The sequence below is a fragment of the Cyprinus carpio genome, chromosome A21, assembly GCF_018340385.1.
Source record: "Cyprinus carpio isolate SPL01 chromosome A21, ASM1834038v1, whole genome shotgun sequence".
Taxonomy (NCBI): Eukaryota; Metazoa; Chordata; class Actinopteri; order Cypriniformes; family Cyprinidae; genus Cyprinus; species Cyprinus carpio.
Genome location: NC_056592.1, coordinates 18834542 through 18906630, shown reverse-complemented (window position 1 = coordinate 18906630; position 72089 = coordinate 18834542). Strand labels below are relative to the sequence as shown.

The 72089-nt window shown below is 37.7% G+C and overlaps 2 protein-coding genes across 4 annotated transcripts; one reads left to right on the top strand and one right to left on the bottom strand.

Moving 5' to 3' along the window:
* Positions 1-8790: 8790 nt before the first annotated feature.
* Positions 8791-16338, top strand: LOC109093513 (stanniocalcin-2-like). The gene is made up of 4 exons (XM_019107256.2): positions 8791-9194; positions 12025-12167; positions 12424-12635; positions 15579-16338. The coding sequence occupies exons 1-4, from the start codon at positions 8888-8890 to the stop codon at positions 15952-15954; spliced, it is 1038 nt and encodes a 345-aa protein (XP_018962801.1). The 5' UTR covers positions 8791-8887; the 3' UTR covers positions 15955-16338.
* Positions 16339-19502: 3164 nt separating this feature from the next.
* LOC109092886 (vesicle transport protein SEC20-like) lies at positions 19503-61195 on the bottom strand. Of its 3 annotated transcripts, XR_006153047.1 has the most exons (15): positions 61061-61195; positions 50044-50223; positions 49830-49955; positions 47753-48950; positions 45510-45704; positions 45166-45355; positions 44873-44946; positions 44544-44666; positions 43823-43935; positions 23110-23202; positions 21576-21667; positions 21392-21493; positions 21087-21205; positions 20001-20268; positions 19503-19960 (listed from the first exon to the last, which is right to left on the bottom strand). XR_006153047.1 is itself a non-coding variant. In XM_042711188.1 (14 exons), the coding sequence occupies exons 2-14, from the start codon at positions 50050-50052 to the stop codon at positions 20072-20074; spliced, it is 2631 nt and encodes an 876-aa protein (XP_042567122.1). In that variant the 5' UTR covers positions 50053-50223; positions 61061-61195; the 3' UTR covers positions 19503-20071. The 3 variants fall into 3 exon arrangements, 2 of the variants coding, with proteins under 2 accessions (XP_042567122.1, XP_018962799.2); XM_042711188.1 differs by having other exon boundaries at positions 19503-20268; XM_019107254.2 differs by lacking the exons at positions 43823-43935; positions 44544-44666; positions 44873-44946; ... (4 more) ...; positions 50044-50223; positions 61061-61195 and adding an exon at positions 23365-23522 and having other exon boundaries at positions 19503-20268.
* Between the last annotated feature and the right edge of the window lie 10894 nt (positions 61196-72089).

The following is a 72089-nucleotide window of genomic DNA, read 5'->3' as shown; positions in this document are numbered from 1 at the left end:
TGTGTTTAATTACGGTTGGGGCTAAACTCTGCAGGACAGTGGCCCTCCAGGAACAGGTTTGGACACCACCGGAATAGACAGATGTGTAACTAAAACAATAGGGTGAGTAATGTTTACCCAGATTCCTTAAAATATCTTCTTTTATGTTCAGCAGAATTTCTGATAGGTTTTTATAACAACATGAGGGTGAGTAATTGTTTTAAGAATTTTCATTTTTGGGTGAACTTTCCCTTTAAATTTTGAACATACTTCACACACTTTAGCTACTCCTGACAACTGGAAAAGAAAAGGAACTTTCGCTTTGCTGCATCAAAGTTTAAAGTTTTAAAGTCACTATAGAATAATATAATGATTATTAAATCTTTAAACGATACTTTATCATTATAGTCATCATCATGCTTAAATCTTTACATCCAGCTTAGCTCTCCTCTACATGTTTGTGGTGCATATTACAATGTCCAATTCATAATGAAGCATTCTTTTCAATGAATCATTTAATCTAGTTCACAAAACTGATCCGAATAGTTCATTTACAATCAGACTGATTCAGTTCTCAAGTTCAGTTCTGATTCAGTGATCCAGTTGCAGAAGGTAACAGCTCACTGGAGTGAAATATTATCAGTGAATAACAATTTAACTTGTGTTCAGCAGAAGAGAATGTCTATAGGTTTTTATAACAACATGAGGGTGAGTAATTGATGACTTTTAAGTGAAGAATCTCTTTAACACAAACACAAACATCATGCTCATTATCCCTGAAAGGTAAGGAGGTCTGCTGTGATGACGTAACTGTAAGGTGCCAGAACCAACTCTGGCGTGGAATGACTGTAATGAAATGACATGCATTCTCTGTGATGCTGGAAATAGGTCAGTATTCAGTTCCCCCTGTTCTGATAATGAGTGGAAGTGCTTTAAGGATATGCAATTAATGCGTGTCTTCCAGTTCAAATATATCTGCGGTTATCCAGAGGAAAAGAATTCAAGGAAACCTCTTCATTTAAAGCATTGCAGCTCTTTTTTAAGCTGTCATTGAGTGTTCGGAACACAAGTACCCTTGTCCTGATTGTGTACTTGTTCAGATACATGATGCTTTCTCTGTGCCAGAAGGATAGCATGTACCCAAATGATAAACACAAGAGGAACACCACACAGCGAATGTAGTAAACTTTCTAATAACTTAAACATGCATCACCAACCTCAAAGAAGGGATCAGATGGCGAAAAACACTGTATTTATCATCTGTTCTAAATTACCTCATAAAAATGTACCACATTATGTTACGATAATGGTACAACCAAGTGTGCTTTGTTTTTGTTTTAACAACATGGAGAGAAAGTCCATCACACAAATTGATTGGAGGAACAGCTACAAAGATGTTTTCCATCACCCTTTGGCGTAACTAACCTGTCACATATTAAGGGAAATTTGTAAACGCAGTATCTTAACTAAACACACTGGGACTGAGCAGAGCCTCTCTGCTATTGGCAAAGGCTGTTTTTCATTGCCCTGCCACTTGTACAGAGAGTAATGAATGACTGGTGTTTTATACTGGTTTTAAAAGAAAGAAAGCATGATAAACATACTAAAAATGGCATAGTTGCATACCACTACACATTTGGGTAAACAATACAGATGTTAATGGTCCCTTTTTGTGGATTCCATTTCCACCCTCAGAGTGTACACAAATAATTCAGGTTGCACCATTAGCATCATACTCTCTTTGTCCCACAACTCCCACACCAAACTTACACTACTGTTTGAGCAAATTTCATTGTGTCAGGCTGATCAGAATGCAGTTTTAATAGTAACAGTGTAGACAATTTTGGGGGAAATCAGCCTACAAATGACGTATTGTTCTCTGTACATTAGATTTGATGGGTCATATTTGTGTTGCAGTTTTTGAAAGTTAATATCAACTGGAATATGTATCACACAGATCTACTGATTACAGCAAGTTTTGAAGTATTATAACTAACCCTTATTCTGCAATATATGTGAAATATATTTGTGAGTATGCATCACAAAAAAAGTAACTGCAGTGAACAAAAAGCCAATATTTCCGTTTAAACCTGGGTCCTCTGTTACACTCACCTACTTCACCACAATTAAAACACCTTCAAGTCACTGTACAAGGTACACCTGTCTAGAACAAAGCATGGAAAAACATGGAATCAACAATGTGATGCGCTGTTTCACAGAACTTTAGCTTCATGCTAACTGTACCTAAATTGTACAACTCATTTTGAAAAACTTGTCACAGAGGTGGTCATCAAGGGATATACTTGGTTATACAAGCCTATTAAACAGATCCAACATACTGAATGTCAAGACAATGTTCACCACCAATTGTCAAACATGGCTATCACCTTTAGGTCAACAGGTGTTACTGTGCACGATTCACCAGTCTTTTATCATGATCTGGCATCATGTTTCTCATCGACTGATGCCACAAAACACTCTTATTTCTCAACCACCTGTCTGCCTTATAGTATTTAATGCCCACTTTTTAGAGACAGGGGTAGCTGCAGCCTGGAGCAATGGGCGTGCCGAAAGGTAGGGGCGTGCCAAAAGGTAGGGGCGTGCCAAAAGGTAGGGGCATGCCAAAAGGTTTCTCATTGGTGAAAGGAGTTTTACTGTGTTGGCCAATCAGCGGTAAATATACATTTACGTAATTTCCTTTAGACAAGAGAAGGTGGCGGCGATAAGTCGTGGTGTAATAATTATTCATCATACGTTTATCTATACTTTATATACCACAAATATGTATATTAAGATAGCATGTTACAATACGATCATAATTTTTCCTTTGCGTTATATCTTGCAGCAGTAATTAGTTTATTGTTGTTGACAGACATACTGTATGTACAGTGAGACAAAACGATGAGCGCATCTGCATCGAAGGTGAAGCTCTCAGAGTTGATAGTTTGTATCTGCGTCCTTTTTGTGCAATACAGTACAGAATACATCCTGTAAGAATAATAATTATTACCACCTCTGCTATTACAACTGAACTAAAGATCAATTCACAATCTATGAAGACGATTTTACAAAAGAATTAATTTAGAGTTTGTTTCTACCTTTCTGCTAGGTGTCCAACTAATGCAGAGTATATTCAAGTTGCTAACACACTGGTTGTGAAGTACCCTTTCCAGAAAAATATAAAAGAAAATGACTGTATAAGTTGCATTGTTTTTAATTCATGGATTTATCTCTATCAACACAATCACACACGATATTGTAGTATCAATATATTGTAATCTTTATTTGCTGGAAAATGACAATCAGTAAAATTTATGTTTTAAGCACACCTGACACATCCCTAAACCGGAAATTTAAAGCAGAACGTGCACCACTTGCAGGTTATTGTAACATATGTATGCACACTCCCATATGCATAATTTATTTTTGCACTGTTAATCAATTTTACATTTTCACTTAGTGCAGGTCCATGTAAGGAAGATACTGTACTACAGATATTTAAATCTTTTTTTGTATCTACTCCACTTTTTCACTGCCTGACCATCATCTTAATGTTTATGCAGTTCAATGTTTTTATTATTTTTTATATCTAAAGCACCTTGTTCAATAAGTATTTAGATGTTTCTCATATCTGTCACGGTCTAAGCATGATCTGTTTCTGTTGTTCTGATGAAGGAAACTTGTATTGGAGAGGATTCAATGTCTCTTGAGAACCATGTGAATGTGCTACAAAGTGAGTAACGGAAAACACATCCAGACACCTGGACTGTCAAAGACCACACGGCACGAACATTCTCCTGGAGATGCTGAGAAAGCATGAAAGGAATGTCTGTGGAGGATGTACTCAAAAAACACCCATACTTAAGGACACCTGCTGGAGTGAGTATAGTAAAATAAATCATTAACTGTAAAATATCTTGTTTCAAATCTTTTCATGTAATATTTTATTATTATTTACCCTTTTAGCTCATCTGTTAAAAATTTAAAACAATAGTTTTAGAAAACAATGTAAGATTTATCAGTGTAAACAAGAAAATGAAATGCATTGTATATTGTGACCTTTATACATTAGCTTCTAATAGTTTTTGCCGTTCTGCACTGTATGTAGCTACACTGTCTGAGTCAAAGAGGATGTAACAGAATTTGATGAATTTGAAAAGCGTTTCTTATTTTTTTAAATTATTATTATTTTTTATTAAATTTTTTTATGTAAGGGGACCCTGCTACACCCTTTCCTACCATACAACTGATGGACACTGACTGTAAAAATGGCGATCATAGGAGGAGGGTTCAGTGTGGTGACAGAAGATGGAATAGACGTGTGCCAGTGCACCAGCCTGGATGAAGCCTTCATAACAGCCTTCTGGATGTATTTTGCTTTCAACATTGCATATCCACCACACCTGAGAAAGACACTGACTTTCCTTCAGAGGCACAGTCAACATTAGAAGAGGGAGACAAGCACTGCCAGTAACTTTACTCTGAATGATTAGCCTTTTGTATTAGATCCTCATGCCTCAACTGTACCATTGCCCAAAGTGCACTCGAAGGACATTCACTCTTTTGAAGTTAATCCAACATGTTGAACCAAAAATTAGTATAACCTATGGTGTAGATGAGTGCCAGTCACCTTTTTTGTGATTCCATTCTTTTAGAAAACATGCACAGGCAGGAAGTCTGTCAGTCCAGATGTGAGGAAGACAGAGTGAGTTTGAGCTCAGCAGGTGTGATGGCTGTGGATGCATCTACAAAAACACCACTGGATACTGTAGCCATGGAAAGAAGGGGGTCTTCACAGCTTTCTATTCAGACAAAGAGTTTGCTGGATTCTGTTCTATGGACTGCTACTACAGAATGAATGAATAAGTGGTTTATCTATCTATCTATCTATCTATCTATCTATCTATCTATCTATCTATCTATATATTTTTACTTAAATTGGCGACTGAAACTGAAAGCTAAATAAATGTTTTAGTGGATAAAGCTGTGTCTGTTTGCTTAACTGGTTAATGTCACTTAACATAAGGTTACTAAACTTTTCTGACTAATTTTTAAATTTTATAATTTAGTGGTTTTGTCAACTATATATTTTTCTTTATCAGGCAAAACATAGTTTTCGAGGGTAACACTTTACAATAAGGTTTCATTTGTTGACACTGATGTATTAACTAACATTAACTTTGAGCAATACATTTGGTACAGTATTTATTAAACTTTGTTAGTTAATAAAAATACAGCTGTTCATTGTTTGTTCATGTTAGTTCACTTCACAGTGCATCAACTAATGTTAACAAATACAACTTTTGACTTTAACTTAAGAACAGCTAGTGCGACTAACCGTGTTAAGAGATGTTTGTATCCTCGAAAAATAATTGTCATTTGTTTTTGATTATTGATAAATCAAGACCTAAACTTGCGTTGGTGATGACGTCAGTAACCCACACCATACAGAAGATTTGAAGGTACTTTCAAAAGGTAATTTAAAATAATATTCTTAATATCATTAACGCCGTTTTTTACCTTAGAAGAATTAAATTTGGTTTTATAGGATTATGTTGAATTTATGGATCCTTTTAATCTGCGATTAAGAGTATATGGCTCGCCATCTTTTATTTATTTATTTTTTTAACAGCCATCTTTCGCATTACCTTTTGGCACGCCCCCTACCTTTCGTTTCACCAATGAGAAACCTTTTGGCACGCCCCCCACCTTTCGGCACGCCCCCACCTTTTGGCACGCCCATTGCTCCAGGCTGCAGTTACCCCTACTTGACTTTTTACAATCCAATCTCAATGGAGAATCCTTGGAGAATCTACTATCCTTGTGCATGATTGTAGAAGTGAAATGGGTTTCATAGTTTTCCCTATGCCATTCCCATGTATTTTTTTCTGGAAACATGCAGTCTTGTTTTACAGTTCTTGTAAATTTATATTTATTATCTGATAATTATATGCTATTCGATGTGTTCATGACCCCCGGCGATGATGCAATAGTCAACCACAGTGCTAAATAATGTCTCTAAAATAACTGACATTTAGTAAATCATATGTGGTTACAATTAGAATAATTTCTGCTTGCAAAAAGTACATTTACGTTGCAAATTTAGCCCATAATAAGCTTGCCATTCCTCCTCAGCTGGGGTCTCATTTCCAAAGCTGCTGCTTTAACATATAATGGATGTAGGCCATTGACACTAATGTAAGGATGCCAAGGGGATATGTTAGGTTTGGCAAGAGGCCCCAGCGAAAGCATTCAACTGCCTTTCACCTCATGTTCCTCCACTGCTCCAGCAGAATGAATAAATAGATCATGGTAAACAGATCATCCGTTATATACCTCAAGCAAAACAGTGTGGTGACTCCCTTTTTGTTGCCTTTGATGGGGTAAATAACTTTGATTCACTGTATATAACTGCATCCAGTTAGCAAGTTTTATAACTATTTTAATGTGATAATTTATTGTCAAAGTGTTTCAAAGAGACTATATTTTGGTAAATTTGTAAGTTATTTCAATAAGCAATAATTTGAAATTACAATTAAATATTTTTGACACCAAATTTGGATTGACATATAAAACTGTCACATATTATCCTTATATTGTAATAATTATGATCAAGCTGTAATCATGGCCTAACTGCAACCACATAATTTATATTGGCTTACAGATGTATATTTTATCCATATGGACATTACTTTTCATACACTCTTCTCTAACCAATAACAGAATCCATCCCAACTCTAACAATGAAAAAATATTGTATGGTGAAGTTGCTTTGAAATATTGTATGGTGAAGTTGCTTTTATATTGTGAAAAGTGAAGTACAAACAAACTTGAAACTTGAAAATTGCACAAATCAATTTCTTGTTGGTTGATATGGTTTCTGCAGAAAGTTACTTAACAGAAATTTCTGTGTTGCCTGTGATAATATTAAGAATGTCTATTTGATTTAATGTGATAAGCAGTGTTGGGTAAGTTACTCAAAAAAAGTAACCCACTACAAATTACTAATTACTATTTTAAAATTGCAATTTGATTACATTACTAATTCCTGCATTTAAAAAGTAATCAGATTGCTAATTACTTTACTTTCAAGTTAGCCTACTTACAAGTTTATTTTACTTTTCAAGTTATCAGCCCTAAAAAATACACTACAAAGTGAAACTCAGTTCTTTCAGTAATTTAATATTGACTGAAAAATTACATATGAAACAACACCTTCAACGATCGCTTGAATTTTTTCCTGATAACAGCAAGAACTTAAAATGTGTTGATTGTACAAAAAAGAATAATATAACATTTGAAACTGTAAAAGATCTACTTTTATTTGTATTCACTCACAATATCATAAAAATATTGTGCTTTTGTAAAATAAAGAAGTTATAAGGTGCGTCCCAAATTGCGTACTTATGCACTATTCTATGACATTTTGTTGTATAAATAGTGTGAGTACTGCGTTCACACTGAAAATTACAAAAAGAAAAAGTGCACTTTAAACACCAGGATGATGCACTCAACTAACCGAAAAAATGAAGTGTGGAATGTTGGACACTTCATGCACTCAACTGTCATAGATTTAATTATGTAAAAAAGGGGGAGGTGCTATCAGACTCCGATTATAAATGACAAAATAACCTTATATAATTCATACACTACATGATAGAGTACATAGTGTATAGTGAGTCATTTGGGACACAGCTAGTGTTATATACACCTATTAAGAAAAATAAGTAAACATTTTAAAACTAGTAATATGTTTCTTTTAAACCTTATAAAAAATAAGTAAATGGAGATTCATGAGGTTATCTTGGAGCACTGTTTGGTTATATATCCAACTAATAGAGCCTGAATGTGAAAATCCCATAAGGTCCATCTAATAGATTTAACATGTGTACTCCCCACCTGATAGCTGGAGGCTGCATTACTGTACGATCATATGACTATGGTGCGAATTACAGGATGGGAGGGTGGGGGGTTATGACGCCCTCCAGAGTAAGTCAAGACAAAAGGTTGGGGAGTACATAAACATTTTGAATTTTACATTGGTTAGCTGTGTCTGAATGAAACATATCAGTAATATATCATTTCATGCATCATTAAAAGTGGGTTCGAATTGCCTTTCGAAGTACATTCATTCATAAGGTGCATGGACATAACATACAGCACAGAATGAAATGTATTCATATAACAGAACTTTTGTTGAAATTTATCATAACCTAAATGTAACATCAGTTGAATGAAGTTTACTTTGCTGTTGTTAAATCTCATGAGAGGACGAGTTGGGCAGTAAGATCAGATGAACAGGTGTTTCATGTCATAGCTGTTACTATCATGGATTTTTACATCTCATCAGAAGACAAAACTGGAACTATTCATCTTTTAATTTAATATCTAAATTCATCACTTTAACAATTGTGGAGGGCGGGGCTAGTTGTCACACTTTTTATTCCATGCATTACAAAATGTGTTAGACCAGTGTGTAGCTTTCAGGAAAATGTAAACAGTAAAACAAAAAAAAAAAAAAACATTACAGCAGCAAGATTCATCAAACAGGGAACTGAAAGGATACATTAACTGAAAGGATTATTTTGCATAATGGAAATTTCAATGAGTGAATTGTATAAAATGAACATCCCAACTTGAAAAACTAGGCTATAGCAAAATATAATGTTTAAATTTTAATTTTGGAGGTTTTTATAATAATAATAATAATAATAATAATAATAATAAAATGCATTAGGACTTTTGACTCAAACCTTATAGTTGGCGAGATACAACCACAGCCCTTGTGACAACTAGCCCCGGGCTTCACTATACGTGCTGTGTGAACTTCGAATAGACGCACGGTGCTGTCGTCTCGCCGGTGACTGTGATTGGTCAGCACCTGCTCACCTCCTTCATCCAAACTGACATGAGTTGGAGGAAATATAGTCAGCATCCATCCCCCCGATCCTCACTACGCGTCTGCGCTACTTCCTCCGCTGCGTGTGCTTCATTCTTTCTCTATGGTAATGCTACAGTGATCCGAAGACATTTGCAGTTTTACACAGCGTTATTATCATCATCACGAGACATGCGTGTGCAACGGACCATAGGAGTGTTTATATTGTTTTTGGCGGTGCGGCAAACACACGCGACTGATTCCAGCAGCGCTCATGACACCTCACACGAGAGATCACTGAACATCCAGAAGAGAAGACTCTCTCTGCAGAACACAGGTAGGTTGGTTCTAATAGGGCTTTTGCGCAGTGCATGCACAGAATTCAAGGACAGCTCGTAAATGCCTGGAGCTGTTTAAACTGCCTGCATTAAAGATGCATCAAACTTTTAGATGTTCTATCAAACAACTTATCGCCAGATTATGTCATCCCGGTTAGCACAACATTAAAATGCATCTTCTAAAATGTTTTTTTTTTTTTTTTTTAAATCCTGCATACATCAGTTGCCAGGGTTTTTTCATTGCAATAAATATAATAAATATGCATTTTCACACCGTTTTGAAAACGTTATGACGTTGTCACGTTGCGACGTTTTGGTCCTCATTACCACGTCCAGACTGGTAGCTACCGTCATTAAAATATTTTGCCACGTTTCTTTTTATTTAAAGCAAAGAAATAAATGAAGACATATTAAATGGTGAGACTTAAGCGTTGACATTCTATTATAACAACTAGCTGTTCTGACTTTAAGGCTATGTGTAATGAGAATAACCCTTACCTGTATTTAAAGTGCCCATGAAATCAAAATGAAAGTTTTTTGGGTGTTAGTATCAATATGTTAGTCTTAAGGTTATCTATAAGGCAGTGTGCTACAAAACAGTGACACAATTCGCATTTAGAAGATATAAGCATTCAAAGCTTGCAGTTCGTCACTTCCGCCAAAACGGCTCAACGATTTTTATTTTGACGTCACATCGTACTTCATCTTCTCATCAAATCTTCTGACCAATCAAATGCTCTCTAGAATCTGAAGCCACCGCCCCCTGCACTATAAATAGACGTTTTGTTTTATAAATAGTTTTGGCTTCTTGCGGTAGTAAAAACAGGTAAAGGTAGGTATTTTCAGAACATTTCTTAAATATTTCATTTTGGTTACATAATTTAACCCTCTGGTGTTGTTCCGTCATTTTAGACCACACACTCACTGTCTCTCTCTCGCACACACACACACACACACACACACACACACACACACACACACACACACACACACACACACACACACACACACACACACACTATTATACACACACAAATGAACTGGTATGGCTGTAAGGATATGGCAAAATTGAGCCAGAAGACTCAAATAAGAGGTTGAAATCAGATTGATTAACCTCTGATAAAGCATTCCTGATCATTTTTGTCAAATTGTAAAGTTGTGTGTAACAAAATGTTTTTCTACATTTCAGGTTTGACTGTAGTAAAATTAATGCAAAAACTGTCATATCAACGCAACATTTAAAAAAAAAAAATCTAAATCTTTACAAAAAGTTGTCACTGAGAATGTCTAAACATATATCCAAATCCACAAATTAATAAAAATAAGTAATTATGTTTAAAACAACTAGAGAATTTATAAGCCTTTTACATAGAAATACAGTGCCATAATTGAAAAGTAATATAAAAATATTTAAAAAATTGTCATAATAATTACATGAATATTAATTAGTATCATGAAATTCTCTCAAAATACAAAATAACAAAAATATAAAAAATAGCAAAGATATATTACATTGATTTTACTGAAAATAAAAAATTACATTTCAGGTGTTCAAAGTGTGACCCCCAAATGAACAATACCAGAGGGTTAACTGTAATTGTGGCATGGTTTATAGAACATTTTTAAATGTTTTACTAAGTGACCTAGCTGCAGTTGTCAAAAGCTTATTAATATTTACTGCCATAAAGCTGCAAATTACACATGGCGCACATACATTTAGAAGACTGCATTTCCCCCGACGGGGGAGTCGTGGCCTAATGGTTAGAGAGTCGGACTCCCAATCAAAGGGTTGTGAGTTCGAGTCTCGGGCCGGCAGGAATTGTAGGTGGGGGGAGTGCATGTACAGTTCTCTCTCCACCTTCAATACCATGACTGAAGTGCCCTTGAGCAAGGCATCGAACCCCCAACTGCTCCCCCGGGCGCCCGCAGCATAAAATGGCTGCCCACTGCTCCGGGTGTGTGTTTCACAGTGTGTGTGTGTGTGTTCACTGCTCTGTGTGTGTGCACTTCGGATGGGTTAAATGCAGAGCACTAATTCTGAGTATGGGTCACCATACTTGGCTGAATGTCACGTCACTTCAAAGTCCACGCAGAGATACAGTTTTCAAATAGCTCTATGCTGAAAACATAACAGACATGGAACATTTTGATTATTTTGAATGTTCTCAATTGCAGTCTTTCAAACAATGTCCATGCTATCCATTGTGACTTAGTTGCTGAATTATTTTATAATCATATTTTATAAAACTGTATAAACTTTGTTTAAATTTGATGTTTGTTTAGAATTTAAATAAACATCATTTTAAACAATATTTATATGAATATAATTCATACAAATTATATACCAATTAGGTGCATTGGAAAAATACTGGAAAAATGTTACTGGAAAAACCTGGTAATCAGTTATCTTACCATATATGGTGGAAAAACTGTAAATGGATAAACATCACATAATATGTAATTTTACTGTAAAATACTGTCAAGTATGTTTTCGCAAGTAAAAACTATACAGTGTATAAATAATTTTGTTTCTTTTTATTTTTGTAATAAGTAAATGTACATTAGGGTGTTTCGTGATTTAAGGATTGTTTATGGCATTATTTTAGTGTCGTGTGTATTACCCTGATTGTGTTTTGTCTTTGTGTGCATGATCCCTGAGCACTAGTATTAGCCATGTTTTATGGACAGGCCAGTATTTTTACAGTAAATTGCTAGCAGTTTTTTACTGTACATTTAACAGGATATATTTCACAGTGTTACTATAGCAAGGGCAATGTGTAATTACTGTAAAAACTGTAATGTGTTCTCTCTCCCTTGACCATTCTCCAGCGGAGATTCAGCAGTGTCTGGTGAACGCAGGTGATGTGGGCTGCGGGATGTTTGAGTGCTTCAACAACAATTCCTGTGAGATCCGCGGACTACATGACATCTGCATGACGTTCCTCCACAACGCTGGCAAATTTGATTCCCAGGTAGGATCCTGACTGCTTCACCTATGTACTTAAATCACAGTGTGCATAACATGTACACCATAATGCTATTTAACATTTAGTCTGAGGTTGAATTGGCATCTTGCATGCTTTGCACTGCGATCTACAGCACCTCGTCATTGAGAGCTGGCAGTTTGCTCGCTATGTCCATATTATTAGACATGTTTGAGCTGAAATTAACTTAGTCAGCATTTTGCCATTAACTCTGGCTTGATGAATGACTTATGCATCACCGCAGGGAAAATCGTTCATCAAAGATGCGCTGAAATGCATGGCCCATGGACTTCGCCACAAGTTCAGCTGCATCAGCCGCAAGTGTCTGGCCATGAAAGAGATGGTGTTCCAGCTGCAGCGTGAGTGTTACGTCAAACACAACCTCTGCTCTGCCGTGAGGGAGAACGTAAACGTCATGGTGGAGATGATCCACTTCAAGGACCTATTTCCCAAAGGGTGAGTCCTTCAATATAGGGGTGTGTCCGATATTGACACAATTATATCCTGACATTTTCTGGGATTTTGTCAAAAGCAATAATTCGATTTTGCTGAGTGTGTTTTTATGCTGGTACCTGGACTGGTTTAGGCCTTTCACATTCTTGTATTCTATGCAATGGTTAATTCACAGCAGAAACTGACAGAAATTGTTTTTATCCATAAAGGGGTGATATGTATTTGCCACTTTAAATTGATTTCCAGGGGTATTTTCACCTATATAAGATCATTTTTTGAGATGTGTGAATCATCTTTTATGTCAAATTCTTACATTTAATCAATAAATTCAATTAGAATAAAATACCATAGTCTGTTACCATTCAACAAAATCATTTTTGCACTGCAGAAGTGCACAGAAGCTGCATCTAAAGCAGCATTTAGATGAATTTACACTGCAATTACCATTGCATAAAAATGCTATGAGATTAATTTTCAAAAATAATTTTGTAAGAATATTAAAAAAATTACTTTAAATATGAAACTAAACCTGCCTTAATGAGTGAGGTATTGAGTCATTCACTCAACTGATTTGTTCAACCAGAGGATTCATTCAGGAACAAAGTATGTGAATTATTGATTTGTTCAAAATTGCTGATTCATTCAGGAATGAAACACCACAGAGACACACAACAGTACTGCTGTGGCTTTGTTTGGAACCATTTCTATTGGCGATATAGAGCAAAAATGTCACGTTTCGTTTATTGTGCTTTATATAATACAGATAGTGTCAAAGCAGCTTCACAATTTTAAACAGGAAAACATCAGAATCAATTATGGAAACTCAACCATGAAGACAGCTCAGATTCTACTGTAAAGCAGCTCTGTCACAACAGTTTCATTATTCAACCCCAAGTCAGTTCAGTGTTGGTTCTGTTCAGATAGGGCTGCAATAAAATTCATTATAAAATCAATATCACATTTACAATTGCAATATTATCAGAGCAAAAACAACATGCTTACAGTTAATTTACCAAAACACTTTTGCATAAAAATTTCAGCTTCCACATCATTCAAACAACAATTGAGATTTTATTGTTGACGATACACCCACTTTTACTATAGATTACTATAACTATACTATATACTATACTCTATGCGATAACTATATCAGTGTCCACACCGCATGATAACATTCTGTTTATTATGAGCATGGATTGCAGTTTTGTTGTCTACAGCTTTAAAGGTGCTGTATGTATTTTTTTTTTTTTTTTTTTTTTTTTTACTTTACTAAAGCATAAAAAGACCAAAATATGCTTGCGTTCACATACTCGTTTCTCTGAAAACAGTGCTACAGCCAGTTATTCTATTTTGAAACACCTGAACTACTTCGCCAATTTACCCAATAGTATTTCATCACTGACTCCGCCCACGGCCCAAAAGTTTACCCAATCGTTTTTCAACACCCCGGGTTACCAATCGGCAGAAAACACAGCGTATTGCAACCATGGAAGTAAACAAACAAACTGGATAAGAGATTCTACCCAACCTAAAGAGCCTCGGCATCCATCAAAAAAGCCCTTTGACCAGAGGAATAGTAAAGCAACACTATGTAGTTTTTCGACCTTAAAATAATGTCTCTAAAATTATTTCAGTGGTAGAACACCTCTTAACCAGACGAATTCTACAGTACCTGAGCAGCCTCCTAGCTGCTAGAACCACACTCTGTAAGTTTCGTGTTCGGGTCGGTTCAGCGACAGTATTTACGACACTGGTAACAGACAATTGCGCTTATCAAACACATAGGGGAACCATGAGCAAAAGTTACATGGTGTTGCTTTAAAACGCAGAAAAATTAGCTCATCAACTTACAGTGAAAAGGCTGATTTATACTCTATGCATCCGCAAGTTCGCTTGGTTGCGTGCAGAAAATATGACGTTATTGTGGTTTTGCCGGAAGTTCGCTTTGAGTGCACACAAACTCATTTCGCGTGGCGGTGTGCACAGCATTTTTTGTAACTTTTTGTGCAGCTCCGCATCCGAAGATGCTAGAGTTCAGGGCAATACTAGCCGAACATGCACGTCTGTGCCGGCGTTTGTGTGCAACAGAAGCAGTTTAATGTGAAGTTCAAACTCCATCAGGTGCTTTTTGACGAAAAACAATGCATAGTTTTTTTTTTTTTTTGGGGGGGGGGGGGGGGGGTATTGTATAAAAATAGAATTCGAATTCATTTAGATACTAATTGTACACTATTTGCTTAAAGTTGTCTTGTGTTTGATGCGAAATAAAGCCAATAGTTTAAGATTGTTTTAAGTTTGTACATAAAGAAATTATTAATTCATCAACTCATTCATCACAAGACTTGTACAGGCAAATGACTTCTTCTCACCGGTGATTCCCGAAGGTTTTAGAGGATAATTACTCCTCGTCATCCCTCGTCTGTTTGGGAAGGTGTGCGTGCAATCAGTGGAGGCTCGCGAAGTGGAGCCAGTCGAAAGTATAAATCCCCATAAGGCTCATCACCTTCCATTATCAATTGCTCTGGTTCCTGTTGCAAGTTCTCAATCTGGCAACCCGCGTGAGCATCTAGTCTGAGGAGGAGGAGGAGGAGGAGGAAAGAGAAAAAAACGCTCTGTAATATTTTGAATTTGGACTGCAGTACCCATTTCAACCACTAGCTGTCAATATCACATACTGCACCTTTAAATGTTCAAGTTCTTTAAAGCAGGATGGATTCTAATTGGAGTTTATTGTTCATTAGCAGGAAAAATCTTTTTAAAAGGGATTCCAATGATATTGTTTTTCTGTGCCATTATCATTATTTTTGTGGTGTGACTTTGCTCTTCTTTTAAATTTAGAACAATTTTTAGAACTCTATCTTTATTATTATAGTTAGTTTTCTTGGTGTGAACAGGATTTAACTGTGGTTTTACTTTCCTAACCGTCTCCTCTCCTTCACTGAAAAGGCCCCACGTGGAGTTAGTAAACATCCTGTTGGGATGCGGCGAGGAGGTGCGCGTCGCCATCGCACGCCGAATACGAACTCAGTGTGAGCAGAACTGGGGAGCTCTGTGTGGGAGTCTGAGTCTCTGTGCCCTCAGAAAGTTGGAGAACCAGGCCAGTTCCACCCTCGCCCCTGTCCCAGACATCACCACTCCATCGGGAGCCAGCAGCAACTCCCTTCCTCCCGCGAGCCCGCTTCTCCCTGAGGCTGACAGGGAAACCATTTGGACACTCACAGAAAGAGATGAAGATGAAAATCAGTCCTCAGGTCCTCAACACAATGCCTCTGATGCCGAAAAAAAGCTAAAGAGGTCTCTGAATGCAACCAAAAGGAGGTGAAGGGGATTCTCAGTGCCTTTAGCCCACACGTCCAAAAAGGCTCGTTCAGTGCTCTCCTTCCCTGCCTCGCTCAAGGACAAATCAGCTGCAGTCTCCAGTGCTTCTAAAAGAGCACCAGCGATGACAGGGTATTTCAATGTGATGTTACATTTAGAGCTGCCATCGTCATTGTGTTTGATTTGTAGGACATTCTGTGAGACCTTGTGTTTTGTGATGACATCATTCCATCTGCTCAGTATTTGTCTGCTTTGAAGCAAGGCCATTTGGGTGAACATCACAAAAACATGTCTGGGTCACATTTCACCCCAAAAGAAAAAAAAAGGAAATATATATTAATAAATGAAATGTTCTTAAAAAACATTATTTAAACATTGGATTACACTTCCCGTTATAAAGTTTGGGGTCAGTATGCTTTTTTTAAAAATGTATAATTAATATAATGAATATTTTTATTTGACAAGCTAGTGACAGCCAAGATATTTATAATGTTACAAAAAGTTTATTTCAAAGGAATCCTGCTCTTTTGAACTTTCTATTCATCAAAGAATCCTGAAAAAAAAAAAAAGTATCATGGTTTCAACAAAAATAATAAGCACATAATTATAATTATTGATCATCAGTATTATGTTGCTTTTTAGGATTCTTTAATGAATGGAAAGTTTAAAATAACAGAATTTTGTTTCAAATGTAAAATTTTTGTAACATTATAAATGTCTTTACTGTCACTGTTGATGTCTTTAGTTTGTCCTTGCTGAATAAAAGTATTAATTTCTTTTGAATTGTATATGTTTTAATGGTAGTGTATTATGGTTTCCACAAAAATATTTAGCAGCAAAAGCTGTTTTCAACATTGATAATAATAAGAAATATTTCTTGAGCAGTAAATCAGCATACAGTATTAGAATGATTTCTGAAGGATCATGTGAAAATTAAGCTACATCACAGGAAAAGAAAAATTAAAGTATAGTAAATAGTTATTTTAAATTGGAACGATATTTCACCATATAATTATTTTTACTGTATTTTTGAATGTTTTAAAGTGCGGCATTATTTCAAGAGATTTTTTTTACTTTGATTTTAATTACTGAATTTAATTACATTAAAATTAATATTAATATTAAAGCAGTACATCAAATACCATGCTTTAAAACCCTTTAATAATACAGTGTTTTCTACTCTCTTCTAATCTGTATTGTGCGGTGAGATATGGATCTGGACATGCTACTGACCGGTTTGGTGAGACTGTTTTTGAGCACAGGTAAAGCCTCAGCAGCAGAAATAAGCTCTTATATGCCACGTGCTTCATGCAGTACACTCGGATGTGTCCCCTGCAGTGTTGCTGTTGCCAAGGCAATGTGACATATCTAATATGTAATATCAGATTTCATATTTTTCTTGCGTAGAATTTAGAATAGACATTTTTCATATGTGCTAAAAACCTATGCCTTCCTTGATAGATTGCAGTTACATAAACAAACCTTTTTAAACATGATAGAATATGCAGATCGTTGATTTTGGACCTACCTCATCTCTGTAACATGCACCTGATTATACTGTGTAATATATTGCATACAACATGTTAGAATGTGTCCCATGTTTTCACAAGGCAAACTGGTCGATGTCTAGACTCACTCCCCTCTGTTTCAGTGTGTCTTGTAGATATTTTACATTATTATTATTATTTTGAATTTAAATTAATTTCTTAAAATGTATGCATGAAGTGTATCTTGTGGATTTTTATTTTAAAGTCAGGTTCATTTCAGCCACTATAGAGTGCTGATAAGTCATATTATATACATGCTTGTACTATTTATTTTTTTATTTTCTTTGAGTTATTTTATCAACTACTTACATTTTTTGGGGGCAGTGGGTGGGGGTGGGGGCTGTCTGTATCAAAGTAATCAAATGTATTCATTAAAAAAAAAAAAAAATCCACAATAAATTAACCTTGTATTCAATTGTTGGTCTTTTGTGGATTCAAAGTGTGTGAATCATCACAGCTTCTGAAAGGTTATAAAGAAACTATAAAGCAATAAAACAAAATGCCAACACCTGCCACTTGAATAACATTTTACCATCAGAAACCAAGTGCGGCAAGACTACAGTGTTTGTTTTGTGCAACACACACACACACAGAGAGAGAGAGAGAGAGAGAGAGGAGATCATTTCGACACAGAGCAAAACTTAAAAGCAGAGCTCTACTGCAACAGAAGAAAATCTTGGTGGAATTAATATACTGCAAGATTATAAGTGACTGCATTTCTAAATCTCATTTGCATTTACATTATTTTTTTGCAGCTGTGCTTATTTTAAATAAATGGAGCCTGTCCGAAATGAGTAAATTAGGTAATACACTACACTCAAAATTTATAATAATTAAAAAATTTTAATGTCTCTGAAGAAAGTCTCTTATGCACACCAGTGCTGCTTTTATTTATTATTAAAAAAAGTAACACTGAAAATATTATTGCAATATAAAATTAGTTTTCTATCAGTTCTGAATATATTTAAAAAATGTAATTTATTCTGAATTTTCAGCATATTTTTTTCCAGTTTTCAGTGTCACGTTATCTTTCATAAATCATTCTAATATGTTGTTCATAATTTTACTGTTTTTACAGTATTTTTGATACTCAAATAAATGCAGCCTTTGTGAAACTTCTTTCAAAAACATAAAAAAAAAACAAATTCTTAGCTTTTGAACAGTACTGTAAATGAATAAGGGACAAAACTGAATAGTCACCTACTTCGTAAAACACATCCAGACACATTTTCCATTGAAACAGAGACACAACAAAACCAAGCTCTGAGATCTTAAATGCAGAGTAACCATTCGTGTAGTCAAGTTAAATCAAGTTTTTAACTCATAAAGTCAAGTTAAATCAAGACTTCAAACTCATAACTCATAATGAATAACAAACAACAATAAAGTAAAAACTTACTCCTTAAACAATAAAAAATATTAAATATACCAAAAACTCAAACAAAAGTTTACTGCTGATGCTGTAAACAATATGAAATATTCCAGATACTTAAACTGCAGTCAAAAGTTTGGAATAATTCATATTTTTTAAATATACAAAATACTTAAACTGCAGTCAAAAGTTTGGAATAATTCATATTTTTTAAATATTCCAAGTCTCTTATTAAGGATGCATTTATTTGATCACAAGCACAGTAAATTGTAATATGTGAAGTCATAGAAGAGTTTTTATATAATACATTTTAAAATGTAATGTATTCCTGTGATCAAAGCTGATTTTTCAGCATAATTACTCCAGTCTTCAGTGTCACATGATCCTTCAGAAATCATTCTAATATGCTGATTTGCTGCTCAAGAAACATTTATTATCATCATCAATGTTGAAAATACACTACCATTCAAAGGTGTATTTATTTATTTAAAATTCTCTGTCACTTTTGATCAATTGAATGCATCCTTGCTGAATAAAAGTAAGATTTTTTTGAAAAAAATAAATCTATCAAACTTTTTAACAGGAGTGCATTATGGTTTCCACACACACAAAAAAAATATTAAGCCGCAAAAACTTTATTTATTTTTTATTATTTTTTTTTGAGTAAAATAAATGCAGCCTTGGAGAGCATAAGAGACTTCTAATAATCATTCTAACCTTTTGCTCTGTAGTGCATATAAAGCATGACCTTCAGTTATGCAGGTTATTAATCATTGCAGTAGTTCATAAGGCATAAACATCTTTAAGGTTGTTTAGAACTTTATGCAATTTCCATCAGGTAACTGGAATATTACAGAACTAACCTGAGATCAAAACATTTTATTATAGTATTCTACTGAATATGCCAATGCAATCAGTAAGACTAATGTAAGAAAATGTACAAGACAGCAAAGTGCATTTCATTCCTTCCTGATTTTCTGTTTAGTGATCCTGATAACTGAGATTTCATAACAGCACTTCAATATCCTCCCTCATTGTGTCCCCAGTGCATTTTGAAGCTTGTCATCATTTGCTCAAACTTTATGGTGGGTAAATGGTGACAAAATTCTCATTTTGAAAGAACTACAGGTTTAAGGACTGTGGGTCTCATCACGGAATGATTTATGGAGAGCAGTGTTAAGTTGACACAGTTCCCTTTTCCTCTAAATGAAGGGGAAGAGTCTCTTTTTCAGGATGTACAGCACTGTAGCCAGAAACAGAGCAAGAGCTAAAAAGATCAGCAGTTTGTCGGTCAGTTCACGCCGATTATACTTCAGGATAAGTTTTCGCCCCAAGTGAATGGTTCCCGTCATGGCCTTAAACTCTTCATTTGTCTCTTGCACAGTCCTTGAAGATGAAGCTGGAAACAGAGCAAGTGGAGAAAATATCTAAAACATAAGAACTCGCAATATTCATAACAAGATGAGGTCAGACGGCTGTTCTGAAGCAGCGTTCCATGTTCACATTTACAAGATTGCTACAAAGTTTTTATAATCAAATGTTATGATCTTCAACCTGAATATGTAAAATTAATAATTTATATCCATAGCAGACCAGATTTGCATCTCAAATCACAACATGTATCTCAGATCCTTTTACCTTCTGCAGGTTTAAAACAAACATTTAAATCCTTTCACTAGCAATTTCCCCCAAATTAGTTAGTGAAAAAATTATATATACTCATATATTTTATAGATGGATGGGAGGATAGCTAAATCATATAATGTATAATATGATGTGATGATAATGATGATAAATCAGTATATTAGAATTATTTCTGACACTGACGACTGAAAATTCATCTTTGCATCACCATTTTACAAAATAGTCAAATATATTTCATTTTACCTTGATTTTAAATTAAACTCATATTTCACAATATAACTGTTCGTACTGATGCGTGGAAGTGATTCTTCTTACGGAGTGAATATAGCATCGTGTATTTGTTTTTTTTAAGGATATATTTATTCATTTATGCCTTCTTAATAATTATTTATATTGCTAATAGTAAATGGTCATGTGATGTCAACATGCAGAATAAAGCAACTTTTTTCTTAGACTAATTAAATTTCTTTAGGTGTAAAGCCTTGTTAATCAGCTATAGCAATAAATTCAGCAAACTATTATTTTAATCGATTTACATCCCTGATGACCCAGAGCACATAGGCTTTTTTTTACCCAGAGTTCCGATGGTCTCCTCGCTCTGCTGCACCTGCTGTGCCATCATGCGGCTGACGCTCATCAGACTCTCTGTGATGTCACTGGATGTCTGCACCAAACTCTCTTTAGTGGCCTTCCTAAAACCACAACAACAAGATGAATTTAGAAAATATGGCTTAGGACAGTGTTCAGAAGCAAAACACTATCCATTTATATACTACACAAATGTGCAATTGTTTTATTTTTTCAAACATCGTAGAAACGATTAAATGTCAATGGCATTGATTTAACTCTGACTGGCTGAAAACAGCAGCATGATTTACCTTTGTCTAACTGAATCGCCACCTTGAAGCAGTTCGTCCTTCTCCAGGTTGTCAATGGCCAGCTTGCAGGCCAGATTTGCCTTCCTCCACGCCATCTGGTTGCTGAAACCCAGGAGTAGTGATAATATTGTAATTCAACACATAATCAGAAAGACGATTAGACAATAAAAAATGTGTTTCTAACCTTAACAACTGCTTCCGATGGCCTTCCGTTTCACTCAAGATAGCTTGCTTATCAGTCTCCCGGTCTTGTTCTTTTGCCATCTGTTCCATGTCCTATCAAAATCATCTGCCATGTTAACCTTCTAAAGCCTTTTTTTATTATTATTATTATTATTATTCACAAGTTCTTGAACCTTTAGACAAAATATAAAAGAAAACTTAAAAAATGATACATGTGTTTTATATCGTAATCAACACTTCAGGCTTTTATGTATCATATAGTGTGATATCAGAGAATATGGAGGAAGAAGAAAAAAAAAACACCTCAATTGCTGAAGTCCAAGAGGAGCAAAACTACGCCATTTGGTGCTGATGTTGTTATTAATATGACCAAAGAGTAAAAACAGCTTCTATTATAAATCAATGAGATTTGGCAAAACATATAATGCAATGAAATACAATAATAACTGATGTATAAATAAAAGTTCCTCAGATGATTATTGTGTCATATCTGATACTTACACACACACAAAAAAAGGATGGATAATCAAGTAAACCTAAGCTGCTTCAGTCCAGCATACCAAATATTGATAACAATATCACAGTTATTCTTACATTAAATGAATCGTTAAAGATTTAAATAGTTATAGATTTATATAAATACCTACAAAACGTCAATAATCTAATTCAAAAATCCATACATTTAAAATATAAATAAATCACAGCTATATTAACAATTATTAAAAAAGATAAATATAACAATTAGTTAAACAGTTAAGTTTGACAGTTTAACAATTGTTTTAGTCATAATAGTACTACAATAAAATCGAAACTGCATTATAAAAGCACTTAAAAAAATAAATAGCATTTTTTAATAAAACTGACAGACAGAGCGAATGCAATGGATTCTAGAAGCTTCTTAGATGTAGAATCTGATCCCATTTTTTTTTTTTTTGTCATATTTTGATTTACTTACACACACACACAAAATAAGGATGGAAATAATAAGTAAAACTAAAATAATGCTGCTTCAGTCCAATATTATCAATTTAATATGTGCAGGAACAGGCAAAAAACCCACAGTTATTCTTTAACATTAAATGAATCGTTAAATAAAATCAAATAGTTAACATAGATTTATATAAAAACATTATACTACAAAACGTCAATAATCTAATTCTAATCCATTTATACACACAAAAAACGATTGCAATACATCCTATACTATGTTCAACGAATATTGTGACGATGGACAGTAATGATAAAAATTAGTTAAAAGTTAAGTTTGATCGTTTAAAAATTGTTTTAGTATATATAAAAGTACTACAATAAAAATCAAATAGCATTTTTTAATAAAACTGACAGACAGAAATAGCATTTTTTAATAAAACTGACAGACAGAGCGAATGCAATGGATTCTAGAAGCTTCTTAGATGTAGAATCTGATCCCATATTATTATTATTATTATATTTTAACTGTAGTGGCAGTAGTTTAATGGAAACCCTGACTTTTGTCTTTTTTTAATCAATGTGGTGATATGAAATGACGAACGTACCTGAATCCTCTGTCTTAACTGACTGAACTTCTCCTTCACTGTTGAGTTCAGATCCATAAGCACTGCCTGTGGCCCACAGCACTCTCTTATGTCCTGACACGAAAAGAAAAGATTTCTTGAAAGAAGAATTTATTGTTTCCATTTCATGCTGACTTCACAATTATGGCCACATCTTTGCATTACTACAGTAAGCTTGTCGGACAAACTTGACAGTAGGAACATAGCAGATACGTTAATATAAAGAATGACGTCTACCTGAATAAGAGCTTTGATTTCTAGATCATATTTGATAATCTCTTGGCCACATATTCGGACATGTACATCAGAGGAAGACGCCATGTTTGTTATTATACGATACGTCAGAAGGTCCAAACTTAAGCGCATTTTCAGAACGCCTTTTTGAACTGAACAAAATATAGAGTGCATAATAGTACTTTAGAACTTTTCCTAAGCATTCATATGTGATATACGGTTGATTGATTTGATCAAAAGTGATAGAATACTAAACAAAATATATAATGCTTTCCACCAAACAGTAAATGTTCACCATGAGATATTGATAAATTATAGGGTATACTGTTAAAAATCATTATTATAGGGTTTTAATAAACAATATATATTATTCAAAAAAAAAAAAAAAAAAAAAAAACAAGTATAAAAAAAAAAAAAAATGTATCATGGTTTAGAAAAAAAAAAAAAAAACTTAAGCAGCATAACTGGCTTAAGGTGTCCATAGTTTTCAACACTGATAATAACTGATGATGTAATAGAATTAATTGAATGCAGCATAATTGCTGCATTCAGGTTAGAGAGTTTGACTCCTAACCCTAAGGTTGTGGGTTCGAGTCTCGGGCCGGTAATACTACGACTGAGGTGCCCTTGAGCAAGGCACCGAACCCCCAACTGCTCCCCGGGCGCCGCAGCATAAATGGCTGCCCACTGCTCCAGGTGTGTGCGTTCACAGTGTGTGTGTGTGTGTGAGCACTTTGGATGGGTTAAATGCAGAGCATGAATTCTGAGTGTAGGTCACCATACTTGGCTGTATGTCATGTCACTTTCACTTTCAATACATACTGTGTGTGTATGTGTGTGTGTGTGTGTGTGTGTGTGTGTATATACATATACATATATATATGTATATATATATATATATATATATGCAGTACTGTGAGGGAGAAGATTCCCACACATATATATATATATATATATAGGATGGATTTAGACTTTCAAAATAAGTCAAATACCTTCTCAACATTCAAAGAGTACTGTGAAGGAGAACATAACCACACAACTACTGACAGAATAAAAATTTAAAGTTTTCATTTTAACTTCAAAAAGAAAACAACTACAATAACCACAAGTCATACAAAACAAAAAGAGAAAAAAATTGCAGGAAGAGAAGAAAGGAAGAACAGAATGAATTAGCTGGGTCATTGGCCAATCATGTCATTTATGAAGCATGTGAGCAAATCTACTGCCTGCACAATTCAAATGTGTGTGACTCTGAGTTAAGAAGAATATTGGGGTTCAATAGTCTAGTGAAAATGCTTCTTGCATTTATTAAGGAACAGGAAAACGCATGACAGATGAAGTGCTGCAGTTTCTAATGTTTATTTTGATAGTAAAATCAATAATAGAATTAGACTATCATGGTTACAAGCAGAATTGTGGTACCAACTCCGGGCTGATACAATGCAGTGACATAATTAAGGATAATACAAAAAAAACTGAAATCAAATAATAAGAGGCACAATAACACAAACAGACACATTTTAAAGATCAATCACAACTGCTTTTAAGCCTACTTCACATCTGTACATTAACAAGGCTCAATAAACCAAGCTGTTCTCCAACTAGTTGTGCCGAAAAAATAAAAAATACAGAAAGAAATAAAAGTGAAAGAAAATGTCCAATGCATGTCAAAACCCAGCACAACACTGAAACATAAATAGAACAACTGTCAAGATATTGTATTTGAACAGGCATATATGTGAACTACAAATATAGACATTGCTAATAGGATCAAGTAACTGTTAGTTTCAGTAGGATACACTTCTGCAGAGTTTTGCTTAAGAATATCACCAAGAGATCTACGACAGAGCACTTAGCAATGAAACACAGCCTTCTTACTGTGACTAGAACAAACAAAATAAAAATACAAAATAAAGAAATAAAAAAGGTGAAAGATTTTACACGTTGGGAGTTCACACACAGTACTAGCTACTTAAGGATCCCATGCTAAATTATCAAGTAGAATACCATACAACATTAGAAGCACAAGGTCACGTATTGTGTATATATATATATATATATATATATATTATTATATTTATTTTTTATTTACATTTTTTTTAGATTGACATTTTGCGTCAATCCTTGTAAACTGAAAGTTGTATGGATTTTCGAAACTAAAGAAACGAAATGAAATCGAAACGAAAGGGTTTTGGTGGCCCTGGTTATGTTTTCGCAAACCCGCTTCCAATGTTGAAGGTCAATTTAGTTGCTCGATGCAAATTTGGCAAAGGTCGGAAGGGAATGTGAATCACTGCAGTGTAGAAAAGTATGCAAGCGTTCCTTGATTTTTTTTTGGTACGTTGGTTTCAGAGTAGTGATTCGAGTGTGTCCGGTGCACTTCAGTGCGAGGGATCTGGGCCCAACAGTCCAAGAGACCCTACTAGCTCTCCATGTCTTCCTCAACAGAAAAAGAAATACAGAAACAAATGCTACATTAACAAGGCCCTTTTCCCGCCCAACCACTGGTTTGGTCCAAGTCCAATATGAGTGCCCGGATTTGGGGTCAGGTCTTGGCACGGGTGTTGCAGTGGCTTGAGCAAATGTCGTAAGAGCAACTTTATTTCGGAACGAGAAGAGTTCACGGACCTGACAGCATGGGCCAAGTCTCAGCTCTCATGTCACTGAGGGTGTTCAAGTACATATTTCAAAATTCAGCACCATGGGTGGCGAGACAGGACTCCTACCCAATGTCCAAGTTTTTTTTGAACCCAATAAAACAAAGAGCTTCTTTCCCCCTCCCCCCATCGCCGTGAAGGGTGCCATGCAGCAGCAACCACCAAAAGAAGACACAACGTTTCTCCTAGGGAGTGACTGAGTGCAAGGAAAGTGTCCTGACCGTGTGAACAGGGACATCTGCCAGCAGTTCGCCAGTCCACCGAGACTTCCCGCCCTCTACGACTGAATTCCATCACAGGACGATCTAGGCCAAACAATGCGCACCTCTGTGTCGTTTTTGTGTTCGTGGAAAACCTTGATTGGAGAACAACTGCTGAAGGCCATTTCAGTTCGTTGGTGAGTGACTCTGCTCCAGGTCATAGCCGGCGATCTGAGGAACAGTAGAACCAGAAGAATCGGGAGGCACAATAATCTTGAGCATTGGTGAGGGGACACAATGTTGACAAGGTTTGACATCGTCTTTGCAAACTTCTTCCACTCGGAGGGCTTCGGAGGAATCCATCGCTGAGTACGTCGATCGTATAAAAGGTACAATGCATCATGTACAAATGGATTAACCTGCTTTTGTCAAGGTCAAAACAAAGGCAGAGACAATTCTAACCAAGAACCTAAACAGATGAAATCTCACATGGTTTACATATATACACTGCCCATCCAAAAAAAAGTCACACACTCTAATATTTTGTTGGACTGCCTTTAGCTTTGATTATGGAATGCATTCGCCGTGGCATCATTTCGATAAGCTTCTGCGATGTCTCAATATTTTTTCCTGTCCAGAGTTGCATTAATTTTTCACCAGGATCTTGTATTGATGATGGGAGAGTCACAAGTCTTCTCCAGCACATCCCAAAGATTCTCATTGGGTTAAAGGTCTGACTCTGGACTCTGTGGTGGCCAATCCATGTGTGAAAATGATGTTTCATGCTCACGGAACCACTCTTTCACAAATTGAGCCTGATCAATCCTGGCATTGTCATCTTGGAATATTCCCATGCCATCAGGGAAGAAAAAATGAATTGATGGAATATCCTGGTCATTCAGTATATTCAGGTAGTCAGCTGACCTCATTCTTTGAGCACATAACATAATCATCCATGCAGTAATTATCCAAAGGGAGAATCCTAACTATTTGCTTAGTTAAATCCAGGGGTTGATTTTTTTTTTTTTTTTGGATGGGCAGTGTATTTATAATGATGATATAAACATTTTCAAAAATGAGTTTATGATTGCAGCACTCTTTGGATAGTCTCTCAACCAAAATGTATGAGACACAGTCTTTATGTTTTATATTGAACTCCACTGAAGGAAGACTACATTCATCTTTCAATGAAAACTGTATGAGGGCAAAGCAGCAACAGTTCTCATCTGAAGCAAGCTTACTGCTCGACACAGCAGAAAAACAAACAAAATCAAAAATATATATATATTTATATATAGAATTTCAGAGGAAAGTTGTGATTTAATTCTTGGCATAATCGGCAAAATCTCGTTTCTGTAGAAAATGTCAATAGATCAAGTTTGGGGTTTTCATGTCTGAATAAGGCACCTGATTTTGCAGGCATCATTTCAAAAAGAACATCAGAAATTCTGTAAAACCAAGTGCAATAATGTGAGTCTTTTCAGATGAAAGCCGGAGTGCAAGAGAGATCATTTACATCAAAGTATCAACATTTCTTTTCCCACTTGTGCTCATTGGTTAAAATAAAGACAGCGAGACTGTTCTTCTGTTGCAAAAGCTCCATGAATATCAATTTAGCAAGGTTAGCATGCACAATAGTCATGCCGTGTATATGCAAACATATCCATGGTTTCAAATATCATATCTAAAGGGATCGAGTGTAGCATACAGATTTGTTAATGGAACATTTACAAGCAGCTGATATGTAGGAATGCACGTTTGAGTTCTACTGCTAAACCTAAAGCGCTATCATCTAAAAGTGTGAAGGTCATTCTACTTTTGAAGAACTCGATTACACAAGATACAGAGTAACAAAATGCACAGAATGGTAAAATGATTCATCAAGGTCCATTACACAAACAGCAAAAAAGGAAAGCAAAAAAAACAAAAAAAAACAAAAAACAAAACTACAACATTCATTAGGTTAAATACACTGGAAAGAGCATGTTTATTTAGCAACAATAAAACAGGCCGCCTTCTGTGAAATGCTTAGCAAAATATTTCTCAACTTTTAGTCACCGTGTTGTTTACCATCGATAACCACCTTTACAATACCTATTAATCAGATACAATTGTAAAAAAAAGCAAGTGCTGTAAACTTAAGCAACATCCTGTCTTTCTACAGAGTAAAACCTGCATAGTGCACCAATAGGAATAATCTTTCTTGTATATAGCAAACACATATCTACAGAAACCATTGAAAAGGAAAGGTGTAAATGCTTGTTTGAATGCTCTTGAGAATATACTGCAGCCATTTTAGAAGAATTCAAAGTGAGTTATCCATTGAGATCGAACTGTGTTTGATGAATCTGTGGTATAAAGATAATGGCACAAGATCCATCTCCTGATAAATAATCGTTTACAATATAAAAGTCATTGCTCATAGCTTGAATGTAACAGGGAATGATATTTGATTCTCTATACAATTTCACAACATGATTTAGCAGCTTTGCGTCCAAAATTACTGAATCATCAACAATATGCAGACAATGAAAACAATCGATCAATCAAAGAATGGATGTAAAAAAGACAAAAAACAAGCAAACTAAAAGAACACACAAATTGTTCAGAAACACAAAGCTACATTATTTCCCTTTGAAAAAGTAATATGTTGCTAAATGTCAGACTATGTGAGAAACATAACTATGCTATATAAATAATGAATTATATTTACTTTTTGTGATTTTTTTTGTCTTGTTTTTGATGCATATATCTGTTTTTGAAGGCAGAAATAATTTCCCTAAGATTAGTGAGTATAGTAAGGCAGCAGGTGCAATGCATACCAGGTTTTCGCTGAGGAGCCAAGTCGGAGAGTAGGCAATTGATGTGCCACTTCAGCTGCGGGCCTGTCCAAACCCCTGAGACTGCACGCTTCCATGCTTCCACGCCCACCTCGGGACTCGGCCCTAAAGCCAGTGCTGCAGCAGTCTCATATGTAACAGGCAGAGCGGTGTAAGTGCTGCTGAAGCCGCCATATGCCCCAGGAGCCTCTGAAAAAGTTTCAGTGGGACCGCTGTCCTGCCCTTGAACGTATTCAAGCAGGCTAGCACCGACCGCGCACATTCCTCTGTGAGGCATGCTGTCTGTGTGACTGAATCCAACTCCATACCTAGAAAAGAGATCCCCTGCATCGGCGAGAGTTTGCTCTTTCCCCAGTTGACCCGAAGGACCAACAGGCTGAGGTCCCTGTGCTCGCACAACTGATCCCGAGATGCTAGTATCGGCCAATCATCTAGATAGTTGAGAATGCGAACACCCTGCTCTCTGAGGGGAACAAGAGCCACCTCCGCGACTTTCGTGAAGACACAGGGAGGCAGGGACAGCCCGAAGGGCAGGACCTTGTACTGATATGCCCTTCCTTCAAATGCAAACGGCAGAAAAGGTCTGTGGCACGAAAGGATCAATACATAAAGTACACGTCCTTCAGGTCAATCGCTGCAAACCAAAAAACCAACCAATGCGTTTCTGCATCAACATCTTGAACGGTAGCTGATGATGGGCCCGGTTCAAATCTTGCAGATCCAAGATCGGTCGTAACCCACCACCTTTCTTGGGTACAATGAAGTAAGGGCTGTAAAACCCCATCCTCATATTGGCTGGAGGGACCGGCTCTATCGCGTCCTTCGCCAGTAGGACAGCAATCTCTACCCGCAGAACAGGGGCATCAGACGCTTTCACTGTAGTGAAGCAGATACCGCTGAACTTGGGGGGATGCCGGGGGAACTGAATCGCATAGCCAAGGCTGATGGTCTGCAGAAGCCAGAGAGATGGGCTGGGTAGCGCTGACCAGGTGCTTCGAAACCGTACAAGCGTTACCAGAGGAACCACAGCCGTACCCGCAGTGGGGCAGCGAGGTGGCGCTGAGCCACCTTGAAAAACCAATCATCCTGCCTCGAGGGCTCAGGACGCAGTGGAGATTTCCACTCGAGCCCAACCCTGCCAAAAGAAACAAGTACGACAAATAAAATGTGAACATCGTCATCAGCTATATGAACAAGAGCTCTAGATGTAGTGGCATTATTTTTATGCTGTAGTTGTTCACAAATTCCTATGAACATGCACTGCATGTTTGAGCACAATCAGAAAGAACTCATCACCTGAAAACTATGCAAAAACAAAATGTAAACAGACTCATCGATTATCTCTGGTGGAAAAATAGTAGTTACAATTCACAGATTCACAATAGGTCAGAAGAAAGGATTTCTGTCTTATGTGCTCATTATAGCTAAAATTCTCTTTTGCCAAATCCCGTACACACTTCTGCATTTTGTAATTCAATGATTTTTAGTCCGTTTGTTTTGTGCAAAGATAATTCCTATGTAAAGATTGTTTGATTTTTGTTTTCTATAACCTTTACAAAAGTGTGGAACATCATAGTCCTCAAATGTGCTTGCATTACATCTAAAAAAAAAAAAAAAAACAGAAGTGGAGAAACAAAGATGTTTAGCACATGCACACATTGTAGATGCTTACGTACACCAGAGATGTTGCTTTATTTGAGTCAAAGAAGATGGCAATAGTAACTGATAACATTCTTTAATGTGTAATGTCATTGTGTTGGAAAAGATTCTGTGGATAAACACATCAGGGGAAATAATTTGTAATGGAGGTTTGTCAAAATAATAAAAAGTTCAGTCAATTGTTTAATAATTATTCTTAAATGAATAGGTGTGTGCTCATCATGCTCTCTACCACACAAAAATAATAACAAAAACTCACACAAGACTCAAAAAAACAAAGCCAAACAAAGAAACGATATGTGAATTCTGTCATCTGCTATCTGAACAAGATGACTAAATCTAGTGGAGTAATAAAAATATCATTAACAAATCCACATTTAAAAACTTTCACAATTGTTTATGGAACAGATTTTCTGAATTCTAAATGCATTATAAACATTTATTTTCTGGCTTGACTCTCTTTCTTAGTGATCTGGTTTCTTGAATGCACGAAAGGTTATGGATGAAATGTATCTACACTCTTTACAAGAGCGTAGAAACTTTAACATGCTCAAACTTTAAAGAATGTGCGGCTTTCGGTGCAATAGTTTGATTTGTTTCAGTTGTAATAGTTTTGAGGGTAAAACAGCTAGACTTCATTTTTGTATTGATGCTTCATGTGATCGCACTTTGTGGACAGACACAAATTTGCACTAAAAGAAATATCTCAAAGAGAAAAACTGTAACTTCATTTCTTAATTTTCACAATAAAAAGTAAACACAACATATATAATTCTGCCTATACTTAAAATTTAGTATACTAATTTTTGTGTGTGATCCCAAAGAATCAGACAAAGCATTGATTCATTGTCTAAAGCATGATACTGTGCACATCTATATGAGATGAATGTTGTAAAGCCATTAACACAAGCACACAGAGGATACTCTTACCCGCTGTCAGTTAGACCCCACAACCACCTTCACAGTCAGAAGTAAAGGGATAGGTGAGGTGGACTTGGTGGATAGTTGGTGGTTTAAGTAATTTTTAACTTAAGACTCCTTCTCCTACAGATTAGGTTGTACTGATCCTACAGATGAGGTAGAAAGAACATGACCAAACATAACACCTTTTCAGAAGCATATAGAAAGTGTGATGGGTAATGTTCTTGGTGAATTCTTTAATTCTATGTTTCAGTTTTCAATTTTTAGGTGCTTTATTGGCATGGAAAATATTTTGTACATTTGTATTGCCAGAGCATTCCAGTATTGTTGCAAACAATCAAAACAGTGATGGCTTAGCTATCAATATTGAGCCTATAGATCAAGCAGAACTGAACCGTTTAGAAGTTTGAGATGGACATGTGTCTGGACATTTTCCAACCCCCAAACAAACTGCATTCCCCTTAATAAACATATTAAAACATTATACCGGACACCGACTACATCACAGGAGGAAAACAGACAGGGGAGAAGCTTTGGGCTCTGGGGTCTAGACACCAATCCACCAAAGGTGTTGACCTAAAACACAAACACGGAAGCCAGATGCACAGACAACCTCCTTGCTTAGGGCTAGATGTAGACCGGTCGGTAGCCACACTGTTGGTGTCTAGGTATGAAAGTGAAAGTGAAAGTGACGTGACATACAGCCAAGTATGGTGACCCATACTCAGAATTCGTGCTCTGCTTTTAACCCATCCAAAGTACACACACACAGCAGTGAACAAACACCGTGAACACACACCCGGAGCAGTGGGCAGCCATTTATGCTGCGGCACCCAGGGAGCAGTTGGGGGTTCGGTGCCTTGCTCAAGGGCACCTCAGTCGTGGTATTGAGGGTGGAGAGAGCGCTGTACATTCACTCCCCCCACCTACAATTCCTGCCAGCCCGAGACTCGAACTTGCAACCCTTGGATTGCAAGTCCAACACTCTAACCGTTAGGCCACGAATTCCCCCAAGTATTAACATATACCATATAGATCAAACAAATATTGATCCTGTTAAGGTGACAATACACACCCTTTGCTCAGCCATTTTTTCCAGGAAGAACCCAATCACTTCCTGACTGGAAGTGAGCAACAGGTCTGGAAGGAACTCCATAGAAACCCCCACGGCTCAGGTTAGAGATAAAACCATCATAAAACCAGTAATAAATACATCAAAAGTCAAATCTGACATCTGTTTGATCTTTTGATTTACACACACCACCGTCATGTCAATCAGGGGTGTCAGGACCCCGGTGACATGGCAGTCACTGTGACAGACACAGTATGACATAGCCATAAATCAACTCATAAATCTGACCAGGTACACATTTGACATATGACAACCTGTCAATCAATGCTGACAGGGGTCATAATTCAGGCCATAAATCAGGCCATAAATCATCAAAGTGACGGAAAGTGTATGATACAACTACTTACACATATACAAATGTGTGCATGTTTATATATGTGTATGTGTTCTTTAAATATCTTTCTTTATATAAAAAAAGAGAATGAAAAGAAAAGAAAGAAAGATAAAATACTGGCTTTAAATAGTAACCTTTTCCTTGACTGTTTGAATGCCACAGAGTCCCCTGGCTGGTTAAAACACTAAACTCCACAGCTCACAACATCATGTTGAATGTGTGAGCTTGGACACTATGATAACTACCAAATGCTCTCAAAACAGCAGGCCGTCGACAGAAGGACAACATGCATTTCCATCTCTGTATGCTCATTGTCACTTGCCATCAAGCTTATTTTATAGGACAATCATTATGATTTTGAGCTAATGCCACTCCGAGTAGCTTTGAGCTGAAGATGGCACGAGAAAGGCCGGTCTTTGTCGCCATAACAAATGGCTTTGCTGTCTTTTGAGAATGGATGGGTTCTTAAAGACAAAGACAAAAAAAAAAAAAAAAAACAGTCCAATTGATTCCCCATGGCAAATGGAACTGCCTTACAGTACAGCGATATATATTTATATATTATTATTATTATTATTTTCTCTGAGCTACTTTCTCAAATAACTCCAATTTCCCACAGTAAGTAAAAAAATTACTTTAAAAAAAAAATCAATGACAACAATACCTATCTCTGGCCAGAGAGAATGTGTCAACTCTGTACATCGACCTGAAGAAAAATCCAAAGCAGAATTTGTATTTTCCATAGGAAATGTCTACTGAAGGCAAATGAAGATTGTGACGTCAGAGTCCTCACTGCTCAATGAGACACTTACGAATGTCTGTCTCCACTCAAATCTCTCAGTCACACTGCCATGGTCAAGATGGCAAAAGTCAAGTACACACTGCAGCATTCAAACGAGGTCGGTTTAGCAGCAAATGGGAGGGGGAAAGCTTTGTTTTTTTTTTTTTTGTCTTTTTTTAGACAAAGTGCTTTTGCTTTCTTACATGTAATATAGAACTTACTATACATTTATTCATATATAATATACTGTTTATATTTTCCACATTTAGAATAAATCTAAATTCATGTATATGTACAAAAAAAAAAAGGAGTTACAACACATAATGGACGGTATACAGAATCTTTACTATGCTACTAAATGCAAATAAATAAAAATAGCTTTACAAAAGTCTTAGTTTAGATTCTCCCTTCTTTGATCAAAATGAATTTTGAGAAACAATCTTCTCCACAAGCTTTAGCATCAAGAATAAAGCCACTTTTAAAAGGCCTTTAGCAAACTATTAATCATTTCCCCTGGAAGAGATTTTTCAGAATGAACAAATTTGCAGCAGCTTGAGATCGTGATGGCAGGGAAATCTCACAAAAACAGTCTAGGTCACAATTCAGGAAGAATTTATATTTTCCAGAATGAAAATAAAGCCTAATTTTTATGACAATTAGGCATATTTCCACTTGGGTTCTCATTAAAGTAATTCTCATTTACTGCACGTAATTGTAAAGTACAATTGTAAGTAATGTGTTCTAGTGAATTTAATTATACTGATTCAGATTTAGATTTTTATGCTGTTTTGAATCCTTTGAAAAAAATAAATCAGAAGCAAGGTGAAATTATATCTTAATTTTAAATCTTAACTCTTCACATTCAAAATACAAAATATAAATAAATAATATATATTCTTTTTTATACTTATGATAAAAAGGCAAAAAACAACCTGGACTTTTTATTGTGAGATTCAGCCGATTAAGTATACATACATTATACATACGATTGTGTTAAATTCAATTTTAAAAGAGGATTTGAACTCACAATCCCTTAGCAAGATAAGTGCTTTCGAAAACATTTCCGAATTTTCCAAAAGGGATCTATGGGTAGTGCAGAAAGGAGAGTTAAAGGCAATCACTACAAAAATATACGCAATTCAATTTTGCTTTCAACAATACTCAGAGTAAGAAGACAAAAATAAAAGTGTGTAATGCCGAGTAACGTATCATTTCAGAAGGTGGCATCTTAATGTGTGCACGGATTAATGCGTATTCAAACTATAAACAAGACAATTTCTTTCTGCAGAGAATTGGACCCAAGCAAATTTCACAGTTCAGTAGAATCCTTGACCCTACCATTTTTTTTTTCCTACATTCAATACGGTGTCAGGTAAGCTGTGCAAAACCTTACTTAGACTGGCTAGTTGCCATTTTCAGTTGCATGTGTCTTTGGTACAAAAAAAGAAAACAAAACATTCAAAATATAGTGTGCAAATAGCTTTTTTTTTTTTTTTTTATGTGAATATTTCATGTTATTTATGAAGCATTTGAGCAAATCTACTGCCTGCACAATACAAATTTGTATGACTCTTGAGTTAAAAAGAATATTGGGGTTCAATAGTCTAGTGAAAATGCTTCTTGCATTTATTAAGGTAAAGTAAAAACGCATGACAGATGAGGTGCTGGAGTTTCTAATGTTTATTTTGATAGTAAAATCAATAACAGAATTAGACTATCATGGTTACAAGCAAAATTGTGGTACCAACTCCGGGCTGATACAATGCAGTGACATAATTAAGGATAATACAAAAAAACAAAACAAAAAATGAAATCAAATAATAAGAGGCACAATAACACAAACAGACACATTTTAAAGATCAATCACAACTGCTTTTAAGCCTACTTCACATCTGTACATTAACAAGGCTCAATAAACCAAGCTGTTCTCCAACTAGTTGTGCCGAAAAAATAAAAAATACAGGAAGAAATAAAAAGTGAAAGAAAATGTCCAATGCATGTCAAAACCCCAGCACAACACTGAAACATAAATAGAACAACTGTCAAGATATTGTATTTGAACAGGCATATATGTGAACTACAAATATAGACATTGCTAATAGGATCAAGTAACTGTTAGTTTCAGTAGGATACACTTCTGCAGAGTTTTTGCTTAAGAATATCACCAAGAGATCTACGACAGAGCACTTAGCAATGAAACACAGCCTTCTTACTGTGACTAGAACAAACAAAATAAAAATACAAAATAAAGAAATAAAAAAGGTGAAAGATTTTACACGTTGGGAGTTCACACACAGGTACTAGCTACTTAAGGATCCCATGCTAAATTATCAAGTAGAATACCATACAACATTAGAAGCACAAGGTCACGTATTGTGTGTGTATATATATATATATATTTATTTTTATTAATTTTTTTAGATTGACATTTTGCGTCAATCCTTGTAAATTGAAAGTTGTATGGATTTTCGAAACTAAAGAAACGAAATGAAATCGAAACGAAAGGGTTTTGGTGGCCCTGGTTATGTTTTCGCAAACCCGCTTCCAATGTTGAAGGTCAATTTAGTTGCTCGATGCAAATTTGGCAAAGGTCGGAAGGGAATGTAAATCACTGCAGTGTAGAAAAGTATGCAAGCGTTCCTTGATTTTTTTTTAACGTTGGTTTCAGAGTAGTGATTCGAGTGTGTCCGGTGCACTTCAGTGCGAGGGATCTGGGCCCAACAGTCCAAGAGACCCTACTAGCTCTCCATGTCTTCCTCAACAGAAAAAGAAATACAGAAACAACCGCTACATTAACAAGGCCCTTTTCCCGCCCAACCACTGGTTTGGTCCAAGTCCAATATGAGTGCCCGGATTGGGGTCAGGTCTTGGCACGGGTGTTGCAGTGGCTTGAGCAAATGTCGTAAGAGCAACTTTATTTCGGAACGAGAAGAGTTCACGGACCTGACAGCATGGGCCAAGTCTCAGCTCTCATGTCACTGAGGGTGTTCAAGTACATATTTCGAAATTCAGCACCATGGGTGGCGAGACAGGACTCCTACCCAATGTCCAAGTTTTTTTGAACCCAATAAAACAAAGAGCTTCTTTCCCCCTCCCCCCATCGCCGTGAAGGGTGCCATGCAGCGGCAACCACCAAAAGAAGACACAACGTTTCTCCTAGGGAGTGACTGAGTGCAAGGAAAGTGTCCTGACCGTGTGAACAGGGACATCTGCCAGCAGTTCGCCAGTCCACCGAGACTTCCCGCCCTCTACGACTGAATTCCATCACAGGACGATCTAGTCCAAACAATGCGCACCTCTGTGTCATTTTTGTGTTCGTGGAAAACCTTGATTGGAGAACAACTGCTGAAGGCCATTTCAGTTCGTTGGTGAGTGACTCTGCTCCAGGTCATAGCCGGCGATCTGAGGAACAGTAGAACCAGAAGAATCGGGAGGCACAATAATCTTGAGCATTGGTGAGGGGACACAATGTTGACAAGGTTTGACATCGTCTTTGCAAACTTCTTCCACTCGGAGGGCTTCGGAGGAATCCATCGCTGAGTACGTCGATCGTATAAAAGGTACAATGCATCATGTACAAATGGATTAACCTGCTTTTGTCAAGGTCAAAACAAAGGCAGAGACAATTCCAACCAAGAACCTAAACAGATGAAATCTCACATGGTTTACATATATACACTGCCCATCCAAAAAAAAAAAAAAAAGTCACACACTCTAATATTTCTTTCGACTGTCTTTAGCTTTGATTATGGCACACATTCGCCGTGGCATCATTTCGATAAGCGTCTGCGATGTCACAACATTTTTTCCTGTCCAGAGTTGCATTAATTTTTCACCAGGATCTTGTATTGATGATGGGAGAGTCATAAGTCTTCTCCAGCACATCCCAAAGATTCTCATTGGGTTAAAGGTCTGACTCTGGACTCTGTGGTGGCCAATCCATGTGTGAAAATGATGTTTCATGCTCACGGAACCACTCTTTCACAATTTGAGCCTGATGAATCCTGGCATTGTCATCTTGGAATATTCCCATGCCATCAGGGAAGAAAAAATGAATTGATGGAATATCCTGGTCATTCAGTATATTCAGGTAGTCAGCTGACCTCATTCTTTGAGCACATAACATAATCATCCATGCAGTAATTATCCAAAGGGAGAATCCTAACTATTTGGCTTAGTTAAATCCAGGGGTTGATTTTTTTTTTTTTTTTTTTTTGGATGGGCAGTGTATTTATAATGATGATATAAACATTTCAAAAATGAGTTTATGATTGCAGCACTCTTTGGATAGTCTCTCAACCAAAATGTATGAGACACAGTCTTTATGTTTATATTGAACTCCACTGAAGGAAGACTACATTCATCTTTCAATGAAAACTGTATGAGGGCAAAGCAGCAACAGTTCTCATCTGAAGCAAGCTTACTGCTCGACACAGCAGAAAAACAAACAAAATCAAAAATATATATATATATTTATATATAGAATTTCAGAGGAAAGTTGTGATTTAATTCTTGGCATAATCGGCAAAATCTCGTTTCTGTAGAAAATGTCAATAGATCAAGTTTGGGTTTTCATGTCTGAATAAGGCACCTGATTTTGCAGGCATCATTTCAAAAAGAACATCAGAAATTCTGTAAAACCAAGTGCAATAATGTGAGTCTTTTCAGATGAAAGCCGGAGTGCAAGAGAGATCATTTACATCAAAGTATCAACGTTTCTTTTCCCACTTGTGCTCATTGGTTAGAATAAAGACAGCGAGACTGTTCTTCTGTTGCAAAAGCTCCATGAATATCAATTTAGCAAGGTTAGCATGCACAATAGTCATGCCGTGTATATGCAAACATATCCATGGTTTCAAATATCATATCTAAAGGGATCGAGTGTAGCATACAGATTTGTTAATGGAACATTTACAAGCAGCTGATATGTAGGAATGCACGTTTGAGTTCTACTGCTAAACCTAAAGCGCTATCATCTAAAAGTGTGAAGGTCATTCTACTTTTGAAGAACACGATTACACAAGATACAGAGTAACAAAATGCACAGAATGGTAAAATGATTCATCAAGGTCCATTACACAAACAGCAAAAAAGGAAAGCAAAAAAACAAAACTACAACATTCATTAGGTTAAATACATTGGAAAGAGCATGTTTATTTAGCAACAATAAAACAGGCCGCCTTCTGTGAAATGCTTAGCAAAATATTTCTCAACTTTTAGTCACCGTGTTGTTTACCATCGATAACCACCTTTACAATACCTATTAATCAGATACAATTGTTAAAAAAAAGCAAGTGCTGTCAACTTAAGCAACATCCTGTCTTTCTACAGAGTAAAACCTGCATAGTGCACCAATAGGAATAATCTTTCTTGTATATAGCAAACACATATCTACACAAACCATTGAAAAGGAAAGGTGTAAATGCTTGTTTGAATGCTCTTGAGAATATACTGCAGCCATTTTAGAAGAATTCAAAGTGAGTTATCCATTGAGATCGAACTGTGTTTGATGAATCTGTGGTATAAAGATAATGGCACAAGATCCATCTCCTGATAAATAATCGTTTACAATATAAAAGTCATTGCTCATAGCTTGAATGTAACAGGGAATGATATTTGATTCTCTATATACAATTTCACAACATGATTTAGCAGCTTTGCGTCCAAAATGACTGAATCATCAACAATATGCAGACAATGAAAACAATCGATCAATCAAAGAATGGATGTAATAGCTAGCTTACTCTTAAAGACAAAAAAACAAGCAAACTAAAAGAACACACAAATTGTTCAGAAACACAAAGCTACATTATTTCCCTTTGAAAAAGTAATATGATGCTAAATGTCAGACTATGTGAGAAACATAACTATGCTATATAAATAATGAATTATATTTAATTTTTGTGATTTTTTTTGTTTTGTTTTCGATGCATATATCTGTTTTGAAGGCAGAAATAATTTCCCTAAGATTAGAAAATAACCAGAATTAATTTCCTACGTGACAGCCTCTCATGAATGTTAATTTTGAATCACACTATGAAGCAAAACAAACACACATATACAAATGTGTGCATGTGTATATATGTGTATGTGTTCTTTAAATATCTTTCTATATATAAAAAAATAAAAGGAAAGAAAGAAAGTAAAAGAAAAGGAAGAAAGAAAGAAAGATAAAATACTGGCTTTAAATAGTAACCTTTTCCTTGACTGTTTGAATGCCACAGAGTCCCCTGGCTGGTTAAAACACTAAACTCCACAGCTCACAACATCATGTTGAATGCGTGAGCTTGGACACTATGATAACTACCAAATGCTCTCAAAACAGCAGGCCTTCGACAGAAGGACAACATGCATTTCCATCTCTGTATGCTCATTGTCACTTGCCATCAAGCTTATTTTATAGGACAATCATTATGATTTTGAGCTAATGCCACTCCGAGTAGCTTTGAGCTGAAGATGGGCACGAGAAAGGCCGGTCTTTGTCGCCATAACAAATGGCTTTGCTGTCTTTTAAGAATGGATGGGTTCTTAAAGACAAAGACAAAAAAAAAAAACAGTGTCCAATTGATTCCCCATGGCAAATGGAACTGCCTTACAGTACAGCGATATATATTTATATATTATTATTATTATTATTTTCTCTGAGCTACTTTCTCAAATAACTCCGGTTTCCCGCAGTAAGTAAAAAAATTACTTTAAAAAAAAAATCAATGACAACAATACCTATCTCTGGCCAGAGAGAATGTGTCAACTCTGTACATCGACCTGAAGAAAAATCCAAAGCAGAATTTGTATTTTTCCATAGGAAATGTCTACTGAAGGCAAATGAAGATTGTGACGTCAGAGTCCTCACTGCTCAATGAGACACTTACGAATGTCTGTCTCCACTCAAATCTCTCAGTCACACTGCCCTGGTCAAGATGGCAAAAGTCAAGTACACACTGCAGCATTCAAACGAGGTCGGTTTAGCAGCAAATGGGAGGGGGAAAGCTTTGTTTTTTTTTTTGTTTTTTTTTGTCTAGACAAAGTGCTTTTGCTTTCTTACATGTAATATAGAACTTACTACACATTTATTGACATATAATATACTGTTTATATTTTCCACATTTAGAATAAATCTAAATTCATGTACATGTACAAAAAAAGGAGTTACAACACATAATGGACGGTATACAGAATCTTTACTATGCTACTAAATGCAAAAAATAGCTTTACAAAAGTCTTAGTTTAGATTCTCCTTTCTTTGATCTAAATGAATTTTGAGAAAAAATCTTCTCCACAAGCTTTAGCATCAAGAATAAAGTCACTTTTAAAAGGCCTTTAGCAAACTATTAATCATTTCCCCTGGAAGAGATTTTTCAGAATGAACAAATTTGCAGCAGCTTGAGATCGTGATGGCAGGGAAATCTCACAAAAACAGTCTAGGTCACAATTCAGGAAGAATTTATATTTTCCAGAATGAAAATAAAGCCTAATTTTTATGACAATTAGGCATATTTCCACTTGGGTTCTCATTAAAGTAATTCTCATTTACTGCACGTAATTGTAAAGTACAATTGTAAGTAATGTGTTCTAGTGAATTTAATTATACTGATTCAGATTTAGATTTTTATGCTGTTTCGAATCCTTTGAATTAAATTAATGAGAAGTCGGGTGCAAGGTGAGCTTATTTTTTTATTTTAAGGCTTCACTGTGTTCATGCAAAATATAATTTATGTATATATATTTTTTTTTCTTTTTGATACTGAGGTTAAAAACAACCTGGACTTTTTATTGTGAGATTCAGCCGATTAAGTATACATACATTATACATACGATTGTGTTAAATTCAATTTTAAAAGAGGATTTGAACTCACAATCCCTTAGCAAGATAAGTGCTTTCGAAAACATTTCCGAATTTTCCAAAAGGGATCTATGGGTAGTGCAGAAAGGAGAGTTAAAGGCAATCACTACAAAAATATACGCAATTCAATTTTGCTTTCAACAATACTCAGAGTAAGAAGACAAAAATAAAAGTGTGTAATGCCGAGTAACGTATCATTTCAGAAGGTGGCATCTTAATGTGTGCACTGATTAATGTGTATTCAAATTATAAACAAGACAATGACATGTATCATTTTTTGTACATGCACTCCCCTCTACAACTATAGGAAGAATAGTAAACCTTTTGGTTTTGTGATAATATCTTCTATGGGCAAAACAGAAGCATCTCCTTCTCCATTAACTTTATAGCTCATCTTTTAAATACGCAACAAAACTTCGGTGGAGGGAAACCGAATGGCGGTACAAATGTGTCAAAGAAATGTATATGAGAACAAAAAGAACAGTACAAAATTGGATGAGGATGCAAATGAATGCTTCTTTCTGCAGAGAATTGGACCCAAGCAAATTTCACAGTTCAGTAGAATCCTTGACCCTACCATTTTTTTTTTCCTACATTCAATACGGTGTCAGGTAAGCTGTGCAAAACCTTACTTAGACTGGCTAGTTGCCATTTTCAGTTGCATGTGTCTTTGGTACAAAAAACAAAACAATCAAAATATAGTGTGCAAATATCATTTTTTGTTTTTTATATGTTAATATTTCTCATATATTACGACACCGCAAACCCCCCCCCCCCATCCCCTCCTAAATGAAGTACCGAAAAAAATACATTTGCCAGAGCCATCTTATGATACAAAGCACAGACTCTGTGGCATATATCTATATTTTCCATGTTCCTATGTACATTCAGAGTATCTTTAAAGAGCTGAAATACATTACAAACCTCCCCACCCCCCACTGACTCCCCTTCAGCTCCTTGCTTTCTGCAAAATGGTCCATTTGCTCTCTCCATTGAGTTTTATTTTTGCTCAACTCCGCAATAACAAGGCACAATGAATCTAGCTTGTATAAAGTACAAATATAAACAAAACCCAATCTGGGAATCAGCTTTAGAAGCCCCTTTCACTGAGAATTTGCAAAACAACATCAAAGGTGATCTGACGTGAGGGCACTTCAACCAAAGTGTAGAAAGGAAAAGATTTCACCAGTGGATAATAATCAATCAATCTGCCTATTTACAATAAGGGATTCACCTGACCATCTGCTCAAGTCAAGGAAAGAAAAACAAAACACACACACACGCTCTCTCTCTCTTTCCAACCTGAGACGATCACAAATCTGTGGAAAAAGCCATCTGAGGCCCGTCTCCTCACCTGCTACTCTCTTGAAACATCCCTGTTCTACATATATACACCGAACATCAGTAACTTTGCTCTATTCTGGGTTTAACATCGGTATTTGTGTTCTTCTCGTAGTTGGTGTATCTCAATTGATCCTCAAAAAATGCTTCAAACAGGAATCCACCTTTGGACACTTACACCCTCAGTTGAGAGATGAATAAGTGTATAAAGTAGGCCTATCGTACATGCCGTGTTCAAAAACTCAGAAAGTCTGCATTTACACCTTTTTGACCACTAAATCAAAGGATCTAATGCCTTCTTAGTTTCTCAGCAGAGTGCACCTCTGCTTTCCAAAACTCTTAATGGGCATTTGATGCAAGATTTAGCTGGACGCAAGAGGAAAATGGCTACTGGTGCTCATCGTTTAGCTTTTTTCTCTCTTTTTCTCATTTGTTGGAGGTATCTCGTATATTGGCTTTTAATATTTGCAACATGGCGGCCTGTTGATCGATACCAGCCACATGCACACATGGTAGGAAACATTGAGTGCAAAGGTTAACTACTAGTTTCATTTCCATTTGTGCGCATGAGGTGAATATATACATATGTATGCACGGACATGTGGTATCGTATGCATGTATTCACTTTAAATGTGAGGATGCGTCTCCAAGTGAAAATGGGCATGCAGAGTGTTGGGCCGTTACAGTGTGGGACAAGAATGGCGCGGATGGCTTCGTGTGTGCTCCGTGGTGTCTTTCGGCGTGACTCTACACCTTCGATGTGGGCACACGCAATCCCACCAGCCCTCCGGTGGGATCTCCTTTCCCAGTGTTCTCCAGGATCTGATTCACAAACTCTGAAGTCTGGCTGGCCACTGGTGGCTCCACTGTATGAACAAAAGAGAACTTATTAATGAAACTATAGAAGCTAATATAATAAAACTGTTAGGTGGGAATTTCCATTAAAGTTTAAGTTTAAGTTTTCATACCAGGAACTAAGACTAAATAGAGTAGCAAAGTACCCTACCTTGATCTTAAAGGGAAAGTTTTAATAGAGTTTTGTTGTTAGTTACAGGCTGTTTACTTCCCAGTCTATGCTGAGATCATGAGCTTCCAACAAAATATTTAAAAAATAATTCATCTTGTGTTCTTTTAAAGCTGTTTTTGGAACTTATATAACAGTAGGATGAGGTGATGTGCTGATTGTGATGTGCTAACAAAAAGTTTCGATACAACAGAGGTCGCAGCATGGACCGACGCAATGTGAAGGCTCTTAAAATTCTTGAAGACGTGAGGATAGCAGCTGCTGGAGAAGACACATGATCATGTTTGTAAAGCATGCAGATTTCTTGCAACTCAGCTTGTAAGATGTATCGAGTTGTTAGTGGTGTGCTTGAGGAGAAACTTGAAGACAGCTTGTACAAGAACACACACAATTCGCATCTGCAATGTTTTACAAGTGTTAATAATAATGCTACGTAGCACATTTTCTTACCTAAGGTATCCTCAATGAGTTTATCCAGCTTCTCGGTCATGCTTGTTCCTTTGTCATGTGAGATATCCTGAACTCTGCTGACAATCTCTTCTTTGATTGCATTGATCACAAACAGCAAACGATCTGATAAGGAAGACAATCATATCTTTGTCTCATTCTTGGCATACTTGGCAAATTTGCTCGGTTATAAGCATGCACAAAAACTTAACCGATCTAAAAACTAGTCTCGTTTCAAAGGTAAGCACAGTGGTTACACTCAATCTACACTCTACAATAAACAATATCAAGCACTTCCTTTAATATTTAATTTCCATGTCTAAACAATGTACCATATTCAGTTCCAAGGCCCCATAACTTGACTTTGTTGGCTTCATACTGAGCTTTCTTTTTCAGCCTGCAGGCCCTAGGGAAGAAAACAAACACACAGAGAAGAATCAAGAAGAGTGTTTCAATAAAAAGTCATTTTGGTGTGCTGTATTTCAGCATTTTAATCACTAACAGCACGCAATGTAGTTCAACCAGTTTTTCTATAGTGGATTTTAAGTTTAAGGGAAACGTTGGGATGTGAGCTTTAAGAAATAAAAGAAGTAGTAGTTCAAGGAGTACGTGGATACGGCTTTACCTGGATGCAAGCTTGTTCTTCTCTTTCCGAGACCGAGGCCGAGCGGTTAGGGGTAACTCACTAACCGGAGTCAGGTCACTAATGACTTTATTGAGTTTCCGGAGTTCACTGCCAATCTGAAGCAGCTTCCGGGGGTTTGGAGTAAGATCTTCCACATCCGTCCGCCTCGACTTCTTCAGTGTGTGTTTTCCTAAACAATTCAGACAAGCATTAACGTTAAATATGTCAGGCTTAAAGGGAATTTTCATAAAAGCTTTAAATACTGTGATCTGCTGTAATTATAATCTGGAACACAGGTCCTTCTTTGTTCATAGATTTTATATGATGGACAGTGAATGTCTCACCATGGTGCGGGCCATTCTTTTGGAACATGTTGCTGGGAAGTGTGTCTCTGTCCCATTCGGAGGGTTTCAGCATGCGCTCCTGTTTGGACGGGATGAGCTGCTCGCTATACTCCCAAAAGTATCGACGCTTTCCCCTCTTCCTGGAAATTCCAGCCGTCAGGCCTTTGACATCATCAGCCATATCAGTGTCACATCCTGTTTGAAAGATAGGATGGTAATGAGGCAAAGAAAGAAATGAACAATGATCTTTTTCTATCCTGCATATACAGAATCATTAAACCATTATAATCTTGTAAATGTACAATCAATAATTCTCAATTCAACCATAACAAGTCACAAGGGCTCGTTCAAGATATTAGTAGTGACATAGTTTCAAATTAGGGCAGCGCAGACAAGTTTTCACTAGGGATGAACACAATACCAAATACAAGTACTGATACTTCTGTTTGGTATTTGCTGTTACGTGTACCAGTATTTACCAGTACAGTCCAGTGAGACTGATGATTATTATTTTCATCAAATATTAACTTTAACAGCAAATACAGGAGACTATACAAGCATACCGCAATAGATAAAATTACAATGTTTACAAACCAAATCTTCTGCAACACTTCTGTGTCCTTTAGACCAACCTGAAAAAAAAGCTTTTTTTTCATTCCAGGCTTAATTTAAGCTGACTAGCTAACAAAACACTGCAAGACGAAAAGAAAAAAAAAAAAAGAAAAAAACAAATTGTCCAATGAGTGGCGTTTCCAATTCTTGTTTTTGACAGGTACAAAATTTGGGTTTCCAACAGGATGGGTGGAGGAGGACACACTTATTAGCATACTTCAAAGATCCCTATCTAACGATTTTCTGTCATCTTTGCTGGTGTCACGATGTCTGCACAATTTATAATTAACTATATTACAAACTCTGAAATTGCAAACTGCTGCAATTAATCATATGCACTGGTCAAAAAAGTTTTACAAAAGTAAAATATGCATATTGCAATTAAATACATAAATAAATAAATACACGTTTACTTAGCTATCTAAATGGGGACATTCCATAGACATCAAAAGTTGTAAATGGAAACTCAAACATGCTTGTATGACGCACGAGAACCAATGAGGTTTGTTCTTGAACATCAAGCAAGTAAGGCTAAAATTCTCTTTACCATATTTTATGTGCTCTATGTATGTTTATATGTGAATAAAAGGATAAATTAAATCTGTTCATCATATAAAGAGATCCTTTATCTATAAAATATTTGGATTAAACCACACAATTCGTATGGATTACTTTTGCCATGTCTTTTTAAAATGTAAAAAAAAAAATGTAATGGACTGGATGTTTACTGGAGGGACAGAATTGTTAAAATATCTTAATGAAACACATTAAAGTTTTGTGGTTTTGGAACAACATGAGGGTGAACAATTGATGACAATTTTCATTTCTGGATGAACTATTACTTTAAAAGGAAGAATGCAGATAACAAAACAGTTTCTGGTCCCCATTGACTTTTCATAGTATTTTTTTTTTTTTTTTTTGCAATACAATGGGAGTCACATGGTGACCAGGAACTGTTTGGTTACCCACATTCTTCAAAATATATATATATATTTTTTTATGTTCAACAGAAGAAAGAAACTCATTCAAGTTTCAACCACTGAGTGTGAGTAAATGATGACAAAATTTTCATTTTTGGGTTGATTACACCAAGTACACACACACAATTACAAAATGCTTAAATCTTTAGCTCCATAACGCCACTCAAACAAACAAACAAATAAATAAATGAAATAACCAAAGAGATTCACACATTTAAGAACCTAAATATGCATTTGCTTTTGGGTGGCATCACAACAAGTTACTGTAATTTATGTCATTATTATGTATTACAAAGTATTGGGTAAGATCATCTGTTAGTTTCACTTCCCTTTGGTTATCTGCACACAACCTACAATGCACTTTCCAAACAGCTAACTCCTAGAATGAACTGGATTTCCCAATGCTACTCAATACCAATGACATTCTAAAAGAATTAACTCTATATACTCTCTCTTTCTGTTCACTCAGTTATAGGCCTATTTGTACTAAATGAACTGTGCACTCTCTTGGTGGCATTAAATTTTGTACCTTTGTGTATCGAATGTACAGAACAGAATGTATTGATACCAGTACCATTATCATTATCATAGCATCCCTAGTTTTTATGCATTTTTCTACAACAGCATCAAGAAAAAGATCTCATTTCACACCTGGCTCTGAGAATGCGTCACTAATGTAGTCGTCTTTGTCGCCCTCATAGTCCTCATCTTCCTCCTCCTCTTCCTCTTCATTCTCTGAGAGCTCATGTTCACTGCCAAACCCTTCATCATGGTCTTCATCATCTAGATGCAATCCCTCTGCCTCCTCCTCCTCTTCCTCTTCTTCACCTTCATCCTCCTCTTCTTCTTCTTCCTCCTCTTCTTCCATGTCAGCAGTTGCCTTCCCTGCCAGCCTGGACCTGGTTAAGAATAACGAGTAGTTGTGCTCTTCCTCCTTCTTTTTGTCAGTGGCAGAAGCGTCGGATCCAAGAGCACTCACGGTGAGCAAGGTTTCACTGCCGGCAGCTGCAGCGAAGTGGACTTTGTGGGGCACCATACTCAGGGTCCCTATTTCTGGACCAGGACCAGTTGGTACCTCTCGTTTAGGAGTGTCCACTCTCTTTTCACAGCTAATGGAGGATGCTGTGTTAGCAGCGACGACGGCTGGGTCCTCGCTCACCTGCGAAGCAGATGACTCATGCTCCTGGATTAGAGGAGAGGCAGAAACACTAATCTGGGCTGAGCTCTCTACTAAAGGCTTGCGTGGTATGCTGATGCGTACCTTGGCTTTGCGAACGTAATCCATGTTGTCCAGAGGTGCAGTTGAGGCTTTGCTAGGGCCCTGAAACTGGCCCTTGGCCATTGTGTCAGTGCTGGAGGGAACAGGCCAGGTAGCTTTCTGGGATCCCTCGGCAAAGTCCGGCAGAGGGTTGCGACTCAATGAGGCGCTGGTTGCTGAGTGGCTGAGTTTGTTAGTCTTCTTGGCCACAGTGGGAGGTGGAAACAAAAGCTGCTTTTGACCCACCAGCAAGTCCGGATGGTAAAGAGTGTCACAAACTGGCTGCGAGTCCTCACTGTTGAGCTGGGCCAGGGTCGGTGTCTGTCCTATCACCTCCTCATCCTGGTAAGGGCTGGAAAAGTCATCAAGGCCCAAGAAATCCACTTCCTTGGTGCCCCAGATATCACAACTGGTGAGGCGACTGTACTTGGTCAAGTCCTCCCAGTACGTGTCCCACTGCTCAAAGTTTGAGCTGTAAGCAGGGTCGTTATCTACCAGTTCAGGTAGACGATCCATGCTGTCCAAGTCTTTGCAGTCTCCGACTGTGAAAATATCTCCTCTAGGGCTCTGGCGACAAGTCATGTCCCGATCCTGCAAACATTCAAAAATGTAACTCAACTTTATACAGCAGACTAAAGAAACTTGGTGGGTTTTCACACTTGAAATGAATAACCCAGTGTAATTAACATAATCCTGGGTAATCTTGTTCCATGTTTTACACTGTCTAGACTTTACCTTGGGTTGCAATTAAATCAGGGCTGTTAGGTTTCAGGATTTCACATTGCTTATTTAAGCACTGTGTTAAGGTTTTTATTTGCATATTTACGAGGTTCGTAAAGTCCAGTATGCAGCCTGGTTTAATGACTGCTTGTCCATTTGTGGAAATGTTGCCACAACTACTTATAGCTATTTTCTGAAACATTATGCAAAAATAATACTGTCAATTTGTCAATCTACATATGATACAACGTGTAACCATTATGTGCTGAAAATTTAATTGAATTAAATTTTTTTAAAAATGTATTAGCACTAGGGGCCCATAGCAAACATCCAAATTGGCCCCAAGATGAAAACTCATGCAAATTACAAATAACATTTTAAAACGCTATGGGCACTTTGATAAAGAATACACATTTTTCGAGTTATACTAAGCTCTAAAATATTTCATTGGGCAGAAATTGTAAGAAAAAATATATTTTATAAAATCCTTATCCTTTTAGTAAATCAATGAACATGATTTACATTCTTTTTTTATTTATTAATTCATGGCCACGTTTTAGATACAGTGTGGTTACCATTTCATTCCCTCATTTTAATTTTGTGAAAATGAACTATGATTTAACCAAAACAAAGGAACAAATTAGTACAATGCCACGATATCTTGTTTTTCCATGTGTGTAAGTTCTGTGGTGTGAAAATCCTCTAGGTATTAATAAAAATGGAACAGTAACACCGTGTGTATGAACTTACCAGTTCATACATGAAATCTGGGTCAGAACTGTTAGCCAACAGGTCTGTGCTGGTCAGCACCTGGTCAGTAAAAGAGCAGTTTTGAAAGGCATCCCCAAAGGGAGGATCCATTCCACTAATGCTGGGCTGTAAGATGAAAGCAAGAGAAGCATACAATGACATCTATTTCAAAATACCTCAACAGGTGCCGAAATTTGAATGACAGGTCCCATACCAGAGGCATTGCAGTGCACAGATCTTCAGTTCCTTGACGGAAACTTTTCTGCCACCTCCCCCGTCTCAGTCGCCCTGTCTTTTCGTCAATCTCTGGAGGAAATTTGATTTGAAGAATAAATAAGAGAAAGTCCTTGTTTTAAATATGGAGGCTGAGTTGTCCTCCTAACTTGACTGTTGTCTGTGGAAAGAAAACAGAACAGGAGAGCGGTTAGCTAACACAGGTGTTATAATAACAAACACTATCTGCACAAACATTGGTGTGCAAAACAGGACACTCGGCCTGAGCAGTCTGGTTAAGCAAGTCTATAAACAAAATGTCACTCACAAGCTGCTAACTGGCACAGACTATGAAACACGGAGAGGAAACAGCTGTCAAAAACAACTGTGTGCTGACATTAGAACAGCCACAGACAGGTTCGTCTCATAGATATCAATGCTTTATCACATCTGCATACATCTGGAGAAACACTGGGGTTTTCCTAAAAAGGTCCAGGTCCAGCTATGGTCGAAAAAGTTAGGGTGGTTGCCTGAGATCCATGGAGGAAGAGAAGGGAGCCCTAAATCGTGTCAGATTGTTGGGCGGCATTAGTGCAAGAGCATCGAACACTAGGGCTATTTTTAAAATAACATCGGCAGAACCCTTTCCCCTCGACAGACAGACAGCCACAGGTAGCGAGACCTAAAACGCTGGACACTCTTTGCATAACAAATCAACAGAAATATGTCGGAGCATGTGAAGCTTGTGCTGAGCAAACAATTCTGTGTCTCTCTCTTGTGCTTGATGACATCATTTCCTCCTGGTGCACCAAGCAAGTCAAATAAGCGTCTTATCACCCTTTGGCTTTGTGCGCGGCAGGGTTTGCATACAGCCCACAGAACCAGTGTGAGAAAAAAAAAACACTGAAAATTTCCCTTCAGCGCTCCACTATTCTACTGTTTACTACTCACTGATAGCCTACAAATCATAACTAGATTTTTAAACTTTACAAAGAAAATGTGAGTGGTGCAAAACTTTGACTGGTTGTTTGGGCATTATGGTTGGTTTTCCATACATTGCTAGGGTGTTCTGGGTGGTTTCTAAGGAGTTGCTAGGGTAGTTACTTACTGGCCAAGTCTCCTCAACAAGCCACACAATTTGAAGTATTTTTCTTTTCGCTAACCCAAAAGGCGAGTTCACAATGAAAGCAATGTACAGTGACAAAGTGACATGTAGTAATTTTCAATGAGAGCTCCCAGTTTCTGACAACATGAGCGACAGTAACAACTGACAACAGGATGTGGGACTTTAACTTTTAAATTTAACTTCATGCAAATGATCAGACACTCATTGGAACAAACAGTACCAAATGGAGTAAAGTCAATAGAGCTCATGTGCTGACATCAATGCGAGATAATGAGAGTTTGAATCAAGTTTGAAAATGCCTACTTCCCTAATAAACAGTATGTGAATTAAGTAGTATGCCCAGATTCATATGATGCATTTCAGGTCAAAAAGATTGGATTTACAAGCTGAACACATATAAATGTCACCACAATGTCACAAATAGGAAACTTTTATATTCACATTCATACTATAAAAAACATGCATTAAGATTTATTTTACCTTCATTATGATAGGACAGTATGTAGACAGGAAACTAAGTGGGAGAGAGAGAGAGAGAAAGAGAGAGAGAGAGAGAGAGGGATGGGATCGGGAAAGGTCAATGGGACTCAAACTCATTACAACCGAAGCGCAATGCTGCTATATCATACAGAAAAGTATGAAAAGCGTCATCAGAATAGTCCATCTGCCATCAGTGGTTCAACCATAACGTTATGAAGCGACAACAATACTTTTTGTACGCGAATAAAACAAATATTTGTCTCCTCTGTGTCACTACATAGCAGCGTAGCGCCATTTTGGCGAATCTGAGCTATACGCAGGCAGCGTATGCTCTTCTGTGTCAGCCGCGCCACAATAATATGTTTTCTACGTATATTTACGCTATGATTTGAAAGAAAACAGCACATCAGTTCAGCGCGGCTGACACAGAAGAGCGTACGCTGCATGCGTACAGCTCAGATGAGCCAAAATGGCGCTACGCTGCTATGTAGTGACACAGAGGAGACAAATTGTTGAATAAAGTTGTATTTTAGTTGTATTTTTTGTATTTTACTTGGCAGTCTATGGGATAGTCACAAGCCTCCCGGTTTTCATCCAAAATATCTTAAATTGTGTTCTGAAGACGAACAAAGCTTTTACTCGTTTGGAAAGACATGGGGGTAAGTGGTTAATGACAAAATGTTCATTTTGGGGTGGAGTATCCCTTTAAGACAAGTAAAGGCATAAAACGATTATTACTGATGTATTTTATGTTGTAGAATAAAACACAAAAATATCCTGGATTTGCGTTAACCAGAGACCTTATCTCAGGCATTTACCCAAAAACCCATTGAGTTAAGGACTATAGAAGCTAAATTGCTAACTTTTTTCTGGGTTTTGGTCAACAAAAAAACATCATCCCAGCAGTAATTTATAGCTTTGGGGTGGAATAAGGATAGGATTCTGTGGGGGAACAGATTCTTTCTTGACACCGGTAATGAATTTGTGTATTCCAGGAAGAGGAACGTAGGAACGCAAACCTAGCAAAAGGTACAGTAACCTTGTGGGCTCCAGCAAAAAAACTGCTGTCAGTGTGAATGGGCATAAATATGAGCAATAACAATAATAATCTGAATTGAGTCCTCCTACAACAACCAACATGTACATTGGCCAAAACTGGGGCTGGGCTGTTGATGGACATTATGGGGCAGTTCTATCTGAAAGAGAGATCAGACTCTGCATTAGGAAAGTGAAACGAGGAAGAGACACAGGCTCTCTGTATGAGCAATCCTGCCAAAATATACATCCACCTGTTGTGATAACTCATCTCAGCATGATCGCTATAAGGAGGGCAATGTGGAGGAACGTCTACCCAGCAGATTTACATTCACAGCACAGTATCACTGAAGAGATCAGGATTTACATGTTATTTACCAAGATTAATTTTGATATGCTAACCTACCAAGGACTAACAGCAACACATTTAATGATGTGAAAATACAGAAGGACAGATGGAACCAAGAGAAAGAGAAACAGAGCAGCTGATACTGATTACTGTGTGTAGCAAACAAGCCTTGTTCTCATGAATACAAGTCCCTGAGTGGCTGAAATCCTCCCAATAGGATCTGGGAGTAACAGACTATAGATCAGAGGAAACATGATGCTAGTGCTTTTAAAATGATGGTTTTGCACTGAAACCCATGCTCGAAAACGTCATTTCAAAATGGCACCAAAATGGAAAACCATAATGGGTCACATATGAGCCTATGGATGTACTTGTAGCAGAGGTGGGCGATCTTCCCAAAATATCATATCACGATCTTATCATACAAAATCATGATCCACGATCTGAATCACGATCTTCCCAAATTTGAGATGTACTATTGAGACTATCCAGAGTGGAACAAGCCTATGACTTACCTATTTGAACAATTAAAAACACAGTATTGCATTAAACAACCAAAATGGACATTAAAGCCAGAGTTAAACTTAAAAACACTGCATCACTGTATGAATCAAAAATACATTGCTTCTTATTGAAGTTATAAAGTGATTCATTCAAGAACAGCGAGTGATTGTCTCTGTATTTTGTTGTTTGATTCACATTAAAGACACAGACAACAGTAGGTTTATTAGGCTGCTGTCTCTTTAAGACCAAACGCAGGTATTTAATATACTGACACACATTCGATTTCTTTCCCAGTTGTTTATATTGACTTAAGACATAACTGACTGTCTTTATGTAAATACACGCCAAGACAGACATTTTGACATATTACATTTGTGTGTATGTTTGACCATTTATACGTGTGCCTGAAACTCCACATATACTTTGCTTGTTCGTGTTTAGCTCTCTTTTTAAAATAAACCATGTCCCACAGTAGTAGACTGCATTTTACGACAGTCACATTGCATGACTGGACTGATTTGGACGTTAATTTTAGAAGAGGCGTAAGCACACTGCTTAAAATGATTAAAACAGCCTGCGGCACAACTCGAAACTGAAACTAAAATTTGATTCATCGCAGTACTACTGCTAGCTCACGTTAAGTTGTTTTTTTAAGCACGTCACCATGCATGAAAGACACATGATAGAGACACGTGAAATAATCTGACCAGCCACAGTCATCTAACAGGCAGTCATTGCTGTAGTTTTAACATTATTATGAGGACATAAAAGATCACGATCTCTGCGGTTCACATGAAAAGTAGATCGTAGACGTCTTCGACAATATAAAATATATAAAATCGACAGATCGCCCACCCCTAACTTGTAGTGTCTCTTGATTTCAAAATCAACTCTTTGGATGGACTTATTGCACTGAGCTTCAAGACATACTTCCAATTTAAAATAATATGGGTCACTTAGTTCCTGTCAAGTGCTCCTTTAGTGAAGTAAACTTCAAATACAGCAATGCTCTATCGTGTGGACATCAAGTGGCAACATGACACACAAAATCATTGTATATAAACAAAAATGTAATTTCAATAAAATTCTGAAATGTACTAGAGGAATTCTTTATTATCACAAAATAAATAAATAAAATGAAAAGCTTGTGTTTGACTCTTTGTTTTCTAAATGCCTCTTGATTTCAGTTGGTTTGATGCTTTCTGCAGCCAATCATTCACCGAACAAAACACTGTGTGGTCAGCAAAAATCAAATTTATCCTCACTGCAAGTGAACCTGCATTTAATGTAGTCTGGTTTGTCCTTTCGTTTGCCTTGTTCATGTCTTTAATGAAGACAAGGCAATGCCACGCATCCTGTACATGTCGGTATTTGCCAAGCAAGAGATGAATCATTTGAAAGAAATCCATCATCCATTCAATTCATTTTGAATTTATATGAAGAACAGATATCATTCTTTTTCTCTCATTGATCAATGCACAAACGAACATGGTAAACCAAATCTCAAACTTTCAAGCATTATGTGCAAAAACCAGTGAGGTTTGTTCTTGTGCATCATGCATGCACTTTTGAGATTATTTATTAAGGCCCGAGCACCAATGGTGTGAGGACCCTCTTGCAATGGCTCTGTTTCTTCTTCTTCTCCAAAGTGAATTGCATTTTTTAGGGCCTAAACATGCTCCGAAGCTCACAAAACTTTGCATACACATCTACTGGTGAAAATTTACATCTGATATTGGTGTGGCAAAATGTCCTGATAGCACCACCTATAAAATTTCAACGAATCGGCCCTCCCGCTATGTTTCACAAATGTGTACAATATTTGGTACATGCATGTAATGTCCCAACATCTAGGCCTACAAAAAATTATCTTGGAGCGAAGTCCTGAACGCAACAGGAAGTCAGCCGTTTTTGTGTAGTTTTTGCCATTTTCAGGCCTCATACTTTAACTAACTCGAGGAATGCTAAATTAAGAAGATATTTAGTTTGGCCTAAACACATCTAAAGGCTAATATTAAGTTATAATCATATCGCCACCTGCTGGCAACAGGAAATTACTTGTTTTACACTAACTTAAAGGGATACTTCACCTTCTGTTGCTGGTCCCCATTGATTTGCAGAGTGTTTTTTTTTTCTTTCTTTTTTCTCCATACTATGGAAGTCTATGGGGACTAGCAACTGAAGGTGAACTATCCCTTTAAACATGCAATGTCTGATCTGCCCCAAACCTCACATGTTAGGTAAGGTTCCTGTCCTGAAAACATCTACAGTACATGCTGATATTCAGTTATAATTTATTGTGCCACCTATTGGCAACAGGAAATGTCATGTTTTACACTTACTAAAATATGCAATGTCCAATCTGCCCCAGTTTTTTTGGTTTGGTAAGAGTCCTGGCCTGAAGTCATCTAAAGGTCAATATTCAGTTATAATCATAGTGCCACCGGTTGGCAACAGGATATGTCATGCTGTGCACTAACTCAAACGTACCCTGTTCAATCTGCACCAAACTTCACGTTTGATAAAAGCCCATAAAATGAACACATCTGAATACATAATAATCATAAAAATCAATAATACCAACAGCTCCAACAACTTTCAGCACATATAAAAGAATATAAAATATTTTAACACATTAATATCACTTTAAATGCATATTGCCCACCGTTCACTGTTTTGCTAAGGCCACTGGGTGGAGGTGGCTCCAGGTGCGAGGGCCTTTTCAATGCTGCTTGCAGTTTAAATTTTTTATTTACTTTTATTATTGGGCAAATTTCAGCTAAATCTAAATTTTAGATGAGCCACATTAATTGAAAGCCATAAAAAGTAGAATAACTTATGCAAGAAGGTGCACTGAATGCTGTTACCAGAAATGCAGTAGTTAGTAAATACGGGAGTAGTTGTGAAATGTTTCAAACCACCAAAGACGTTTAAAATGACAGTAGTCAATTTTAAAAAATAAAGTCTATTTCATCATGCCAGCTTTCTGCAATATTCAAATTTTGTCCTTATAAAAGTTTGCATGTTCATGAACTAAAAACTGACTAGTTTTATGCAGTGTGCATTTACAGTCCGCCGCTTTGTTATGCACAAGCTAAAGAACCTCAAGCGTAGGCGTGCTGTGATCAAATTGGTGGCCTTTGTGCTAAAGCTACAGGCACACTGCAGCTAATACACAGGAAGTATGACAGGAGACAGTCTAGAGCTTATATATGATTCATATTTAACTAAGACATGTCCTATTAGCTTCAAGGTCTGTCTGTGCCTTAAAAGGACAGTCTGAGCTAATTACAAACAAGTTTACATTTTGCAGTCCAGCCTTTAAATGCACAGACTTACTCTGCAAATGTCAGAGGTCTCTGCTCGCTGAGAAAGTAACAGCACGTCTTACACAAAGGCAAATGCCTAGCTCTCAGTCTTGCACTCAAGGAAGCACTTTGAAAAACAACTGAAATATATATACACTGCTCTAAAAAATTAAAGGAACACTTTTTAATCAGAGTATAGCATCAAGTAAATTAAACTTCTGGGATATTGATCTGGTCAGTTACGTAGCAGAGGGGGTTGTTAATTCATTTCAGCTGCTTTGTTGTTAATAAAATTAACAACAGGTGCACTAGATGGGCAACCATTAGAAAACCCCTAAAACAGGAATGGGTTTACAGGTGGAGGGCCACTGACATTTTTTTCCCTACTCGATCTTTTTCTGATTGTTTTTCACTAGTTTTTTTTGCTTTGGCTAGGGTCAGTGTCACTACAGGTAGCATGAGGCGATACCTGGACCCTACAAAGTTTGCACAGGCAGTCCAATTCCTTCAGGATGGCGCATCAATATGTGCCATTGCCAGAAAGTTTGCTGTGTCTCCCAGCACAGTCTCAAGAGCATGTAGGAGATTCCAGGAGACAGACAGTTACTCTAGGAGAGCTGGACAGGGCAGTAGAATTTAGAAGTCCTTGACCCATCAGCAGGATCCTGTAATCTGCTCCTTTGTGTGCAAGGAGGAACAGGATAAGCACTGCCAGAGCCCTACAAAATGACCTCCAGCAGGCCACTGGTGTGAATGCCTCTGAGAAAACAATCAGAAACAGACTTCATGAGGGTGGCCTGAGGGCCTGGCATCCTCTAGTGGGCTCTGTGCTCACTGCCTGGCACCGTGTAGCTTGATTGGCATTTGCCATTGAACACCAGAATTGGCAGGTCCGCCTCTGGCACTCTGTGCTTTTCACAGATGAGAGCAGGTTCACCCTGAGCACGTGTGACAGATGTAAAAGGGTCTGGAAAAGGCGGTGGAGAATGTTATGCTGCCTGTAACATTGTTCAGCATGACCGGTTTGGTGGTGGCATAACCATGGAGGAACACAGAGACCTCTACAGGCTAGACAATGGCACACTTACTCCCATTAGGTATCGGGATGGAATCTTTGGACCCGTTGTCAGACCCTGCGCTGGTGCATTGGGTCCTTGTTCCTCCTGGTGCACGACAATGCCCAGCCACATGTGGCGAGAGTATGCAGTCAGTTCCAGGAGGATGAAGGAATTGATACCATTGAATGTCCCCCACGCTCGCCTGACCTAAATCCAATAGAACACCTCTAGGACATTATGTTTCGGTCCATCTGACGTCGCCAGGTTGCACCTCAGATTGTCCAGGAGCTTAGTGATGCCCTGGTCCAGATCTGGGAGGGAATACCCCAGGACACCATCCTTTGTCTCATTAGGAGCGTGCCCTGACGTTGTCAGGCATGCATACAAGCACGTGGGGGCCCATACAAACTACTGAGTACCATTTTGAGTTGCTGCAATGAAATTTCAGCCTTAATGGACTAGCCTGCTGCATCCTTTTTTCACTGTAATTTCAGTCCTCTTTAAATTCAGCCCTCTGGGTAGGTTGATAATTTTCATTTCCATTAAACAATGTGGCATCTTTTCATTCCTAACAAATTACCCAGTCCATATCAGTATAATTTTTCCCCATTAAGATCTTGTGTTTTCAAAGTTTTCCTTTAATCACTTTTCCTTTAATTTTTTTGGAGCAGTGTATATATATATTATATATATATGATAATATATACAGAGAGAGAGAGAGAGAGAGAGAAAAAGCACATCTCTAGTGTTATTTTGTTGTTGACTAACGAACAAGCTATTGCATTGAGTGGCTTTCCCAAATTAAATGTAATGGGTAACGGACTCCATATGGAGTTTGTTGCAACATGTTCTTAATACCATGTTAATACCAACCATGTTTGATCATCCGATCACTTGTTTCAGAATACATACAGTGCACATACTGCATAAAAAGCGCAACGAGTGCAAAGAAATAGCTTTTTTTTTTTGTTTTATATTTTTCCAAACATTTCTCTGTTCTAACAAAATAAATGTTATGAAAAAATTCATTTCCAAAAGAAAAATAACATAAAAATAAAACATATATCCATTATACACAATACATTCATTGATAATTAAAAATTAAATAATAATAAATTTTTCTCTCTCCCTTTCTTGTACATTATTTATACATTTCATAATAATAAATAAGTCATTAGTGATAAAGCTGTTTTTATGTATTTTATTTTTTAATTATTATAATAATTACAAAATTCTCTCATGGCTAAATCATTATTATATCTCTCTAATTTTCAAATGACATTCAGCACTACTTTACATCAAAGTGGAAAGTTTTTGTTCATACTATTGATTTTAAAATAATCTGTTTAATTGGTATTAGTGACTTCTGAGACATTATGAACTCTTTCTGTATGAATACATTTTTATACATTTCTCCTTTTATATTCCAAAGAAAAAAGCACACAGGTTTTAATATTTTAAAAAATAAAATATAAAACAATATTTAAAAGTGAAAAAAAATCTTAAAATCACAATAGGCATCTGAATTCAAGGATGGTTAAAAAAATCACTCATAAAAATTATGTTGACTACATATTAGGACTTATTCAGCTGTCCTATAGATGACCACCCCTGTAATGTTCACTTTAGGACAGTATGACCTACTAAACAACTCTCGACTGCTCACATTTCTACACTTCACACCCATTAGGCACATCTGCATTAAACAAATAAAATGAATGGCACTTAAAAGCTTAGCGTAATTTGTGCGTTATGGCCATGAACATGTTATTCTGACCTACTAACACTTCACAACACCCTGAACTCAACATGGCCCCCTTCAAAAACAAACCGCGTCAACCTAACCCGTAGCGATTATGCGCCAACGCCCACGTATTGGCGTTTTCTGATTGGCTGCATGCAAATTCATAACCCGCCTCTGCAAGCAAGCGATTGCACCTACTCGATGTCAATCAAACACAAATACGCATAAACATCCCTCCTCGTAGCGCTTGGTTGAGTCGACGAGCGACAAACAATTTTGGAGGCCTCCCTCATGTTACGTAAACAGATGGAGTGCGACACAATATCTCCTTAAAACTTTTAGTTTATACACAAAAACTCGATTATGAAGTTTTAGCAACCCAGCTGGCAAATGAACATCATTTTGCGATAAAACGACTCGTTCAAACGCATCACAAAATGCGTTTTAAAGCATTCGCGTTTCTTTTGATGTACGATCAAAACACATTAAAATCGTTTCGGAGAGTTATCAATGTGTCAAAGGCATTCTACGTTAGATACCAGAGAGACTATCGTGTTTCAATTTCACTAAGCATCGTGCTGATGGGGGCGTGTACCCTCACAGACTTAGTGGGGTTCATTCTAAAAAAACAATGTAAAATAATCTGTAAATACGAAGAAAAAAGTTTACAAATCACTAAATCACCTCGACTGCTACATATATGTATCAGATCACAATAAACAAACATACACAACTTTCAAAAAAAGATATAAAAAATAAACAGATTGCTGTAAAGAACAGTCTCACAACCAAATACCAAAACCAACAAAACACAACCCATTCAACCAGGGGTTAAAACCAACGAGCTCCAGCCTAATAATTTATGTCCTGTAAACAAAGAACAGTTTCAGCAGCAAATACCGATTCTCTTAAAACAGTATCCTTAGTTCTCAATTCTGGGGACCTTTACTTACTACATCTGATTTATATCATTGGATTATTAATAAAGGATCTGGGTGTGTCAACAGGAGGTTTCTCCAGAAGGTACAGAGCTGGGATCCAAGCAATGTTCTAGAAAGTTCACGTGTAACTGAAAGCCAACAACCAACATCTTCTATGCTTACTCAGCAACAATGACTAGCCAGCTAAGCAACCACAGGTTAAAAAAAAAAAAAAAAAAAACCATTTTAAAATTGATCTGAAAGGACAAACGGGCACCTCAAGCTGCAAAAACACACAGCAGAGCACTCTATCAGTGAGGGTTTCATGAGGAACTACAGCGCTGCCTTCACACTATGGCCTCCGTGTCCCTCCCCTCTGCTAGCGAAGCTTAGCCAGAGAGCTACGTTACCTCTAAAAGACAATGTTTTGAACATCCTTTAACCACTATACTCACACATCTCACCGCGTTGCCATAGGCAAAATGATGACTCACCTTTAAGCTACCCATATTGCTAGCACAAAAATGGTTGTAATTCCAATTTAATTCGCCTTTAGGAAAACTTAATGTCATTCTTCTCAATCCACGCCGTCTTCCTCTCTGGTTTGTTTTGTTTATCTTCTTCCTGACGGGTTCCTGGAAAGCGCGTGACTGCCTTGTCACGTGGTTTCCCACTTGCCAATCAAGGCGCGCGCTCGTTCTTGACCCAAAACAATGTACAACTGTATTCAGTTATATTATAAATGTATTCGTACTATGCTATAATATAATCTACATGCTTAAAATGAGTGCTAGCTTTGTTGTGCCATTGAATGAATGTCTTTACAAAACTGACATTTGTTGACCTGGTTATCGCGGAAAAGTAGCCAACAGTTATATTTCAGGAATGTTCGAGAAGCATCTCAGGATATAGCTCAAGTAGTCTGAGTGAACGCCCAGGGTGTTCAGAGCTGGAATCTAGCTGAAGAGTTACTTTTTTGTGATCAACTTTTTATTTAAATTTACACATCAATCTTGTTATGCAACATATGTATGCAGTCCTTAGAGAACACATGAAAAAAAATAATTAAATAAATAACAACAACAACAAAATTAAATGAAAAAAATAAATGTTATATGTAACCATTTCTTAGCATTTGGTGTTTGCTGCTCCCTTACCCCTAATTTATTTTTCTTTTCCAGCCAATTCGTAATGTTTGTATGTGTAAACGTTGTCTCTTTCTATATATATAATTATTATTATTTATCTTATTGCAAGTATACATAATGGTATTTTGTAATTGATTCAGAGAGTAAGAAATACTTTTTCTGATTTTGATATCTGTCAACATGTAGAAACATGCTGATTTATTGTCTGATTAACTGATACCTCTTGTTGAAAAGCATCAGTAAAAACTAATAAACTAACATTATTCTAATAATCAGAAATGCATGAGATGATTTTCAGCATCATTACTCCAGTCTTCAGTGTCACATGATCCTTCAGAAATCATTCTATGATGTTGATTTGCTCTCAACAAATACTTATTATTATTATCAATGTTAAAAACAGTTTAATATTTCTGTTGAAACTGTGATGCATCATTTAGAGGTTTGGGTTAATGAAGTTTTAAAAGAAAAGGAAATAAATATTCAACAAAAGTAACAGTAAAGACATTTCTAATGCTAGAAAAAAAATATTTCAAATAAATCCTGTTTTTTTTTTTTTTTTACTTTCTATTCATTAAAGAATATTTAAAAAATGTTTTCAACATTGATAAAAATAATATTATAATTAATAACAGATTATAACTGAGCACATGTGACACTAAAGAGTGAAGTAATCATACTGAAAATTCAGCTTTGCATCACAGGAATAAATGACATTTTAAAATATATACAAAAAGAAAACGGTTCAGAAAAATATATAATGTTTTACAATATCACAGCTTTTACTTTGGAATAAATAAATGCAGCCTTGGTGAGCATAAGAGACTTCTTTCTTTAGATAAAAAAAAATATCCTAATTATTCCAATTTTTTTGACTGGTAGCATACAGTGTGTATTGTTGAATTTTGCAACAGAGACAAAATAGGCTGATATGAAAATTTAATCTTATGCCTTAAATTAACAAAGGCTTGAACTGAAGTTATAATGTAAAATATATTTATGAAATATATATATGTTAACATTCACTGCTTGCATGACACATTTCTTTGAGATATTGTGTATAAACCAGGCTAGAATCCGTAATATGTTTATTTAAATGCAAGTTCAAATTGAGAATAAATTTCAGTAGCTTTAGTATATAATGTGTTTGAGATGTTTCAGTGATTCCAGCTTGAATGAGTACAAGATTCCATCAAAGGGAAGGGCCCGTGTTTGCTGCATAGGGCCGTGTGCATGCCTTGGGTCCGTCATCAGGAATCTTCCCAAGACCCTGGGCTGCAAGCCAAGAATTATACTAAATAATAGCCTCTGTTACTCCCAAGAAGGAAAAAAAACTGAAACTTACAAGAAGATGAAAGAGGTTTTGTGTTGTTTGAGTGCTTGCTGCTAGTATAATCTATTGGTCGAAAGAAACATGATGTTATATAACATTTAAAGTCACAAATCTTTTAAATGTTATAAAAAGCACAAGTCTCTGTAGTTAAGCGATGCAAATCTTAGCTGTTGTTGCACACTGATAGTATTCAATGTCTCTGCAAGGTGTTTTTTTATTAGTGTAATGAACGGCAGGTATGAAATGGTGTCGCTGCTCAGTGCCGGTCCAAATAAGGGGATCAACTGGGCCAGCTGTGAAAGAACAAGAACAGCGATGTCAGAATAATTCAAATGCTCTTTCTCCCCTTTTTTTTTTTTTTGCCAAACTGCATTCTTTGGGATTCCAAGAGAGTGAATGGCCCACTCCGTCATGGTAACACATTGTACACAAACAAAAATGAAAGGACAAGATGTACAATGTGATTAGTATTGAGTTTCAGTGCATAAACAAAAAAGCTGTCCTTCAGGGTATTTTAGTCATTCACAAAGAGAGCACATATTATTACTGTCACTCACTAAAAATACTTAAATACAATATTTAAATATTTATATTATAATCAGCAGTATAATTATGCTACTGCTACTTTAAATGCTCTAAAATGTTACATATATAATTTTATATATATATATATATATATATATATATATATATATATATATATATATATATATAATATATATATATATATATATATTTGTTCAATTTACGTATAAATTACAAATTACTATACTATTTTATTACTTGTTTTATTTTCCAAGTAAATAAGCTTTTATATAAAGTATAGTATTGTATGTATTGTATTGTATTTTTAAGAGAATCCTCATTTCATGAGTATGATTATTAAAATTTAGAATTATAAAGATAATAGTGGGGGAAAAAATCAAAATGCATTATAATCATGACAATTAGGGAGGGAAATGAGTTTACTTGGGAAAAAAGTAAAAAAAATCGGTGGAGAATGAATAGATGGATGGATGGATTTTCCGGACTTTCTCCTGCAAGCATAAGTTAACCATCACCTTTTAGTCTTCTATGGACTCAGTTTACCAAAGACCTGCTTTCAGACACTGGCTTACAGCTATTCTCACATGGTCTGTAGACACAATAGCACAGTGACAAGCAGATATGCTTCTGAAATGGGCTCAATATTTATGAGCGGGTTACTATGTAAATAGATACAGCAAACAATTGATGAGGGAAAAAGGGTTTTCTGTTTGTCTATGCTGTTTCCTGGATCTGCTTGTGCTAGATGGACTGTTCTCTAATCAGTTCAGCTGTCAGAGTTGGCAAGATTTCTGCTTGCACTATAAGTTTGATGCATGATGCACTCACTGTCAGTCCAGTCCAGTACTGAAAACAACAGAAGAGTGAATTAGAGTTTTATTGTCTAAAAGATCATATTAGTAGTATTAAAGATAGAAAGATAGAAAACGTCTCCGGTTACTCACGTAACCTTAGTTCCCTGAGAGGAGGGAACGAGACATTACGTATGGGGAAATCCATTTCCTCGAAATTATGAAGTCTGATTGAATAACTCTTTTGCTTGCAAATAGCCAATGGCCAAAAAACCTCAGAATCTTCGACTGAACGGGAGCTATGAGGCTGGAAGGCTTTCCACACGGCAGGTTACGTAATGTCTCGTTCCCTCCTCTCAGGGAACTAAGGTTACGTGAGTAACCGGAGACGTTCCCTTATCGAGTCGGTCTCTCGACATTACGTATGGGGAACAATAAAACCCCCGCCGTGTGGGAAAAACTGTCCGGCCCAGCTCGCAACAAGACACAGTAGAAAACAAGCACAAATCACAACAAAGCGCTAGCTCTAGGTCGGGTACCGGACCTGGTTGGAACACCTCTTGGCACCGAGCCAAATCGGCTCCTACACCATCGTAATCCCGTGCACCCAGATAACCAACACTGGTGTGATATGGGGAAAATGCAGCAATATGTTGGTGCTTGGGAATACACTGCCGGCTTATAATGCGGGCATAATAAGGGGGCCACATTAGATAGCTAATGAATACATCAACCGCAGCTATTACTAAAATAACTTGCGCTGTCTATACGACCTGGTCGAAACCATGGCTAGGGCACGCGCCAGGCGGGGCGTGCCCATAGCCTAGTCCAATGACTGCTCAACTCCCTCCTCCTGCACTGACAGCACATGTGATGCGAACAAGGGAATGTCCAAGTTATAGAATCTCGCAAACGTGTTGCGAGACGACCAGCCCGCTGCGAAACAAAACTGTCCTGAATAGACATGCCTTTCGCCCAAGCCCATGACGACGCCAAACTCCTTGTGGAGTGGGCGTGCACCCCGATTGGGCAGAATAGCCACGTTTGGGTAAAAGTCTGACCATACAATCATCCGGTCCAAACTGCATACACGCGCTGTTCACTGACAGGGCATGCAAGTCTCCCACTCGTTTCCCGCAAGCTAGCGCGAGCAGTAGCGCCGTCTTAAATGAGAGCACTTTAAGGTCGCTAGACTCGGCTGGTTCAAAAGGTGGGTCGGACAGCGCACTAAGCACTAATGACAGGTCCCAAACCGGCATCTGACGAAGGCGGGGTGGATTAAGCCGTCTAGCTCCCCGGAGAAAGCTCGTTATCAGGGGGTGCCTCCCCACTGAATGGCCGTCTAACAAGTCACGAAAAACAGCGATAGCGGCCACGTAGACTTTCACTGTAGATGGAGAACTGCCAGCATCCAGACGTTCCTGTAGGAAGGTCAGAATAATGGAGACATCGCAACTCCTGGGGTCCTCCTTTTTGTCAACACACCAGTTAGCAAATACTTTCCACTTCAGAGTGTATAAGCGCCTCGTCGAAGGGGCTCTAGCCTCTGCTATTGTCTGCAGCACTCGCTGATATACTCCACGCTGATCTGCCACACATGTAGGTCCCAAAGCTCTGGGTCGGGGTGCCATATGGTGCCCCTCGCCTGGGATAAAAGGTCCCTTCTCGGCGGGATCCGCCACGGGGGAAGCCGCGACATGTTCACCAGTTCCGGGAACCACAGCTGGTTGGGCCATTTGGGTGCTACCAGGATCAACCCACATCTCTCCTCCCTGATCTTTTGCAGCACCAGTGGCATTAACTTGACTGGGGGAAAACCATACTTCCGTCCCTTGGGCCAGCGGCTCGACAGCGCGTCTCCCCCCAGGGGGGATGCTGTCAGCGAGAAGTACAGAGGGCAGCGGGTGTTCTCCTGCGACGCAAAGAGGTCGATCTCCGCTTTGCCAAACAGATTCCAGATCATATTTATCGTTTGCGGATGGAGCCTCCATTCTCCGTGTACAATGCCGTCCCTGGACAGCATGTCCGCGCCACAATTCAAACTGCCCGGTACGTGGACTGCTCGAATCGACAGAAGTACCCTGTCCATCCATAACAGCAGCTGTCTCGCTAATCCCTGCAGGGATCGCGAACGCAAACCTCCCTGGCGATTGATGTACGCCACCACCGCCGTGTTGTCCGTTCTGATGAGAACATGACGGTCTTTTACGAATGGAAGGAAACTCTGCAGCGCTAGATGAACCGCTTCCATCTCCAAGAAGTTTATATGCCAGCGTGTCTGGTCCCCTGCCCATGTACCGAATGCGGGTCTGCCATCGCATAGGGCTCCCCAGCCCGATAGTGATGCATCCGTAGTGACCACTACACGTCTGACCACTCTGCCCATAGCACCACCCTGCTCGAATATGGTCGTGCCGAACCAAGGCGCCAGAGTCTCGAGACATGAACGCGTTATGATAAGGCGTTCCGTTCCCGCTCTCCACGCCCGCGGCTGCACTCGGCCCTGTAACCAGTGTTGAAGCGGTCTCATGTGCAGCAAGCCCAGTCTGCAGACGGAGGTGCAGCTGCCATCAGACCGAGCAACCTCTGAAACGTTCTTAAGGGGATAGCTCTGCCTTGAACGAAGAGGGCTAGTGTATTGTGAATCGACTGGATTGGCTCTGACAGATTCGCGATCATAGTGCGCGAGTCCAGTATCATACCCAGGAATGTGATAGATTGGCGCGGCTGCAGTGTGCTCTTCTGAATGTTCACAGACAGCCCCAAACCTGTCAGATGGGCGAGGAGTCTGTGTTTGTGTTCCTCGAGAGCGCTTCTCGACCGCGCGATGACTAACCAGTCATCGAGATAGTTCAGTATGCGCATTCCACTGAGCTTCAGGGGAGCGAGCGCTGTATTCATGCACATTGTAAATACACGGGGGGCCAAAGCGAGCCCAAACGGCAACACTTTGAACTGGTATGCCACACCCTCGAATGCAAAAACGCAGGAAGCGCCTGTGATGTGGGGCTATCTGGATGTGGAAGTACGCATCCTTCAGATCCACTGCAATGAAGTAATCGTCGGGCTGAATGTGCGCGAGGATCTGCTTCACCGTTATCATCTTGAACGTGCGTTTCGCGAGCGCTTTGTTCAGTAATCTCAGGTCTAAGATGGGGCGCATACCTCTGGAACTAGAAAATAACGGCTGTAGAACCCGGAATTTCTCCGCTCCTCGGGCACTATCTCTACTGCTTGTTTGGCCAGGAGAGATGAGATTTCTGCCCGTAGCAGCGGGGCGCTCTGTTCTGATACCTCTGTCATAATTACACCGCTGAAGCGGGGTGGTCTGCGATGCGAACTGGAGCGTATAGCCGCGTTTTATGGTGTTGAACACCCAATAAGATGCCGCCGGGAGCGCCGACCAAGCGCTTAGATGACTCGATACAGGGGGCATTAATGCATGCTGTGGCGGGGGCTGCGCGCCAGCCACCGGGGAAGCATTGACCGCTATATGAATGGCAGGTGACTCGTCCGCGGCTTCTTGCACCGGGAACATACATAGTCACCTCCTCGGGTTTCCCCGAGCTTCCGCTTTGCGAAGCGTCTCTCGGGGGAGAGGCTTCGCTTATGTCGCGGGTAATAGTAGAGGGAGGAAGAAAGCTCTTTTGCTGAGGCATGTAATGCATGTTTATTGAAACAGAACACAGCGGTTTCATTGTCACAACATTTACGCCGTTGACGACGAACTCTGGGCGGGAAACACGCCCTCTTCGCCGCGGGTCCGACGAACACACGTCCCGCGCTTTCTTCCCCCTGGCACGAGCATCAGGAACGCTGCTCCTTCTTGCCCGCCGGGCGCCCTTGGCTGGTTAGAGGCCGGGTTTTGCACCAAAACGGGGCTTCCTGGACTGCCTCTGGCGGAACGGTGGCTCTGGCTCACGACGCTCTACCGCGGTCGGGAATGCGCGCCTGGTATATCCCGCCAGACGCTGCGCTGAAGAGGACCTGGACCTCGCTGCAGGGGGGGCTTGAGACCGTTTCGGCAGGAGATGAGGCATCATCTTAGACTGCTTGACGGTTTCGGCGTATTTCTCCGACAGAGACTCCACCGCAACACCAAAAAGACCGGTGGGGCTCACCGGGCGCATCCAGGAACTGCCTCTTTTCGGCATCGCGCATGCCGGACAGCGTCAGCCACAGATGGCGATGCAGGACCACAAGGCTGCTCATATTGCGGCCGATTCCCTGTGCGACCTTCTTCGACGCCGCGAGAGCGAGATCCGCCACCGTGCGCAGCTTCCTGAGCGACTCTGGGTCCGGGCTTCCCTCGTCCAGGGACCCCAGAAGCCGAGTTTGGAAGACCTGCAGGATTGCCATCGTGTGGAGGGCAGATGCTGCAAGTCCAGCCGAAATGTATGCCTTCTCGGCGATGTGAGCAGTAGCTCGACATGGCTTAGAAGGCAAAGAGGCGGTCTTCCAGCCAGGAGAAGACGCCAGGTGGACCGCGATAGCATCCTCGACGGGAGGCGGTCGCGCGTACCCTAATTTCTCCGCCCCTTCCACCGTCGTCAGCAGCTGGGTCCCCTGTGCATGGGCTCGGGCTGAGTAAGGGGAGCGCCATGACCGAGTGAGTTCCTCGTGGACCTCAGAGAAAAAGGGCGCGGGTCTCTGCGGGGCATCAGCCTGACGGCCCGCTCCGAGGAAGGAACCGTCCATCCATCTCTTAGACGGCAACTCCTTGGGGGCTGTCCACTCCAATTCCATGTCTGCCACCGCCTCCGTGAGGATCGCCATAAGCTCCGTATCCAGCGAGGCGGGGGTGGCTTCAGACGGGGCCACGGCGAAACCAGACTCAAGTGAAGAAAAAAGATTCTGAGGTTTTTTGGCGCCCGCCGTCACCTATATTGAGGGCTGTCAGCCAATCAGGTGAGGGCGGGGGCGCCATTGGCCATTTGCAAGCAAAAGAGTTATTCAATCAGACTTCATAATTTCGAGGAAATGGATTTCCCCATACGTAATGTCGAGAGACCGACTCGATAAGGGAACTGCCATCCTGATGGTGTGCTGTGGGTGGTGGATATGTGATGTTAAAATCATTGTCAATCATGTAATTCAAATAAAATTTAAATGCATTTTGCAACATACATATAGGTTATTAACACCATAATCCCATTTATTTGACTAATCTAGCAACATTTGTGAGCTCCAACCTTTATATTTAACTTTTTATTAGTGTTATTATTAATATTACTGTTTTCCAAAAAATAACAGAAAAACTGTGGCATCCAAATTCAGTGAATCATTGCTCAAAATCCCATATCTGCAGACAACACTTAAATTGTTAATGTTCCAGAGAATCACTGTAGGTTCTCACTGTGTTTCAATACACAAGACCTTTGTTTTCCACAAGCTCAAAGCAGAGAAACCAGAAAGAGGGGGGAATCTTCATTTCTTGTAACAGCGCCCTCTTCCGTTATTTCTGACATAAAGCAGTATGCTTCATGTTTTGTTTGTTTGTTTCATTAGTTTTTTGGTTATAATTACTATTTATCTGTAGTGGATAAATACAGTATGGAATATTTTATCAAAGTTTTGAGACCCACATTCTAAAGAACATTACGTACAATTAAACAAAATGTGCGACTCCCCTTAAACGATAAATCTCTCTCTCTCTCTCTCTCTCTCTCTCTCTATATATATATATATATATATATATATAAATGCATTTATGAATCATTTGAATTAATTATTTAATAATGATCCACACAGCCTAATATATTGAATAATATTACAAATAAGAATGTTTATGGAATGATTGCATTGTTTGCATTGTAACAATGCCTTAAGCTAGAGAGTATGACAAAAATTTTAGATGTATCAACAATATTTCAGGTCCATTTTTACAGAAGAGAATATACATTTAAAAAAATATAACTAACATTTCAAAGGTTATACTTTGTTTTTGTTTCTTTCTTTGCTTTAAATAAAATTTGTACTTTTATTCAGCAAAAAAAAATTAAAATTATAAAAATTTACAAAAAAAAACTTAAAAAAAAACAACATTTATATATATTTTTAAATGTTGTTCCTCTGAACTTTCTATCCATCAAAGAAAAAAAAACTATATTTCAACAAATATTGAAACAACAATGGTAATAATAAGAAATGTTTCTTGAGTAGCAAACCAGCAAATGATCATGTGACACTGAAGACTGGAGTAATGATGCTGAAAATTTAACTTTGATCACAGCAATAAATTATAGTTTAAATTATATAGGGGCCGAAAGGTTTTTTTGTATTTTTTTTTTACAAATTCTGTTTTTACCATTTTAACTTTTCTGTACTCAGCTTTATCCATTTTAAATTTGTCTATGCTCTGTTTTAATGGTTAAAATTAATTGAATTAATTTTAAAAAAGCATGTCTAATTAACTGAATCATGAAACGCACTCAATTTAACAGCAATGTATAAAACCTTTTATAAAAAATATATATACACATTTTTAAGGCCTTCTTGTTTTATTTTTTTCTCAAATTCAGTTTTATTTTTAACAAATTCTATGTTTCCCATTAAATTTCTGGATCACATAAAATTAAAATTAAAACATAAAAATAAAAACAACCACTAATTAAATTCATCATATGGGGGGGGGGATATATTATCCATTTTTTTTTTTTTTTTTTTTTTTTTTTTTTTTTTTTTTTTGGGGGTACTGTGACTGTGGTTTAAATTTTCTGGTAGATATTTCTTAGAAATTGTGTTTTAATAATAGTTTATTAATAGTAGAAGCATTATTACATTACATAATATATTTCTGCCACAGTTTCTTCAAGTTAAACCGAACTTTGATTTTGAGGGGTCGCTGTGAAGAAGTTTCTCTTTGTATATGACATGATATTTTTTTCTCAAAAGAAGGATAAAATGCTCTTGAAGTGTTTCTCAGGGCATTTCTTGTGTTTATATATTGAGGCAGCAGAGGCTGAAAACACTGTGAATGTCAAGCATGGTTCAGTATGTGTGTAGTAAAGCTGGGCATACACTGTGCGATTTTCATCCGAGTGTGAGCCCAGTTTTTTTTGACCCATGAGAATTTCAGCTTTGTCGTGTGTCTTTTGTCGTGCCAATTACAGGGGGTAACAAGAGGTGATTTATCTCTCCCGAGTGTCAATCAGATGGTCGGATGAATTTCTGACATGTCAGACATTTTTGTCACCCTTCGTGAGGGTATCGCACAACTGAAGGGGAACTATGAACCAACTGCCATAAACTCTGTGTTTTTTCCCTCACTGCGCCTGCGTGAAAACAGAAATGAAATGTCTCCGGTTACTGTCTTAATCTCAGTTCCCTGAGAGTGGGAACAAGACATTGTGAAGCATTTACAGTGGGAACTCCTCCCCTTCTCCGAAATCCTGAAACCTTATAGGATAATACCAGATCAATAAACTGGCCAATTGTCACTAATCTATGCAAATACTGACAAGCCTTGGGGCAGTATAAAATGCAGCAGGAGCGACAATTACCTCAGAATCTAAGACCGAACGCTGCAGAACTGATCGAGCAGCGAGCATGATGATCTTCGCAATGTCTCGTTCCCGCTCTCAGGGAACTGAGGTTACAACAGTAACTGGAGATGTTCCCTTTCGAGTGTTCACTCTACATTGCAAAGGATTCGCAGTGGGAATGGTATACAATACCACTGTGAGCGTGACGAAGATCAGCCCAA

Coding starts and splice junctions, on each gene's coding strand:
- LOC109092886 (XM_042711188.1), bottom strand. Junction 23,203..43,822: donor TGCGTGTGCCCACATCGAAG/GTGTAGAGTCAC, acceptor TTTTCGTGTCAG/GACATAAGAGAGTGCTGTGG. Junction 20,269..21,086: donor GGAGACCATCGGAACTCTGG/GTAAAAAAAAGC, acceptor CTCTGTTTCCAG/CTTCATCTTCAAGGACTGTG.
- LOC109093513 (XM_019107256.2), top strand. CDS start 8,888: ATGAGTTGGAGGAAATATAGTCAGCATCCATCCCCCCGATCCTCACTA. Junction 12,168..12,423: donor CTGGCAAATTTGATTCCCAG/GTAGGATCCTGA, acceptor GCATCACCGCAG/GGAAAATCGTTCATCAAAGA. Junction 12,636..15,578: donor AAGGACCTATTTCCCAAAGG/GTGAGTCCTTCA, acceptor TTCACTGAAAAG/GCCCCACGTGGAGTTAGTAA.